The sequence below is a fragment of the Salvelinus sp. IW2-2015 genome, linkage group LG4q.1:29, assembly GCF_002910315.2.
Source record: "Salvelinus sp. IW2-2015 linkage group LG4q.1:29, ASM291031v2, whole genome shotgun sequence".
NCBI classification, from domain to species: Eukaryota; Metazoa; Chordata; class Actinopteri; order Salmoniformes; family Salmonidae; genus Salvelinus; species Salvelinus sp. IW2-2015.
Genome location: NC_036842.1, coordinates 8,105,302 through 8,176,627, shown reverse-complemented (window position 1 = coordinate 8,176,627; position 71,326 = coordinate 8,105,302). Strand labels below are relative to the sequence as shown.

Sequence of the window (71,326 nt, the reverse complement as noted above, 5' to 3'; positions counted from 1 at the left end):
ACTTTCAGGTAGTCCACAATACTTAAAGGTAGTTTATACTCAACAAAATGGCATTATCAAAACACAATGGGCCGACTTTATTCATTTTAACAACATCAACAGAATTCAACTCTATCAACACTGTCATTATTAGTTCAGCTCTTCATGATGTTTTCCTTCCTTTGTGGCATGCCAGCATTGGGAAGAGCCAATAATCTAGGTTTATAAATATCATGATCAGGTATTTCACAGAGCACCTTACACTCAAAATTACACTCAAAATTACATTATTGCCGTTATCAATTACCTTGCCATATTTAAATTCTATTGATTTTGCTAAGTTTTCCCGTTAGCAACAGTAGTGTCATAACGTTACACTACGTTTTTAACTATCATGATTTTACAGTGACTCAGATACTTACGTCTCCCTCAAGTTTGTAGTGCCAAGTGTAAGGGGTTTGGTTCCTTATAGTCACCGCGGGCCCCATTATTCAGAATCTGTTGGGGAAAAACAGTCTTACATCGTATAATTTAAAATGTAATGTGTTAATTTATCTACTGGACCTTTTCTCAAGTTATCATACTAGCAGAGAAGGTAACACTTTAAAATACACAATGCAGACCTATTACTATTCCTACTTATTAATTGTTTATTCATTCATATTAATAACAGTTGTATTTATTTATTCATAATTTACAGTGGTTATCGACGGGATCATTTTGAAAAGTACAACAATTATTTTATAGGAAACATGAACTATCTAAATTTGTGTAGCTCCCCGCAGTCTCTGCAAGCATCATTTTTGGGGCATAAACATGTCAAACATAAAGTAGCAAAAAACCTTTTCTTGAAAATTCTGTTTTTAGATAACTAAGATGTATAATGATGATATAGAGTATATCTAATAGCATGACATTTAATATTGCTAATAGTTGTTAACATTTGAACAAAAATGACAAGTATGTGTATGTATTGGCCTACTGGATAACTTGTGGTGAAGTCAGCATTAGTGGGACATCAGGTGTAGTGGGACTTGTGCGTTTGAGGGTGCTGTACTATAGTAATTCTGCAAAACCTCACAGTACATATTAATGGGTTGTTTCTGCATGTGTTCTGGGCATAAAACATTTTTTTGTGTTAGTGTAACAGTATTGCTTCCATCCCTCTCCTCGACCCTACCTGGGCTCTTCTGCACACATCGACAACAGCCACCCTTGAAGAGTCGTTACCCATCGCTCCACAAAAGCCGCGGCCCTTGCAGAGCAAGGGGAACAACTACTTCAAGGCAGTGGCGTGCCGTGGGCCTGGGGCCTGGGCCTTCAGTGAGGTACTACACAGTCCCACCCGAATTAATCCACCTCTTATTACCATCATTATGATGCCATGGCTCTAGACACTATATATTTAGACAGAAACGCAGTACAACCAGGCGTTGCATCACCGTGAAATTGACAAATTGACATTTTTGGGTAAACAGTGTTTACCCAAAAACATGACACAATCAATGAGTCTTTTCAATATTTCCCTTCACCTTTTCATTGTGCGGCTCCGTTGCCCTGCGCGCTTGTTCGTTGAGCTGTAGATCCACTCCGGTGTCCCCAAAAGTTTTCAAAAGCACCATTGCTTGTAAGTGCCCAGCCGTACTTTGGTGTCTCGTTGCTGCCTTGGTTAGACAACTCAAGTTTGCAAAGCCAGTGTGGCTCCAAACACCAAATCGATCACTTGCAAATAATAGGCATTCCCAGCAGTACAGTTTGCAGTGCTTCTCGGAGCCTGTGAGCCTTTGATAGCGCTCGTATTGGAACCCCCTTCCCGCCTGTGACAGGCTTTGGACGTCGCGTCGGGCGACCTCTCCTTACAATGTCTAACTTTTCTTGAAAGGTTCGTCTTGAGAATGGCGTTATAATTATATCCTCGACCAAATCGATATCTTCTCCTCCTTCCGCCATTGTGGGTTGAAAAAACAGCTTAGTAGAACGCGAATAATTTGTTTATCAAATTCAGTCCTAGATCTGCATAGACCTGCCCATAGGACCTGCCTCTCAATATTGGTAATCCAATCAAAAGACGTGCACGCACTACGCCTGCTAGCTGGCTCCTGTGTAACACTGGAGCCAGCCAGCAGGCGTACAATACCAACTCTAAAGCTGATTGGTTGAACTAAATTTTAATTTCCATTCACTATAAGCTACAAGCGCCCGCACTGTTGATTCTGAAACCTGAGGGCAGATTTTAGACCCCTGGCAACACATGATGGCTGAATATGATTGGATAAAAGATCTAACATAAAGACCAGCCCTCCAAATCTCAACCTGGGCTGGAGCAGTGCAACCAAGAGGAAAGCTATGAAATGAAGAGTATAACTCTTACTCTGGAATAATTTAAACATATTTGTGGGAAAATATATTTAAAAAATAAATATATTCTGATGATGTTTAGGCCAGCAGAGAAGGCTCTGCTGGCCCTGATGGCCCACCACTGCTTCAAGGTCTCAGAGCGGATGACGTCACCGATTGAAACGCTTTAGCACGCACCACCGCTAACTAGCTAGCCATTTCACATCGGTTACATTAAAGTTACATCACTTTAGCGTGTGTGGTCAGGTTCTTAATCAGGTGACCAGTTGAAAACAAAAAAACCTGCCATACTATTCTGTCAATTATTATTGAACATCTAGCTTTTTGGTGTTAAAATTAGTAGTATTTGAAACATAACCATTCATGTAAACAGCTTTTATATTTTATGAAAATTAGATTTATATACTGTTCCACTTCCCGTGAAGGAGTTTGAATATGTGACAAATACCTTTAACTATGCCACAAAATAAACCTTTAATCATTTCAAATGTAATTCCTCATTAATATTGTAAAGTACATTGGAATATGTTGTTGTAGTGTTCATAATATCTCAAAATCGAGTCTAAATACTAAATAGGCCGAGCACATAAACCGCATAGGATGACAATGAAGAATTAAAGGAAATAAAAAGGGAGGAAAGAAAAGGAGACAATGGGGAAATGTATTTGCACCTTAAAAATTCGTTATTGGCCAAACTGATTATTGCAGTAGGCAATTTGCCTACATGACTACTGCTAAACACCTTACTCTGTTATCTTAATCAAGTAAGCTTAAAACACCTGTTTTCTGAGTAATCTTTTGAATTTTAGGACATGTAAACTAGTGATGCGTGGTTGCCTCATAACCCGTAGATGAGTTAGGTCATTTAAATATTGTGTGGATGAAGCACGGTGCGTGGCGGCGGGCTGGATAAAGACAAAACAATAGGCTACCTTTAAAAACATAAAATATCATTCTTGTGCAAATTTATATCTAGGCGGGCGTTACACACAATACCCCATAATAACAAACAAAAACACGTTTAACATTGTTTCGCTTGTCATTATGGGATTGTGTGTACATTGATGAAGAAAAAAAATATTTCATCAATTTAGAATAAGCTGTAACTTAATAACAAAATGTGGAAAAGGTCAAGGGGTCTGAATACTTTCCAAATGCACTGCATATGTTACAAATTTGAAAAATATAGGCTACAATATATTACGAATTTAAAAACATACAATATTGTACGAATTTGCTAAACTTATCAGGTTAGTGAGTTAGTTAAAGGTTTAATGTATTTGCATTTTATCCCGTCCTAAACGTCTCTTATCCGCGAAATAGCAGCAATACAAAGAACACTTACCGATTAATAAATGTTTCAAATCTAGTCTATCTGATGTACAGTTTCTGGTGAACAAGTCGTTATTCGTCTCTAGGCAACATATTAATGACAGAAAGAGAATTGCATGAATCTAATTATAGACAAGTTAACTAACAAATAGTCTACCCCAAAAATGTCGAATTATAGAGAGAAACATCTAGATCGCATATAAAATCTTCCTGTCACTCTGACTATAGCCTACCACATTTTCTATATTAGTGGGTTTGGGTCGGCCTTCAGGATTTCACTTCATTCAATATAGGTCACGCGTGCGGAGTTTATTATAATTGCGACGTGTACAGTTGCTCATCTGGCGCACCCACCAATGTAAAGCACTTTATGCGGCCATTCAGGTGTTTTATCTGCGCATCGCTAGCACCAGCGCAGCATTCCCCCTAGTGCAATGAAGATTCGGAAACAACTGAAAGTATTTTCACATGCCCAAACTTTATATGTCCGAACTCAGAATCACAATATGCTTCCCAAAAATAATATATTTTCGTGGTAAACTTATTTTATTGTAAATTTTCGGCTAGTTATCTGGATGCCATCATGTTTACCTTATTTCAATGTTCCATGTAAATCGTTCTTCTTGCAATGGCACTGTAACGTTTTAACGAACTACCTATATTAACTGACTATCCACAATAATCGCATATTTGTGCATGTAACTATGTAGCCTACTAACTGACATGTACACTGAACAAAAATATAAATGCAACATGCCACAATTCAAAAATGTTACATTTCAGGAAATCAGTCAATGAAATAAAATTCACGAGGCCCTAATCTTATGGATTTCAACAAGATGGAATACAGAGTACGCAGGCCATGGAAGAACTGGGACATTTTCAGCTTCCAGGAATTGTGTACAGATTCTTGTGACATGGGGCCATGCATTATCATACTGAAACATGAGGCAACCGATGAATGACACGACAATGGGCCTCAGGATCTTGTCACGGTATCTCTCTGCATTCAAATTACCATTGAGTGTGCTTGTTGTCCGTAGCTTATGCCTGCCAATACCATAACCCCACCGCCACCATTGGGCACTCTGTTCACAACGTTGACATCAGCAAACCGCTTTCCCACACGACTCCATACATGTGGTCTGCGGTTGTGAGGCCGGTTGGATGTAATGCAATGTTGGAGGCGGCTTATGGTACAGAAATGAACATTAAATTCTCTGGCAACAGCTCTGGTGGACATTTCTGCAGTCAACATGCCAATTGCACGCTCCAACAAAACTTGAGACATCTGTGGCATTGTGTTGTGTGACAAAACTGCACATGTTAGATTGGCCTTTTATTGTCCCCAGCAAAAGGTGCACTTGTGTAATGATCATGCTGTTTAATCAGGTTCTTGATTTGCCACACTTATCTGGTGGATGGATTATCTTGGCAAAGTAGAAATGCTCACTAACAGGATTGTAAACACACTTGTGGACAACATTTGAGAGAAATAAGCTTTTTGTGCATATGGAACATTTCCAGAATTATTGTATTTCAGCTCATGAAACATGGGACCAACACTTTACATGTTGTGTTCATATTTTTGTTCAGTGTAAGAAACTGAGGAAAGAAAGGAGGCTGAATTTATGAAACGGTCGTTTGGGGAATAATAGAGGTGTTTCAGGGTCAAGTAAAAGCTGTGCAGACTCCTTTTGATAGATTTTCACCCAGACCTTGGAATGTCCCCAAATACATTTCCCAATAGCATGGAGATGGTTTAGTACAAGGTCATTGACACAAACTGGTAAAAACAGAGTGTGTTATCTACAAGCATCTACAACATTAGAAGTGCCAGGTGAAGTGGGACACTGATGTATTTCTAATGAGAAAACAGTGTCCCACTTCATCGACTTAAGAGTCCCACTACAACTTAAAGCCACGCTTTAGCAAAAGTGTGGGTCTGATGTTGTCTTAGGGGTTGTACATAATACATGATCAACTTGTTCATCATAAAAATGCCCAAATGCCCCTTTTTTGAAACTGCATTGTTGGTTAGGGTCTCGTAAGTAAGCATTTCCCTGTAAGGTCTACCTGTTGTATTCGGTGCATGTGACTAATAACATTTGATTTGAGATAAGACCGTAATGAAATAAACATCACTTAAGTAGGGGTAGACTGATTTTAATTGTGTACATAATCTACCAAAAAGTGTCCCACTCATGCATATATCACCCTACACACAAATACCCCATTGAAAACAATCCAGTTTCATCCATTAGTTTTCAACATAAATCAAAGCCTAAAAAATGAGTTGTACTATGTAGAATAGCCTACACAGTGAACAAGATTTGAACTAACCTTTTCCTCTGCCTTCCCTCTTCTGTGTTCAGTCAGCACTCTGAGAAGGTGAAAATAAGGACTAAAACACCTCTAACACAGTGAATTTTGAGACACTGCACAGCTTCTTATGTACTTTTCTCAGAAGCTGACCTTGACCTGACACAGCCAATAGCCACAGTGGTTTCACTTTCACATTTCAAAGACCAGCATCCTTGTTTTACTTTACCCATATCTTTGAAGAGGAGAGATTACTGTATTTTTTACAGCTGTTTATGCCCTTTTGCTCTCATCGTATATAAGTTAAGGATAACGTTTTAGAGGTTGTAAAATGTATTGTAAACCAGACATTTTGCTAATGTGGTGGAATGTAGTTGGATAACATAGATAATTAAGATGTGTTATCTGCATAATATGCTGATGTGAAAGACTTGTCATTAGAATGTATCCCTTTGGACTTTGTGTTGGCAGTTGCACTTTTCCCTCAGCTGGGGCTCAGTCACTTGGGGCCCAGAGAGGGGAGAGGTCAGGCTTGTCTTTCACATGTCTCTGGTGCTATGCAGAATATCAGAAAGGGAAGAGGACAGGATGGAACATTTTCTTCATATGTGAATGTGTCTTTACCTATTCTTAAACCATGTGAAGGGATGGCGTGATTAATGGGGAACCAATTACTTGTCTCCACATGGTCTGTGCGCAAGTCACTCGCTCCTTTGGCATTGGGGGGAGGTGTATGGCAGTGTCTGGAACAATTGTATGTCCTCTCTGATGTTGCATTTATCCTGGGATAGTATATGACCTAGAGACTCACTCCCCTCAGTGAGCTTGTCCAGGAGTGGGGTCAAGAAGGGGTTTTACTTGAGATGGTGGTATCTAGAGTTGACAATTGAGTTATGCCATTGGATGAGGTAATGGTTCTGTGCTATACCGTACCAGGGTGAGACGGTTTCAGTTTGGAGTAGGAGGACCAGACACTTGTCTTTACAATGAAAACTGTTGACACAGAAGTTGCTGTCTGCTATGTATTATAGATACCTTTCATACAAATCTTAACCCTGTGACCATCTGTGGTTCGTCATGTAGGTTGAGAGGGGTGTATCTTGGCTATAAAAAATCTTTGTACTTTTCTCTTGTCACTCGTCAACAGTACATTAGAAATGGCAAACCGTTGAATGTCAGTGCTATTGCAAAGCTCTTATTAAAGATGTAGTTTAAGTATACCTCTGACTGGTGTGTAAATTTGGTAATGCAGAAATTAGCCACCACACTCAACTGAGACATTCCAACATGGAGTGTGATGAGCGTCTGATGTAATCAATATGATTTTTAAACCGTTAGAGAACCTGTATATCTCACTTTTTTATTCCTAAAGATACTAAATATAAGTCTGTATTTCTCTTCTGTGAAAGGGTCGCTTAAACACACGACATGCTAAAAGTAAACAGAAGTAAATGGTCCAGAAAGACACTTTAGCACTGTGGTGTAAAACACAGGTGACATGAACATTTTATTTGATTTATTTAACCAGGAAGGGCTCATTGAGATTTAAAATCTCTTTTTCAAGAGCGTCCTGGCCAAGATAGGCAGCACCAAGTCATTACAAAAATGACAGACAAACAACATGAAACTACAAGTAATCTAGTAAAAACCATATAATTCACAAGAGTATAACACAATCAAAAACAGCAAATTAAAAACATTGACAGTTCAGGGAATCAGTCTCAAAATGACTCATCAGTGATTTAAAAATACCAATCGGGACAAGTTCTTCCAGTTTAAAAGTATTTTGTAAGGTGTTCCAAGACGATGGCGCAGAGTACATAAAAGCCCTTTTTCACGCAAATTTCAGTCAGACATTGGAACCAGTTAGCAGGAATAAAGTCAGTGAACGAGAATTACCCACCACATTTCTTGAACAATTAAAATGCCATTAAAAGTAGTGAAACCCAAAATGGCTTTGGTAAATAAAAGTATACAGTGACTGAGGCCTTACGAGTGGACTAGAGAAGGCCAGCCAACCCTTCGGTATACAAAGTGAGTGGTGCGTAGGGTTTTTGCAGTTTTAAAATAATCTCAGTGCCATGTAAAAGGTGTCCAATTGAATTCTCCAAAACAACTAAAGCGAAGAAGCAATTCAATATAAAAATATCACCCATTAGTCTAGTAAAGGCAAAAACATGTAGCTGATACTAGCCTCTTTGGCTTCAAGAAAAACAGCCTTATTTCGCAATAAAATCCCAATTTCAGCATTAAAGTTTTTTTTAAGTTGTTGAATATATGCAATTTAAGAGAGGCTGTCTCAATTAACAATTCAGATATTTATTATGAGGTTACAGTTTCAATCTCATTTGCCCTGATAGGTGAAAAAGTTCAGAGACTATTTCTTATGCTGTCTAAAGAATCGACGGGCAAACACATTAGTTTAGTTTTTGTCAGTATTGAGGATAAGCTTCAATTGACACAGGTCATGGTTGAACAGTATAAAAAGCAAGTTTGCATGTGTCTGGAAAGCTTTTGTAAGAGACGAGGCACAAACAATAAATAACAGTATCATCAGCAATAAAAGGAACTTGCGCATTTTGGACATTTGTCAAAATTATTTATATAAATAGTGAATAAGAGAGGACCAAGTACAGAGCCTTGGAGCACACCATTACAGACAGACAATTTAACAGACATGAGCCCATCAAATTGAGTGCACTGAGTTCTAGCAGACAGATAGTTAGCAAACCATGCAATGGCATGCTCCAAAAGACCTACACTCGACAATCTCTGCCTTAGTATAGCATGATCAACTGTATCAAAAGTATTAGAGAGATCAATAAAAAGTGAGACACAGTGCTGTTTTTGTCAAGGGCTTCAGTGATATCATTTAAAACCTTCATGGCTGCTGTAATTGTGCTATGCGTCTTCCTGAAGCCCGATAGGTACATTGATAAAATAGAGTTAGTAAATAAAAACTATTTTAGCTGTTCCTTCACAAGGGTTTCAAGTATTTTCACCATGGGTGACAGCTTTGAGATTGGCCTATAATTATTTAAAAGAGTTGGATCTTTCCCTTTAAAAAGTGGTAGGACAAATGCTGATTTCCAGATCTTTGGAATTTAATTACATTCCAGGGTTAGATTGAACAAATATGTAAGTGGTTCAGCTATGACATCAGCTGCCAGATTTAAAAAGCAGGGATCCAGAAGATCAGGACCTGCAGGCTTTCTCTGATTTAAGGATTTCAGGGCTTTATGTACCTCCTGCACTGAGAATGGCAAAAAGCTAAAACTTTGACCAGCTCTCACTGGTTCATCCACACAGGGTTGTACAGAGACAGAGGACACTGGTTCAACCACACAGGGTTGTACAAAGACAGAGGACACTGAATCAAACAGCCTAACAGATGATACAAAGTGCTCATTGAAACAATTCAGCATTTCAGTTTGGTCATATACAGCAACAAAGTCCTTCAATACACATGACGGTAATTCGTTAACATCGCTGTTTCCAGACATAGACTTAATAGCCTTCCAAAACTTTAGGGTCATTCGGGTTATCAGTGGTAACAGACAAAATATTCTGACTTGGCCTTCCTGAGAAGAAAAGAACACTTGTTTCGTAACTGCCTAAAAATAAGCCAATCGGCATCAGAACATGATTTCCTTGCTTTAGACCAGGCTAGATTACGTTCGTGAATAATACAAGACAGCTCAGAAGAAAACCATGTGATGTGATGAGGCCTCAAATAAAAAGCTGTTTTAAATAATCCACTCTGTTAAAATAAATGAGTTGTCAGCAGTTAAAACAATAAGAAAGCTCTCTCCCCACCACTGTTTCAGTAAAAAGTTAAGGGATAGGGCTTGATAAATGTAATCACTCAAACTCATAGACAAAACTATGGATGCAAGCAGGCCAGATCTAGCTTTTTGGGGCCCTAAGCAAGATTTGGTTGCCCACATCTTGTAGGCAAAACGTTTGTGGCCCACCTCCTGGCGGAGGAGTGTAAATTGTGCAGTAATAAAGTTTGTCCTCCAATTCTACACATTTTTCCTTGGGGCGTAGAGAAAAAGTTGCAGTTTTAAAGCAAATTTTCTGCAATTCTACATATTTTTTCATGGGGCAGAGAGAACATGTCGCAGTTTTTAAACGAATTTGTGTTTAGTTGGTCAGGACGTGAGCTGGGTGGGAATTCTATGTTGTGTGTCTAGTTTGTCTGTTTCTATGTCCAGCCTAATATGGTTCTCAATCAGAGGCAGATGGTAATCGTTGTCCCTGATTGAGAATCATATATAGGAGGCTTGTTTTGTGTTGGGATTTTGTGGGTGTTTGTTTCCTGTCTCTGTGTTTGTTCTGCACCAGATAGGACTGTCTCGGTTTTCACGGTTTGTTATTTTGTAAATTGTTTGTAGTGTCCACTTGTTCTTATAATTAAACATGTTGAGCACTGGCTACGCTGCATTTTGGTCCTCTCCTTCACCCCAGGAAGAAAGCTGTGACATAATGTTACATACTGTGTATGTAATATTTTATTTATTTATCTTTCACCTTTAATTTAACCAGGTAGGCTAGTTGAGAACAAGTTCTCATTTTCAACTGCGACCTAATAATACAGTAGAAAAATAAGTCTATATACACAATGTGAGCAAATGAGGTGAGATAAGGGAGGTAAAGGCAAAAAAAGTCCATGGTGGCAACTTGTAAGTCGCTCTGGATAAGAGCGTCTGCTAAATGACTTAAATGTAAATGTAAATGCGAGGTAAATACAATATAGCAAGTAAAACACTGGAATGGTAGATTTGCAGTGGAAGAATGTGCAAAGTAGAAAGTGCAAAGGAGCTAAATAAATAAAAGTAGGGGAAGAGGTAGTTGTTTGGGCTAAATTATAGAGAGGCACCTATCTATAGGTTTAAACACCTGGTAAAGTGTCTGTACATGATCAATCAACACAGTCTCACATTCAATTCGCGCATATATGTACAAAATGTATTTCAGCAGATTTAGTGCGTTTTTGTGCATTTTTGGGGTGGTTCAATTCGTTTGAAAATACACGAATTTCTGTGCTACTTAATTCGTGCGAAAATACACACATTTCTGTGCTACTTAATTAGTGCGAAAAGAAACTAATTTAACCAGTAGGCGACACAAGCCGTTGCAACAACCATGTAGACGCGATAATTTGTATTTCATTTTTGTTCTTCTTAATGGCTAATTCAACGTCATGAATATACAGAAATGTTGTCTTTGTTTAACCATGTTTTAAAATGTGTCGTTGTATGCCTATATGTACTGTTTTAGACTTGCTGAACAGAATTTGAGAAAATATGCACATTTACGTGCAACTTAATTCGTGGGAAATATTGTTTTATTAATGCCAATGCTGTTTTCTGTGCTTRATTTCGCTTAATACTTTGGATACTGGTGCACTTGTAATCAGAACGCCTTTTTGTCATGTAGGCAACCATACACGATTTTCTTCATAACCCATTTCATATTTCGTGGAGCCTAAATTACACAATTTTCTTCATAATGCATGTATTACATGTTAATGTAAAATAATGAATTATGTTGGCTTACACTTATGGCCTTTCCAAGGCCTTTCCATACCTTAAGAGAGATCTTTCAGGAAGTCATCAAACTAAATCTCTCGGACGTTCGGTTTCCGTTTTATAAAAATAACAAATTCTGGTCATTTTTCCGCAGTCTCGGAAATTCCCACCAGAGGGAAAATAAAGAATATTGCAAATGCACAAGCACATTGCAAATGCATGTTGCCTTTTCTCCTAAACGGAAAATATTTCGAAGACGTAATGGACAGTTGGCCCCGAACAAGATGGCGTCGAGGCCTCAACGCTTTTTGAATTAGTGCATTTTCTGAGATTAAAGGTCAAAACGTAAAGTAGGGTGCTAATTTGACCGCTTCACGTCAAAGTACATAAGCATACGGTGTCAGGAAAAAAAGAACCAGCCATTTATCTTTTGTAATTTAAGAGAAATCGTACATTGACAAATTGGTCATGTTCACAAAAAGGAGTTTAAAAAAAAAAAAATTACAGATCCAGTTGCAGTGTGTTCAGACGAACATTTTTTAAGTGGGTCTCGAAGCTCTGCCAGAATTCTGTGATTTTATGTGATTTTATGAAATAACACACACTCATTTAACCCTCTGTAAATAAGTCATTTCTTAACATAAAGACTTAAAACTCAATATTATTATAGAGCCTACCCCAAGGAGGATTGTGTTCACTTTCAGCTTCCTATGTCAACCGGAAGTACCTTCAAATGGTGCCATAGGGTCAGTTTCGAAGGGTTAAAAAGGTCAGATCTGCCTCCCGGGTGGCGCAGTGGTCTAGGGCACTGCATCGCAGTGCTAGCTGGCGCACCAGAGTCTCTGGGTTTGCGCCCAGGCTCTGTCGCAGCCGGCCCGCGACTGGGAGGTCCGTTGGCCTAGCGTCGTCCGGGTTAGGAGGGTTTGGCCGGTAGGGATATCCTTGTCTCATCGCGCTCCAACGACTCCTGTGGCGGGCCGGGGGCAGTGCGCGCTGCCAAGGGGGCCATGTGCACGGTGTTTCCTCCGACACATTGGTGCGGCTGGCTTCCGGGTTGGAGGCGCGCTGTGTTAAGAAGCAGTGCGGCTTGGTTGGGTTGTGCTTCGGAGGACGCGGTGCTTTCGACCTTCGTCTCTCCTGAGCCCATACGGGAGTTGTAGCGATGAGACAAGATAGTAATTACTAGCGATTGGATACCACGAAGAAAAGAGGGATAAAAGGATGGAGTGAAAAAGTACGGTGCTTAAAGACACACAAAGCCTGCAATGGCATTGCCATTATCTCCAGGCCGTGCCGAGTTCAACGAGATGCCCCGCTTGACCGTAGCTAGCTCGGTCTGAGTGCAGCGACAGGGACAAGAGAAGGACCCAAATGACCCTTTGACCTCAATTTCATATTTTTTTGCTTTTGGGAGACAGAGAGAGAACCGTTAAGGTTAGAAGCACAATTTGACCTCAGGAACGTTCCTAAGGTCCTCCCGATCTGTGCAAGCCTAACATTGACCGTGTGGCATTAACCCTTAATAGTTAAAAGAAGGTGTTTACATCAAACAGTTTACAAATGACATCTCCCCATAGGAATACATTGCCTGCTCCCTAAATTCAACCTGAAGCCTATGTGGGTTAATAATGCCTTATGAACCTGTCTTCGATGACAATCCATCAGGCCACTACTGAGGTCTACCTGTGTCGATTCTAAGCTTCCTGAAGCAACCGGAAGTGGTTAAATCACCTAAAAGTGTTTGCCATACCCAACCTGCAATTTGAGAGAAATAGTGCATTCAACCCTATGTAAATCAGTGAGTTCTTAACGTATAGACTTAAAACTCAGGATTCTGTAAAAGCCCACTCCAATGAGGATATGTGTTTACTTTCAGCTTCCTGTGCCAACCGGAAGTGCCATAATTGGTGTCAAAAGGGCTGTTTCGAAGGGTTAAAAAAGTCAAATCTTTCCAAAACTTAATATATGTGAATAGGCAACCCTCATGAACTGTAAATCAGTCATTCATCCCATCAGATTTCAAGGAAAAATTTACACACCCACACAGAAAGGATGGTGACACACACTGAGGGCTTATAGGCAGACAGTGCCTGCAATAGTTACTTTTGTTTGAACTTTTAAAGAACCGTCAGACTAGAGAGTTCTGAACTTTACAAACCTGTTCTAGAGCTCAGGTCGATTAAGCACGGTGAGTTATGTGGCTCTAGAAGGTTCTGGACCGATAAAAAGCCTCTGTGCATTTGCATTGACTTCAATTCATTTTGAGCATTACAAAATGGTGACATTTAGAAAAGTCCCAGAGTTGCAAGACTAGGTGCATTGAAACCGGCTCGGCCCATAGAGACGGACCCTGACATTCCTGTCCGATAGCTCATTCAAGGACCCGTAGCAAGGCATGGAAAAAAGTGGAATTTCAGCACCAATTAAGGTTTGCTCGGGCACCGAATGACCTATCGAGCCGAAACTTGGGATTCGAGGTCGCCTCACATAGGGCTAAACATAATGTGAAAACTGGACCCCAGCTAGAACATAACTACGTATTATTTGTTTTATTATGGTTTAAATGGAAGGCGCTGTGAATTTTGGGCCTGCTCTGAAATATGTGATAGTTGGCTTCTAAACGAGTTGGAAAAAGTGAGTTTGGAGTCAGATGGTATCAGTTTGGTGTCTGAAATATCTAATTGGCTGATGGACACTGACTTGCTAGTTGACTTTTGTGCATTTGCAATATGTTTCAACAGTGAAAAACCACCAAAATAGCATTCTGAAATCACGACTAAAAATGACATCACCATAGCCGTGCCGAGTTCAACGAGATGCCCGCTTGACCGTAGCTTGCGCGGTCTGAGCGCAGCGACAGTGACAAGAAGATGACCCTTGACCTACATTTCAAGTCTTTTGCTTTTGGGAGACAGAGAGAGAACTGTTAAGGTTTAGAAGCACAATTTGACCTCAGGAACGTTCCTAAGGTCGCTGTGCAAGCCTAACCTTGACCGTGTGGCATTAACCCTTAACAGTTAAAAGGTGTTTACATCAAACAGTTTACAATGACATCTCACCCCATAGGAACACATTGCCTGCACCCCTAATTCAACCTGAAGCCTATGTGGGTTAGATGAATATGTATGAACTTTCCAATTTGTAGTCGCTCTGGATAAGAGCGTCTGCTAAATGACTTAAATGTAATGTAAATGTTATGAATGTCTTATGAACCTGTCTTCAATGACAATCCATCAAGCCACTATGAGGTCTACCTGTGTTGATTCTAAGCTTCCTGGAGCAACCGGAAGTGATAAAATCACCCTAAAAGTGTTTTGCCATACCCACCAGCAGTTTGTGATATATAGTGCATTCAACCCTGTGTAAATCAGTCAGTTCTTAACGTATAGACTTAAAACTCAGGATTCTGTAAAAGCATACCCCGATCAGGATATGTATTTACTTATAGCTTCCTGTGCCAACCGGAAGTGCCTTAAAATGGGGTCATAGGTGCTGTTTGGAAGGTTTAAAAAAGTCAGATCTTTCCAAAACTTAAATGTGTGAATCGGTCAACCCTCATGAACTGTAAATCAGTAATTTCGCTAAACAGATGTCAAAGAAAAACAACACCACACACACACACACACACACACACACACACACACACACACACACACACACACCACACACACACACACAACACACACACACACACGGAGTGAAAAAGTATGGTGCTTAAAGACACACAGAGCCTTAAATGCTTTTAGGGGGGATCCAGACTTCCATACCCGCTCTGGAGCGCTATACTACCGCCCCAAATCAATGGGTGCTGGCCTGGTGATTTATGGAGGTTTTCAAAATATATTCTGTTTTTTCTTCTGGAAAATATTTTATGTTTTTTCTTCTCGAGTCAATGGCCTGAAGTGATTTATGGAGGTTTTCAAAAAATATTCTAAGTCCAAACTTTTCATGCACCTGGTATTTTTTTGGGGTTACCAGGCGTCATTTTCAAAACGGTTGAAATTGCTTTTAGGGGGCATCCAGAGTGTCACATGACCGGATGAGGTAACTATTCTTGTTCTTCTTGTAACTTTCGTAGGCTAGAAGCTTTCCGGTGTTTTGCTGCTCGACACAGGTCGATGCAGGTATGCACTTGATTTATCGTTATCGTAACCGTAGGTGCAGCCAAGTGGAAAACAAAAGCTTTCTAGTATTTCGCACTGACGGTAATTATAACACAAGAAGTTTCTAGTGAAAAGGTGCTTACACTCAGAGCCATGTATTTACACTCAGCACCCTAGCCTTATTACGGGTTAACGTTTTGGTAATTTTGGTTGGCCAACAAAATGTAAGACTACAATGACTGCATACGTTTCCCAAATGTTATACGAAAAAAAATTGTTTTGTTATTGATGGACAATGGCAAGGCTGCCATTGTATTTTCAGTTACATTCTGGTCAATAAAAATGGTTTACACGTTTGTTTTTTAAGAAATACATGGAACTAACACGAATAAAACACCATTAGCCATCATGCATTGCATGATTCATTCTATACTGAAGTCTGTTCAGAAAAATCGAAAACAGTACATATAGGCATAAAACCACAATGTTTTAATAGGGATTAAATAAAGACAATATATATAATATATATAACTCTTATGGTTATATGGTTAAAAAAAGACAAAATATCTATATATTCATAACGTAAAAATAAATAAATACAGGCGATCGCGTCTATGGTTGTTGCAACGGCTGGTTAAATTCGCCAAATGTCGCCAACTGGTTAAATTCGTGTCTTTTCGCACGAATTAAGTAGCACAGAAATTCGTGTATTTTCAAACGAATTAAGTAGCACAGAAATTCGTGTATTTTCAAACGAATTGAACCACCCCAAAAATGCACAAAAACGCACAATCTGCTGAATACATTTTGTACATATATGCGCGAATTGAATGTGAGGCTGGGCTGCGCCTACTGGTTAAATTCGTGTCTTTCGCACGAATTAAGTAGCACAGAAATTCGTGTATTTTCGCACGAATTAAGTAGCACAGAAATTAGTGTATTTTCAAACGAATTGAACCACCCCAAAAATGCCACAAAACGCACGAAATCTGCTGAAATACATTTTGTACATATATGCGCGAATTGAATGTGAGGCTGGGCTGGATCAATCATAAAAGGAAACCACTCATCAAGAATAGATTGGAGATTGGCACTGAAATATTTTTAAAATAAATTCTAACCTCTGAATGGATTCGTATGTTGTCAAAAAGGTGAGTTTCTGAAATCCAATGCATGCAAAATGCTCATAAGTGATGCAAACCACACATTGGCATTGATTTGTTTTTGTACCAACATGTTGAGCCTTTTTTATATATGTATACAGTAAGGACATTCAGAGACTTGTCCTGAAGCCACTCCTGTGTTGTTTTGGCTGTGTACCTAGAGTTGTTGTCCTGTTGGAAGGTGAACCTTTGCCCCAGTCTGAGGTCCTGAGTGCTCTAGAGCAGGTTTTTAATCAAGGATCTCTTTGTATTTGCTCTGTTCATCTTTCCCTCGATCATGACTAGTCTCCCTGTACCTCCCGCTGAAAAACATCCCCACAGCATGATGCTGTCACCACCATGCTTCACCGTAGGGATGTTGCCAGGTTTCCTCCAGAYGTGACACTTGGCATTCAGTCCAAAGAGTTCAATCTTGGTTTCATCAGACAAGATMATCTTGTTTCTCATGGTCTGAGAGTCCTTTAGGTGCCTTTTGGCAAACTCCAAGTGGGCTGTCATGTGCCTTTTACTGAGGGGCTTCCGCATGGCCACTCTACCTTAAAGGTCTGATTGGTAGAGTGCTGCAGAGATGGTTGTCCTTCTGGAAGGTTCTCCCATCTCCACAGAGGGACTCTCCATCAGGTTCTTGGTCACCTCCCTGAACAAGGCCCTCTCCCAATTGCTCAGTTTGACCTGGCAGACAGCTCTAGGAAGAGTATTGGTAGTTCCAAACTTTTACATTTAAGAATGATGGCAGCCATTGTGTTGTTGGGAATCTTCAATGCTGCAGAATTTTTTTGGTACACTTCCCCAGATCTGTGTCTCAACACAATCTTGTCTCGGCACTCTACGGACAATTCCTTTGACCAATTCCTTTGGTTTTTGCTCTGACATGCACTGTCAACTGTGGGACCTTATATAGACAGGTTGTATRMCTTTCCAAATCATGTCCAATCAATTTAATTTACCACAGGTGGACTCCAATCAAGTTGTAGAAACATCTCAAGGATGATCAATGGAAACAGGATGCACCTGAGCTCAATTTCTAGTCTTATAACAAAGGGACTGAATACTTATGCAAATAAGGTATTTGTGTTTTTGCTTTGTCATTATGGGGTATTGTGTGTAGATTAATGAGAAGAGAAAAATATTTAATACATTTTAGAACAAGGCTGTAACGTTAAAAAADGGGGGGAAAAGGGAAGGGGTCTGAATAGTTTCCGAATRCACTTTTTATGTGTTTTATTTTCCATTMATGTTTATTTTAAGTATTTTYTGTAGATCGTTGACAAAAAATTGCAATTAAATCMATTTTAATCCCACGTTGTAACACAAATATGGAATAAGTGTGAATACTTTCTGAAGGCACTGTATACGTTGTATTCTTCAAGATGCAATGGGTACATATCATTAATTTATWAGTCCAAACATTTTTRTAGCAACTGCAGATTGCCTCGTTAAACAGTGAGAACCTGCTGAAATTGACAGCTGTGGTTGTTTGTGTGCTAATGACAGGGGAAGTGAGAGGTAAAAAGGAACACTTCAGCTTTGGGGGGTGTGTGTTGTGCTGTCAGAAAGTGAATGTTGTCTCTGTTATCATGGAGGTATGAAAATGAAGAAGCGTAGGACCTTCATGTTTGCTTCTAAGACCACATTATGTGCTGTAGACATGTACTTGACAGGGTAATTTGTGAAATGATGACCTTATAAGGTGTGTTGTGTAGTGTAAATTATACTTTTAAATAAACATTGTTTTTCACTTCATGATCTTGATCTAATCTGACTTTATTCATTCATAAAATTATGGAAATCCGAGCCATAAAGAGACATATGACATGTGTGTCTGTTTATGTAAAATCACAAGGCTGAAATCACATTTTTTCTTTAAAGCCCAAGACATACAACTTTACTAAACCCCCAATCTTGATCATCAACTCAACCCCTAACCATTTTTTTGTAACCTTCAATTGCTTTCACATTGTTCTCCCTCTTTTTTACTATTAACTTTATTTACTACTGTGAGAAAACAGTCCATCGGGAGTGTTGCTTTGATTCTGTGAAAAATATAGGCAATTTGTTTCAAACCGGTCCAATCGACTGAGAATAAAATATTGTGCTGCTTATGTATCAAAAACGGTCTMATGGAAAGTCTGCATTTAAAAACCAAGACACTCATTTGTGATCTATGCAATTTTGTAAAGGATRCCTCAAATAATTGTGGTCCTTTTGAGTCTAGAAGACTATTGTGTGTGGTTCAAGTTTAACCTCGTTTATTATCTAGCCTATGCATAGAAACACGTACATTTCAGCATACACCTATATTGCTACAACATGAGAGATTTACTTTGTTGTTGTACCAAGAGTATTTTCTCCGGCAAATAGGTTTTAGGCATAGTTTTCCGCAGTTGAGTTTGTGTCGCTTTGTTCTCCTGTGTGGATCACAGCGGGGAAACAGGGCGACTCTCTGCAGCTGCGGCCTCTACTCGCTTCTCTMCTCTCCAMTCGGCGCAGGCGCGCTGGCTCTGTACTGAGCGTGYCTGTACTGATTGTGTCTGAACTGCCGGCGAGTTTTAAAAATATTCTAGCCTTCCAACCGCGGCAATGTCGGGCAGGTCGGTCCGAGCGGAGACCCGGAGCAGGGCGAAAGATGACATCAAGCGGGTTATGGCCGCGGTTGAGAAAGTACGGAAATGGTAAGAAAGAGGGAAAAAACACTCGTTACCTAACATGAGGAAAAGCCTTGCTTGTTGGGGGTGGGGGTGAGGGGAGAGAACGAGCGAGAATGCAATTGAAAGGCGGCATTTAGGACAGATTCTCAGATTCTCTACTCAGGTGCGCTAGGGCGCACTCGTGGTGTGCGCGACTACGTATATCTAATCGTCTACAAACCAGATCCCAATGATTTTAGATAATTTTCCACCAAGGTTTAATGTGGGTTGAACCCAGAAGCCATTTCGTTGCAGTCACATGAAGCCATTCCTTTTTTCCTGGCCGTTGTAGTAGCGGAGAGGGAAGAGAGMCGACTGTTTCAGAACGCMGACTCAACGCAAATCCTTCAAAAACATACTTCGGGACTATAGGCTAAGACYAGTGCGCTCTAGAGTCGGAGTACTTTTCAGACCGTCTGGAGTTTTAAATTAAGCGCTTCGAGTCGCCCTTTAGGTCAAATAGAGATTGCGCGTGGGGGCTGGGAGAGGGACTACTCATGTTTGACTGAACACGCAATTAGTCCGGTTTTACAAATATAACATTTTATATTTTATAAACTTTTTATATATGAAATKATGTTAATTAATTGCTTTCTATCAATGTACCATTTATTTTCAACAGTGGATTAGTTTGAATCGTTTACTTTCTGAATAAAATTGAGATTCTGCGCTAGTGTCTCCATTATTAAGTAAATCTGCTAACCAATTGAAAGCTCACTGTTRAAAAGCGATAGGGACACATTGAAGGCTATTTGCAAATTACAACCAGGAAACCTTCAAGATGGAAAKAATTAAAACATTCTAATAGCCTACTAAAGTTTGTTTTCATATTTGTTTCAATTGTGTCTCTACCTGTTGAATCAAAACTATTTCTAGTTTCAATTGTAATAGGCCCACATTCATATCGAATCACATATGCTAGTGCACAAATTCAATTACTGTTTTATTATTATTACGCAAAAAGGCCTCATATTGGTTTTAACTAGGAGGGATGGGAACCATCAGGGCAGAGCCCCACATTTATAGCAAAAAATAAAAAGTCTTGTTTTTTGGCATTAATACGCGTCACATATAATTTTGCAAGCAATGTAAAAAAATATATCTTTGAGTTAATAAAGCCGCATACAAACATGGTCTCTTTTTTGTTTTCTTGAGTAAGGCAGTTCCAAAATGCAGGTGTTTCAGCYTAGCTCAGTGCTTTCTGTGGTGGTGGGGCAAGCCAGCAGAARATATGGCGCATTACGCCGTGATTGGCTCAGTGTTCTGTCACTAATGGGGACACTACGTCACCGCCAAGTCTAAGGGTAGAGCTCTAAAATTCTAGCCCCTCGGGTGCTGCCATAGAGTTACATTAGAAGTTCCTATCCAAGAAGGCTCAAGGTCATTGGCCACAGATAAAATGATGTCAAATCACATTATATCTACAGTAACTTTGATTGGACTGATCATGTCAACATTATACTTTCAAAATCTTAGCTAGCAGTCATCATCATGAATCAAGTCGACAATCTACTGGCAAAGCCTATTTAATCATTGTCATGTGAAGAGAAATAATGAAGAGAAATTATAGATAAAACATATCGTTGCTCATTGGCCATTGGACATAAACATTACACAATGAGTTAGAAATTGAAAATTCAACAATGAGTGGTTTGGAAGGAATCAGTGGCTAACTGCAAATCAATCACTAGCCTGCTGTTCAGTGGAGTGGCTCTGTGGTCCCAAGTCTAAGATTAAGGGTCTCTTTTCCTAGTTTAAAATTATAAACATTCAACATTGACCATGCTGTCAATGAAGCATGATTTGTGCTTCTGTTAACAACTGTTAAAACAACTGTTAACTCAGAACTGCAAAATCTGACATTAGTGAGTTCAAGACAACTGGGAACTCGGAAAAAACTTGCTAAAACTGGTAAAATACGTTTTAAACTTTCATCCAACTCGGAATTGTAAATCGGGAACTCGGGCCTCTTTCTAGAGCTACGACCTGAAGATCACTGATGTCATCATGATTCAACCTTTTTTTTCTTCGAGTTCCCAGTTCTCTTGAAAGCACCATAAATCCAGAGAATGCCAGACTTTGATGACAAAGTTTGATGACAAATTTGCCCAGGAAGGACCGCCGTGCCACCTTCCTGTTCAAGTGAGCACAGCACAACAAGGTGAGTCCAAACATCTCTTGTATGCTGCTGCATAAATGATGTAATATGCCAGGGAGATATGTATACTGTAGCTAAGAAAGTAATACTTTGTCTCGGGCCTAACAACACCCGTGCCAATATATCCAGCAAACACCGGCTTCTCGGGCATTATCACTTAAGTTAGCCTTTAGTAGCCCATGTGCCTCACCCTAATAATTTGGTCTATTTTCACCTCTTAATTTCGCCTACTGTTCTGACTTGGTGGTCCACATGTAGCCTATAACCTGTTTTTGAGAAATGTAATCATCGAATATTGTAAGAGCTTTCATTGTCTGCTTATATACCCCCTTTATTTATCCTACGGTTCTGACTTGGTGTACAGGGAGAACACTGTAAGAACGGCCCATGCTCTGAATTCTGTCGCTGTACATTTCAAAAGTGCTGAACAAATAGTTATATTGACTACGTCCGTCCTAACTCGCTCATTAATGTCTTAATCGAAATTACGGATTGCCTCTTATCCGCTTGTCGCCCCCTTATGCCATAGTTAGTACATCTCAATTGTCAGTAGAAATCACATTTGTTTAAGCAAGTCAGCCATATCAGCTATGTTTTTTTTCAAGGCAGTAAATGAAGCTAAATCAACTGTTTCGCTGTCAGACAAGGCTCCGTTGATAGCCAGGTGTAGCAATGGTATAGTGCAATTAATGTATTGTTTACCCACCAAGATTTACATGCTAAAATCACCACTGGGAACCGTTATTCTATTAATCAATCAATCAAATTGTATTTACTTGTATTACTATAGTCTGTGACTATGTGTTCTTGTGTCTGTCTGACTTTTTTCTTTATGGTGTTTTGCGTGTACCACTGGTCCAGTTGATATCACTAAAGAAACATTGAATGGGAATTGAAGTGAACCATTCAATTCATTCTAAACCTGTTTGTGTTTATCAGGGAGAAGAAATGGGTGACCGTAGGAGACACATCCCTGAGGATCTTCAAGTGGGTTCCAGTGACTGAGCCCAAATCAGCAGATGATGTATGTAACCCCTCCTCCCAAACACACACACACACACACACACACACACACACACACACACACACACACACACACACATACGTCAGCCACATTAAAGTTCAGTAGATATTTCTTTTACAGGAATTCTCTAAGCACCTCTTCAAACTCGCATCACGTCACTGTGTTGTATGTAACCAGTATTTCTGCCCCCCGTCTGTTGTCTTGCAGAAGAGTAAGAAGAAGAAGAAGAAGGGGAAGGATGAGAAGTATGGGTCAGAATTGACCACACCTGAGAACAGCTCTTCTCCTGGGATGATGGACATGCATGGTGAGTAATGCTCAATTCAGAGTCCATAGCCGCCATACTCTGACGAACGGTCCATTATTACAGATTTATACAACGGGTAGGTCTAATCCTGGATGCCGATTGGTTACAACCGCATTCCAGCCGGTGTCTATTMCACAAGTTACCACCAGCGAAATCTATGACGTTAAAATGCCTATTTACTCTGTTCCATCTCACTGCGCAATCCATTGTCTCATCAGCCCAGCCCAGCAATTTATAAACTTGATCTCCACTATGAAAATTATCTCACATTTCTTTTAGACTAGCATTTGGTTTTTACCATGGAGATTTGTATGAATCTTGCTGTCTGTCCCTCCGACATTTAAAATTCGATCTCTAGCTGTCCCATAGTAATGAATGTCGGGACGAGACAGACAGTCAGTCTTCTGAAGTGATTGTGTTAGCTGTGTGGTTGGCTAGCTCCTCTGAACAACAGTGTCCTGATGAGAGAGCACATTTTCTATGCCAGGTGAAATCACGCGTCATTAGCTCATTCTTATGGATGTATCCAAATAAATGTCTCTAGAAAGCTTAAACAAAGGTATATGCAGTTACTTTGCTGTTCAAGCCGCACTGTTTGACGTGACCGTGAGTTAGCCGTAGTTGGCTGGCTAGCTTGCAAGATAGGGATAAGAATGTTGCCAGCCAGTATGGCAATGGAACATTTGGAACGTCCATAGATACAGAACAACAAAAAGACTTAACGACTGGGTCGCGTCCCTGGCAACCGAACCAATAGAACAAACGACCAGCCGGCTTGGGTAGGAACCTTAGATTTGTGTCGGGACTATATCTCATGGAAGGATGAAATAGTATGAATAAATTCATCAAATTCATATTTTTATGGAAAATATGTCAATCATTTTTTGAATATGTTGGTAACCCATTGTATAAAAGTGATATTGCCTTCGAAGCCGGTGTTTGGATGATATATTGGCACGGTTAGCCAGCCGTCTCGGGCCTAACTACACCCGTGCCAATATATCCTCCAAGCACCGGCTTCTTGGGCATTATCACTTAATTAGTAACCTCATTTCATTGGCTGATAAACTAGTCACGGCTGTGTCTCACAATAAACCATGTGGCTCTGCAGCTTTGAACTCTGTAGGACACTTAACACCCGGTGTGTGGGTCGATATGTATGCCTGTGGATCCAGAATGGAATTGAAAGTTAAACCAAATTAAAAGCCCATCTCTCTCTCCTTCTCTCTCTCAGACGACAACAGTAACCAGAGTTCCATCGCCGACTCTTCCCCTGTCAAACAGGAAACCAGCTGCAGCACTAGCCCCGCCCCCGAACCCTCTGCCGTATCCCACGGCGACAGCAGTGAGGCCAAGAGCGACCAGAGCCCTGACAGCAAGAGGAGTGAGACATGCGCACACACACCCACCACCACCACTACCAACGGACAATTGCCAACCCTGAAATCCCCTCGTATTGTGGCCCTTTCCTTAGACACTTCTAATAGAACTGGATAGGTGAAGCTAATGGCAGGGTTTAGAAGAACAGTGTATATTCAATTCCTGTTTGGTTAGCTGGTTAGGCCTGAGGTCACAGGGCAGTACTCAGGGACTCATCACGCTGAGAGGGGGAGAGAGAAGGATATAGAGAGAGAGTTCAGCTGTGACCAGACCCTCGGGGCTTCAACTGCCAACCCTCCATCTTCACCCCCTACTAACAAGAGACCTCTCTCAGCCTGGTGCAAAATAGAACTCTCTCTCTACCCCTCTCTTGCTCTCTACCCCTCTCTCTTTTTCTCTCTACCCCTCTCTCTTTCTCTCTGCCCCTCTCTCTTTTTCTCTCTACCCCTCTCTCTTTCTCTCTGCCCCTCTCTCTTTCTCTCTGCCCCTCTCTCTTTCTCTCTACCCCTCTCTCTAGTAGCCCTATATGTAATACTCCTCCCCAGTTATACCTTTGTTGCTGAACATTTGTAACTACTGCATATTACCACACAGTGGCATCAACGGGTTTAGAATTCCTTTCCAGTATCCCTTGACTTGAGTTGTTTGTAGAAAATAAAAGGGGAAAGTATGAATACTCAACATTAGAATGTCTTGTAGCAGAATGTCTTGTAATTGATGGTCAAACGCAGTCATTCAACAGTAACAGATCTGACAGGTTTACTTGGTGATTCATGTCGTGCGTTAATGTGTTTGTGGTGCAGCGAAGAGCAACCTGTCCACGGAGGGCTCAGAGAGAGGACAGAGGGACAAGAGAGACAGCAGACAGACGTCCTCAGGAGACAAGGACACCTCAGACAGCCGCGACGCCACTCAGGTACTCTGTTCTACTATACTGTATGTTCTACTCTTCCTCCGTGAAGAAGATGAGTGGCCTGAGGACCTCCTGGAAACCAGATTATTAATTTAAGGGTTTTTATCCCACCCACATTTCTAAATAAATAGATGAACCAATAACTTCATCAGCTGTAGTTGTTTGTATGTTTGTGGGCGGCAGGTAGCCTATCTGTTAAGAGTGTTGGGCCAGCAACCAAAAGCTCGCTGGTTCGAGTCCCTGAGCCGACTAGGTGAAAAATCTGTCGATGTGCCCTTAAGCAAGGCACTTAACCCTCATTGATCCTGTAAGTCGCTCTGGAAAATAGCGTCTGCTAAATGACTAAAATGTAAAAAATGTATGTTAGCAGAGACAAGCTGGTACAGCCTTGTTTTAGCTAAAACACCCTTATCTGACTGTGTGTTTGTGTTTCTGGGCTGGCAGGAACAGGAGGAAGAGGCTCCTCCCAGTAAGAAGAGCAAGGAGGAGTCTCCATCTCAGGACTATGAGGAGAAATAGACGCGCTGCATCCTTTCTTCTCTATCTTCTTCCTCACCTCCCTTTCTTCCTCCCCCCCGTAGCCCCTAACACTCCTCCGAGCAGAGGGAGAAAGGACTTTATCTCCCTCCACTAAGCCTTCTTCCCTCCTCTTCTTCCACACTCACTCCCTCACTAATGCCACGAGTAGTTCTATGAACCAGCCTGTTATCCCCTCCATGGCCAGGGGTTGCGCTGTGAGCCCAGCTCTTCCCAGAAGAGAAACACCGACCTGCACCTGTGACATAAACACACTGACAATATGGGACTTCACATTCTACGCTGGCACCACACGCTAACAGAGTAGGATGAAGTTTCCCCTAGACAGTGATCTAAGGTTTAGTTTCTATGTTTTCCCCCCTGATGGTTAAAATTAGGATGCAAGGGAAGGTAGACTGATCCTAGATATGCAGCTCTTATCTTCTAACCCAGGAGCCACGTCAAACCTCCCCCTAACTCGCCTTCGGTTGTTCCGGTGTTTGTTTAGGACAGTTTCCAAGTTGTTTAGTTTTGGGGTTGTTGTTTAGCCCAGGAGGGTCAATGCACTGTTAAGGTGTAATGTCACAAAAACGGCACGGCAGTATGGTTTTACTGCTGCTGTGCTGGGTGTGGATTTCTGTCAGTTTGTTATTTTAGTTTTATTTAACTTGCTTTGTTTTCTAGAGGGAGAACAACAGTGGTTCTGGTCACGTTTATATTTTCGCGAGGACAGGCTTGTAGCATACGTAGGTTTTATCGAAGGGTGGGATTTGATTATTATGGGATAACGTACTTGGTAGGTCAAACTGTTTTTAACAACTTTTTTTATTGTACCATGTTTTTGTTTACCTTGTGGTTTTAACATTGAGCTGACGCTAATGATTTTATTCAGCATTTACATTCAACTATAAACAGTTTCTGTTTCACATTGGTTACTGTTAGAAAGACAACATGTACTGTACAAAACTGCATTCTGCAAATATCTGAAAGAAGAATTGACTTTGAGGGAGTCAGCAGCTTCCCACGAGCCTGGGTGTCAGTCAGTTTCTCTTCCCTGCTTCTTTCCTGTCAAAASGCTTGACGACTACAAAAGTGTTGAGGAGTTAGACAGAAACATGTTGGTGTCCAGGCTAAATTCCCACTTGGTCAACAACAATGACCGTTTTTATATGAGTCTTCATTGCCATGGCGGTAGTTTAAATGTACTACTACTTGTATCACCTTTCATTACCTCCCCTCAGTGTCCAGTCAGTCTTGTAGTTCAAACTGTGGCTCAGATTCTCATTCAAGGTGCTCAGATCCTCATTCAAGGTGCTCTCTGTGGGTCGCAACCTAACTTCAGGATAGAGGAAGGAACGCATACTCGCACAAATCTGTCAACTAAAAAAAAACACACACAAAAAAAAAACTCAAACCTATTTATGTATTTTTTGGTTCGGTTGACTTCATCAATCAATAATAATTTATTTATAATCATTTATTTCAGATGGCAGATGATGCAGACATGGGTATCTCAGAGCATGAGCCTGTCTGACCCACTGTTTACCAGTGGATACACACATCCAAACATCAGTTCAATAGAGAGAAATGAAATGACATTTCAGTGGAGACCGAGGACGGCTTAGCATATACCTCATTTACAGTCCAGCAGAGCTGGTACTCGTGATGCTATGTAATTGACATGAACAGTTAGAAGAGCAGTATGTACAACATTCCGTTTTTTAGATATCTTTTGTTATGTTTTAGCTGTCACCTGATTCTGATTGAACCGGTTAATGCTTCTAGTTTAACTCATATGAACTGTGTATATAAAGAGCTGAGAACATGTCAGATGCTTGTTTTCTTGGGACCATATTGCTTATTTATTCCATCGCAAGTGCTCAGATTTGATCATGTCCAATGGTTTTGTTTTATTAATAAAAAGCCCCAAAATGTTTTTTTACCCAGTGTGTTTTCTGTTGCCCATTTGATTTCAGACGTATTACCTCAAGTACTAGATTAAAGAACTCTTCAACATAGGTAAGTTTCTGTATTTGTCTTCTGTTTGAATTATATGTCAAAATAACCAATTCTTCCTACTCATTTTGGATTGAGGCCTGCAGATTTATCTTCCTAATGCGTATGCTTTGTTGTACTCCAATGAGAAGCACAAAAGACTTAGAGGGAAGGCATTCTGAGGTAGCAGCTGGCTTTCAGTTTGCACTCAAACACTTCCCTTCCCTACAGACTTCCCCTTCTCTTTTAGGGGCATGTTTTTCAGCGAAACTATTTTCCTTGTGTTGTATTTGAGGGGAACTCATGAAAAATGGAGAGGGTTATTACAGTTCCCCTCGTCCTGTCAGGGGTAATGTATCTGGGGATGAATTAATTATGAGCAGTTCTTGTACTTCTTGGTCTGTGAGATGGAAACAGCCTGGTGTGGTTAGTAAGTTTGGGGGTGGGGGGCTGGTGGCATTTRTTTGTGGGGCTGCAGAGAGGAGTCTTGTCCAGAAACAAACTCTACTACCCACTGGACACTCCATGTAGATCTGAAAGGATGGATTGGATAGGTGTAAGCAATATGGTTGTTTGTTCCAGCCCATAACTCGACTGATTTTTGGACTATAACTTACATCATCAGATGATAAGAGGAAATCAACATTCTACAGGTAGAGTATTTGTTTTTATTGTATTTTTTTTGTACACAACATAGAAAACCAGTACCGCTTTACAGTAGGGTCCTCATCTGTAAAGGGTTTATAACAGTCTACCAATTAACAAACCCTTTATAAAGCCTTTATAGATGATGCCTTAACGTTATTTGAAACATAGAAAACAGCGCACTAAACAGTCACGTCACTTAGTAAAGAGTCCACAATGTGCTTATAGAGTTAATAACATCATTACAAGTGCGTTACGTTTGTTCCCTGGAGTCGGTACATCGTTATCGTACAACGTGCGGGTCAGTCTATCAGCAGAGCAGAAAAATAAAATACACCTAAAAGATCCTTTTTGTTTCCATGGCACCTTGTGCACATTTAGTTTTTCTGAAAACTTCTGATGGTTATTTACAAAGGCCGGTGTCATTGGTTAGTCACATAGATCTATCATACATAGCTTTGTTACACCGGGCGATTCAATATGATCCAAACTGTGTGCTTCAGTACATAGCTCTAGTACACGTATATCTATTACAGGACAGGTCGTTTTTAAAAGACAATGCATAAAATACACAGGCAGCACACAAAAGGTGACAGTTACTAGGTCGTTTTCTGTCTCGACATTTCTTATCAAATCAATACGTTTTTTCATTTAGCGTGGCAGTTTCTAAGTGTGTCCTGGATTCTAAGAGGGAGTTTTAAAGTGAGTAGTGCAACAACAAGTTAAGTGGCTGGCGTTCGGTTGCCTTAGTTTGGATGAGCGCCTGCCACCAGCACCAGGTTGATGTTCAGTAGGCATTAAAACAACATGTGCGTTTTTGTGGAGAATTTCCCAAAATACCTCCTCAGTTCCAAAATGTCCTCTATCATTTTGTGCCTGCTGAACACAACCTGGTAGTACAGGTAGACTGTGTGTCCTGTGGTAWTACCCTGTTCCCTTTGTGGAGGGGACATCCATAGAGTCATCCCCCCCTCCTCTCCCCTGTAACTATTCCCCAGGTCGTTGCTGTAAATGAGAATGTGTTCGCAGTCAACTCACCTGGTTAAATAAATAAATAAAAGGTTCAGGGTCTGGACACAGCACACTGACTCGGGAATGTGACATGTGAAAGACAGGAATGTGTTGGAGAAACTTTCATCATTAATTGTGCTATTAGCAGTGAACCACTCTGGTGCATCCAGGCCCTTCACCCTCACGGACGTCTGCATCGTCAAATGCCTTCCCTCTTGCCCGGTTACATATAGGAAGTTTATTTCCTGTGAGAACTGAAGTCAAAACCCAACCCATGCTGTATCCAAAAACAAACAAAAAAACATAAAAGAATGAACTAATAACAGAAGATGATTAGTTTATGAACTAATAACAGAAGATGATTAGTTTATGAACTAATAACAGAAGATGATTCCTTCATGAACTAATGAAAGAAGACTAATTCATTTAGTTCCTAACATGGATATTACATGTCGGAGAGGGAGTTAGAGAGAGGGGGGAGAGTTAGAGGGAGGGAGGGGGGGGAGGGTTAGGGGGAGGGGGGGGGGAGAGGGAGGGGGAAGAGAGTGGAGGAGAGGGAGGGGGAGGAGAGTTAGCGAGAGGGAGGAGAGGGAGAGTTAGCGAGAGGGAGAGTTAGCGAGAAGGAGGAGAGCGAGGAAAGGAGAGTTGGAGAGGGAGGACAGGGAGGGGAGGAGAGTTAGCGAGAAGGAGGAAAGCGAGGAAAGGAGAGCTGGAGAGGGAGGAGAGAAAAGTTAGTGAGAGGAAGTAGTAGAAGTAATAGGAAAGTCTTAGGGAGCGGGGGATTTTTTTTTTGAGTTACCTAAGTGGACTATGACAGTGAGTGACGTACATAAATACGATATAAAAACCCAGAGGGAGTCTGGTCGGTGTTTGGCGTTCTGTGCAGGGCAGGGGTGGGATACTTTGAATGAGAGTGAGTCTAGAAGGTCTGGTCATCTTGGCAGGACTCTGTGGAGTGACCAAAGGCCTCACAGATGTCGCAGTACGGCCGCTGGTCGGCTGGCTTGCCCTTGAAGGAAGAGTGGGGCACTGAGTCAGGGCTCTGGGCCTGGGTCGGACAATCTTCGGTGTCATGGAGGTCGAAACAGTCACAGATATCACAGAACAGACGAGGAGGAGCCTTCTTGTCCTTCTTAGATCCACACTCTTCCAAACTAGAGAGGGAGAGACCGAGAGAGAGGAAGAGAGAGAGTGATTAGGGAAATGCAAAATATTGCATGTTGACGGGTCTGTCAACAACTGTAACTGAGGGCTAAGTTTGGGGTTTGGGTTCAGAGGTTATAAGACTGACCCGTCAGGGCCGTCGTTGCCGTTGAACTCAGCCAGAACCATCTTCTTCAGCTTCACCTTCAACTCCTCGTTCTTCCTCTGCAGGTCCACGATCACACTGTTCAGGAAGTTAATCTGAAGGAGGAAAATAGATGGAGGGAGAGAAGAAAGAGAGACCACAGTCAAGTTTATATAAGAAAGAGTGGGGTGGACTGTGAGACAATGGTGGATGTGCGGATATCTATCTATGCAAATTATATACTGTATAAGTGACAAGCAGATGATGCAATTTTAATACTAATTGCGAATCATACCTGTCCCTCTGCAAACTCCTTCTCTTCTCTCAGCTGGTCCAGAACTGCGTCACCTGAGGAAGGCATTCCACTGTCCCCTCCCTCGGAGGCCTGCTGTCCCATGAGCCTCTGCTCCAGGCTGGTGACACATCCCTGTAGTTGGGCCTTGTCTCTCTCCAGCGCCTCAACGGCAGACTGCAGCGTCTTGGCTATGGCGTTCTCACCTTGCAGCACCACAATCTACAGGGAGAGGGAGACAGAGAGACAGGTTTCAACGAATATAGAGATACAGCTGTTGTATGGCAGCCCAGAGAAAAAGCATAGGACCCAATGCAAGTTTTCTTATTTTTTTCATCAAAAGGCCCAGAGTCTGCCAGAGTTGTGTGTGAATGTTTACCTCATTCCTCAGAGTCTCCAGCTCCTTGTCCTTATCTGTCTTCTGGAAGTTTCTCTCCTCCCCTGTCTCCTGGTTGGATAGAGTTTCCCTGGGGGGGAGGGGGCAGAGAACCGCTAAATACAGAACTCACACACTCACACTGGGACTGGCAGGAGYAGTGCAGTACATTTCTCTTTGGGTACAGTGAGAAACTTCTGCCTGATGAAGGTCTCTGACTGCAATTTTTTTAACTTTTGATTTACAATAAATAATCAAATACTTCACACAATAGTTGTGATACTCAAGGCGTTGGAACAAGGTTCACTAAAGACTAGTGAAGCTAGCTCTTTCTCAATAACAACATTGGGAAGTTTAGGGCCGAAGTTTGAAAGAACACAACAAATCCAGATGTTGAAATCCAACTTGACAACAAAGGCATTATCAGGATTCAGATCACAGTGAATAACCTGTCTTTGGAAGCCCAAGGTTGATGGCATTACCCTRCCTGGGTCTCGTGATCCAATACATCCACATGGAACAACAACCTTAATCACATGCTGACCACACCGCTCGCGTCGAGTGCGTTGCAAAATAAATGTACACATACATGTTATTCAATCATTGCACCCACACTGCTTGCGCACGTCAACGAGCATCTGCGTAGCCAGGCACTAAAATAGAAGTTGGTTCTATTTGTGAAGCTTCACTCGCTGCAAGTCCTGCCTCTCCCATCTCCTCATTGGTTTTTAGGAGTATATATCCACGTGGGTGATTGAACGATGAACTGAGGTCCACACTCCAGTCCAGTTGGTGGTGGTAATGCACCTTAAAGTTGGTTGCCAACCGCCATATGAAGTCCGAAGATGAAGAAGACTGAAGGTGGAGAGATTACTAGAACTAACTAGGTTTACCCTTTTATCTGTGGATTAATTGTCGGAGTAGAGGACCTTGTGCATTTCAGGTAAAATAACAACCCAATGTTTATATCCAAGGACAAATTATCTAGCAACAGCACGCTAGCTAGCAAAATGTACATAAATGTTTAATGCTTTTCGAGGAGAGATTACTAGAAACAATGCTTATGCTTTTCGACCTGTCCCCAAATTAATATTTCAGAGTTTGTTTTGATATATCAACCTGCGTGTCCTGATGGCGTCTGGTGTGGGTGGACAAAACCAACATGCGCGCGAGCTCTCTGGTCAGCATGTTAATCACAAAAGATGTAGCTTGGATGTCTTCCCCTCAACAAAGTCTTTACTACAGATGCTAGTCTAGATATATAGCCTACTTTTCTAGGGATTAATGCTGCTGAATAACGTCTCTTTTCTGACTGCCTGACTGTGAAACATTCACCTGAAAAGGTAATTATCCCCTGATCTCTCCTGACTGATTAGTCCTGCTCTACATAACCTCTCAGGCTTTCATCATCTCTCTCTGGTTTAAATAACCTTTCTGATGCCAACCTCCCACCTCTTCTGCTCCTCTCGTCTCCTCCCATTTCCTCTCCTCTCTTCTCCACCCCTTCTTCACCTCTATCTCCTCTCCCCTCCTTCCCTCMCTCCCTCTCCATCTCATCTCCTCTCCCCTTCAACATTCCTTTCCTTCCTGCCCTCCATCTCTCTCCTCTCATTACTAGTGTTAGTAAAGGGATATACAGTGSCGTGAAAAAKTATTTGCCCCCTTTCTGATTTTCCCTATTCTTGCATATTTTTGATACTGAATGTTAGCAGATCTTCAACCTAAACCTAATATTAGATAAAGGGAACTTGAGTTTACAAATAATAAAAACAAATATATACTTATATACTTATTTTACTTATTTAATTAACAAAGTTATGTAACACACAATTCCCCTGTGTGAAAAAGTAATTGCCCACTTACACTCAGTAACTGGTTGTGCCACCTTTAGCTGCAATGACTGCAACCAAACACTTCCTGTAGTTGTTGATCAGTCTCTCACATCACTGTGGAGGAATTTCTGCTTTAACTCAGCAACATTTGTTGGTTTCCAAGCATGAATGGCTCGTTTCAAGTCCTGCCACAACATCTCAATTGGGATTAGGTCTGGATTTTGACTAGGCCTGTCACGCCTGCTACGCTCTTCCCCCCTGGCGCTCGAGGGCGCCAGGCGCCCCAGCATTGCGCACTCCTGCCACCATCATTACGCACACCTGCCTTCCCCCCGTCACACACATCAGCGATTATTGGACTCAATCATCTGTTTATTACCTCCCCTATATTTGTCAGTTCCCCAGCTCTGTTCCCTGCTGCTGTGATTGTCGTTTGTCATTGTGTATCCGTGTGCTGACACTGTTTCTGTCCTGYTCTCCCTGTACCTGCTTCTCGTCTCCGGTGTCGGTCCTTACTAGGCCATTACAAAACTTCTAATTTGTTGCTTTTTAGCCATTTTCATGTAGACTTGTGTGTTTTGGATCATTGTCTTGCTGCATGACCCAGCTGCGCTTCAGCTTCAGCAGGACAATGATTCTATTCTAAATTATTTTAAATCGTTTTTTTCTTCATCAATCTACACACAATACCCCATAATGACAAAGCGAAAACAGATTTTTTTTAAATGTTTTTAAATAACAGAAATACCTTATTTACATAAGTATTCAGACCCTTTTCTATGAGACTCGAAATTGAGCTCAGGTGCATCCTGTTTCCATAGATCATCCTTGAGATGTTTCTACAACTTGATTGGAGTCTACCTGTGGTAAATTCAATTGATTGAACATGATTTGGAAAGGCACACACACATATAAGGTCCCACAGTTGACGGTACATGTCAGAGCAAAGACCAAGCTATAAGGTCGAAGGAATTGTCCGTAGAGCTCCGAGACAGGATTGTGTCGAGGTACAGATCTGGGGAATGGTACCAAAAAATGTCTGCAGCATTGAAGGTCCCCAAGAACACAGTGGCTGCCATCATTCTTAATTCGAAGAAGTTTGGAAACACCAAGACTCTTCCTAGAGCTGGCTGCCTTACCAAACTGAGCAATCGGGGGAGAAGGACCTTGGTCAGGGAGGTGACCAAGAACCCGATGGTCACTCTGACAGAGCTCAAGAGTTCCTCTGTGGAGATGGGAGAACATTCCAGAAGGACAACCATCTCTGCAGCACTCCACCAATCCAATCAGGCCTTTATGGGAGAGTGACCAGACGGAAGCCACTCCTCAGTAAAAGGCACATGATAGCCCGCTTGGAGTTTGCCAAAAGGTACCTAAAGGACTCTTAGACCATGAGAAACAATATTATCTGGTCTGATGAAACCAAGATTGAACTCTTTGGCCTGAATGCCAAGCGTCAGGTCTGGAGGAAACCTGGCACCATCACTACAGTGAAGCATGGTGGTGGCAGCATCATGTTGTGGTGACCAGTCAGGATCGAGGGAAAGATGAATGGAGCAAAGTACACAGAGATCCTTGATGAAAACCTGCTCTAGAGCGCTCAGGACCTCAGACTGAGGCGAAGGTTCACCTACCAACAGGACAACGACCCTAAGCACACAGCCAAGACAACGCAGGAGTGGCTTCGGGACAAGTCTCTGAATGTCCTTGAGTGGCCCAGCCAGAGCCCGGACTTGAACCCAATCGACCATCTCTGGAGAGASCTGAAAATAGCTTTGTAGCGATACTCCCCATCCAACCTGACAGAGCTTRAGAGGATCTGCAGAGAAGAACTCCCCAAATACAGGTGTGACAAGCTTGTAGCGTCATACCCAATAAGACTCGAGGCTGTAATCACTGCCAAAAGGTGCTTCAACAAAGTACTGAGTAAAGGGTCTGAAAACTTATGTAAATGTAATATTTCAATTTACATTTTTTWAAATAAATTTGCAAACAGTTCTAAAAACCTGTTTTTGCTTTATCATTATGGAGTATTTTTGAATAAGGCTGTAACGTAACAAAATTTGGRAAAAGTCAAGGGGTCTGAATACTTTCCAAATGCACTATCCATACACTTCTTCCACTATCAGAAACACTGAAGTCGATCGTTAATGGATATAGAAAAGAAACTGTACCAAGGCAGCAGATGCATGGTGCAATATGTTTACACTCAGCTAGCTTCCCAAGGCAGCAGCGAATAAATTGTGTTGTAAATACTATAAGGAATGTGTAATAAATGTTTTACCTGTCTTTCATGTCTTGCTGGTACTGAGACTTATGACTGTTCAGCTTCAGTTCCTCACTGGGAGAGATGGAAGGAGAGCGAGAGAGAGGGGGAGAGAGAGAGAGAGAAAGAGAAGGGAGAGAGAGAAATGGAGGGAGAGAGATGGAGGGAGAGCGAGCGAGAGAGAGGGAGAGAGAGAGAAGGGAGAGAGAGAGAAGGGAGAGAGAGAGAGAGAAGGAGGGCGAGAGAGGGAGAAAGAGAGAAGGACGAGGGTTGCTTTTCAGTGTCAGTCAACATTTGTGAGACTCAATAACAATCAACATGATTCATGTCTAGAGGCACTTTCTAATAAAGGACAATCAGAATGTGTGTTCAACATCAATGATAACAAATGTATACATAAATAAAAATACATTTACAGCACAGTATCTCTGCTTGGCTGTGATGTTGGTAAAGGTTGTCATGGCGAAGTAGTGATGAGTGTAAAGGTCGTGTCCAATTCTCAGTATGTGTGGCAAATGGGCCAGTCTAAATCACCTTCTGTGTGTCCAACTGAGGCATAATCACATTGGCCACACTCTAAAGCATCAGTCACAGACACACACACATTTAAAAATACTTGATTTGAATCCACAAATAACATCACATCATAAAGGATTCAAATATTTCAAAGGTTGTTGATGCAAGGACACTTAAGGAAACTAAAAGCACCTTCACCTCCACACAGCTAGGCTGCCCATATCGGCTGAAACAGAGCAGTACCTTCTCCTCCACACAGCTAGGCTGCCCATATCGGCTGAAACAGAGCAGTACCTTCTCCACCACACATCTAGGCTGCCCATAATGGCTGAAACAGAGCAGTACCTTCTCCTCCACACAGCTAGGGCTGCCCATAAAGGCTGAAACAGAGCAGTACCTTCTCCTCCACACAGCTAGGCTGCCCATAATGGCTGAAACAGAGGCAGTACCTTCTCCTCCACACAGCTAGGCTGCCCATCGATTCAGATGGCTGAAACAGAGCAGTACCTTCTCCTCCACACAGCTAGGCTGCCATATCGGCTGAAACAGAGCAGTACCTTCTCCTTCACACAGCTAGGCTGCCATATCAGATGAAACAGAGCAGTACCTTCTCCTTCCACACAGCTGCTAGCTGCCCATAACAGCTGAAACAAGCATACTCTCTCCACACACAGCTAGGCTGCCCAAATGGCTGAAACAGCGCAGTATTTTCCTCCACACAGCTAGGCTGCCCATATGGCTGAACAGCGCAGTATTTTCTCCTCCACAGCTAGGCTGCCCATTAAGGGTGAAACAGACGCAGTACCTTCTCCTCCACACAGCTAGCTGCCCATAACGGCTAAAACAGAGCAGTACTTCTCCTCCACACAGCTGCTAGGCTGCCCATACAGCTGAAACAGAGCAGTATTTCCTCCACACAGCTAGGCTGCCATAACGGCCTAAAACAGAGCAGTACCTTCTCCTCCACACAGCTAGGCTCCATACGGCTAAAAACAGAGCAGACCTTCCCTCCACACAGCTAGGCTGCCCATAATGGCTGAACAGAGCAGTACCTTCTCCTCCACACAGCTAGGCTGCCCATAACAGCTAAACAGAGCAGTTCCTTCTCCTCCACACCAGCTAGGCTGCCCATAATGGCTGAAACAGAGCAGTACCTTCTCCTCCACACACTAGGCTGCCCATAATGGCTGAAACATGAGCAGACATTTCTTCCACACAGCTAGGCTGCCCATAATGGCTGAAACAGAGCAGTACCTTCTCCTCCACACACACAGCTAGGCTGCCCATAATGGCTGAAACAGAGCAGTACTTCTCCTCCACAAGCTAGGCTGCCCAGAATGGCTGAAACAGAGCAGTACTTCTCCTCCACACGCTGCTAGGCTGCCATAAACACTGAACAGAGCAGCTACCTTCTCCTCCACACAGCTAGGCTGCCCATGAATGGCTGAAACAGAGCAGTACTTCTCCTCCACACAAGCTAGGCTGCCATAATGGCTGAAAACAGAGCAGTACCTTCTCCTCCACACCACACAGCTAGGCTGCCCATAATGGCTGAAACAAGCATACCTTCTCCTCCACACAGCTAAGCTGCCCATAATGGCTGAAACAGAGCAGTACCTTCTCCTCCACACAGCTAGGCTGCCCATAACAGCTGAAACAGAGCAGTATCTTCTCCTCCACACAGCTAGGCTGCCCATAATGGCTGAAAACAGAGCAGTACCTTCTCCTCCACACAGCTAGGCTGCCCATAATGGCTGAAACAGAGCAGTACCTTCTCCTCCACACAGCTAGCTGCCCATAATAGCTGAAACAGAGCAGTACCTTCTCTACACAGCTAGGCTGCCCATAAAGCTGAAACAGAGCAGTACTTTCTCCTCCACACAGCTAGGCTGCCCATAATGGCTGAAACGAGCAGTACTTTCTCCTCCACACAGCTAGGCTGCCCATAATGGCTGAAACAGAGCAGTACCTTCTCTACACAGCTAGGCTGCCCATAATGGCTGAAACAGAGCAGTACCTAGCCAGTTGTTTTACTCTACTCTTAGTCAGGCCTGCAATCTGAAGGCCACGTACCGTAAGCCTATGTATGGGCCCAGATTGCCAATATCAATATTGCCAACTTGCATTTTGTATCTGAAGCTGTCCAAGCGTGACACACACACACACACACACACACACACACACACACACACACACACACACACACACACACACACACACACACACACACACACACACACACACACACAACACACACACACACACACACACACACACACAAAGGTTGTAACCCGAGAGAAGTGAAAAGGCACTCTACTCCTTAGAGAATATACAATAAAATAACCAGTGAAAAACCCCAATTCCCCCCTCTAATCACTGCTAGCTGTGTATAGACTTTACAACACGACCAATCTAGCCAAAACACACACAAAGGATCAGACTGGGTCGGATGCAGCTGTTCTCCTAGACGAGATGTCTCCGGCAGCACAAAGCTGCTCTCGCACACACACACACACACACACACACACACACACACACACACACACACACACACACACACACACACACACACACACACACACACACACACACACACACACACACACACACACACACACACACACACACACACACACAGACATGCCGCGTTCTCGCTCTTGCAGACACATGCGAATGCACACCTCATGGAGGTTATGAGACCCATGGAGTGGCCATGTTGGAGGCAAGCGGTTCGAGGAGAAGAGGCTGTGATATGTAACACTCCCTGGTCTCTGATGGACGGAAGGAAAGAGGAGCGCTTTGTCTAAAAGGATGGAGGAAGAGAGGGATGAGTGAAGAGAGGAGAGAAGAATAGTTAATCAGGACAAAGTGAATAATGAAGTACTTGCTGTCATTCAGCCTGTCACGTCAATCTGACGTCAGAGACCGTTGCTTTGATGACTCACACGGGGGGGGGGGGTGTCACAACACACACACAAGTTAAACATGAAGGCATGCACACGCACGTGTACACACACACGTCCGCAGACCTATAAATAGAACCCTAGGTCATGCATGACGCTCACATAACAAAAGAGAAGCCCAGTCTTTTCTCCGACATACTGCAGCTGTACATAGCATACTGCTGTCTAATAAGAGGGAAGTATTTCATCCTCACTGGCTACTGGGTTTAGGGATACATCAACAACCGTCCTAATACCAAGAAGACTACACTTTGCAGAGCATGATCCCACACAGGTGTCACAAACTGGCTTTAAGAGTGAAAACTCTCTCTCTCTCTCTCTCTCTCTCTCTCTCTCTCTCTCTCTCTCTCTCTCTCTCTCTCTCTCTCTCTCTCTCTCTCTCTCTCTCTCTCTCTCTCTCTCTCTCTCTCTCCTCTCTCTCTCTCTCTCTCTCTCTCTCTCTCTCTCTCTCTCTCTCTCTCTCTTCATATATCATCAGTATGACTAAGCGGCATGAGCGAGATAAATATATGAGTGTATGACTTATTTGAGTAAGACTTTGATATGAGCCTCTCTCACGTTTCCCTGCACGGGCTTCTGATGTGCTGGTCTTTACCCGCACGCTGAAACACCATAGAACCACAGAGCATACAATCCTCCTGTGTCTCCTGGAGCCAAAGAAGCTGACATGTTGGTCGAGGGTCAGCTTGTACTCACGTCCATGTATGGAATTCCCATTTCTCCTTGAACATTCCAATATGCTGGTTTCAGCCATTCACACAGATTAGATCACCCAAAGAGCATAATAACCTTCGGTCGCACTCACATTTCCTTGCACAGATTTCCGATGCGCTGGTTTTCCGAGCTGCTCCGCTCCTGCGAGAGACTGAGTTCTTCCTGGTATTTGGAATTCTGCCGTTTCAGCGCCTCGAGCTGGAAAATGATACACGGATGGAAACGAAGGATGAAAGGAAGGAGAGAGACAGAAAAAAGAGAGAGATTTAGACACACGGTAAACAGTAAACAGATAAAGCCGTCTCTTCTTCACGCCTCTCTAACAGTCTTAGTCGCGAACATTAACACGAAGACACACTGCCGTGTTACCCTGCTCCACTGAGACAGCCGTTTCCTCGGTACACAAAGACCAACACCATTACTCCTCATATAAGCTGTCTGCCAAACATACGCACAGAGACATAAGTGTGTGAGGGATTAAATCACTTCGCCTGGGCGGCAGGAAGCCTAGCGGTTAAGAGTGTTGGGTCAGGAACCGAATGGTCACTGGTTTGAATCCCCAAGCTGGAAAAATTGTCCGTTCTGCCCTTGAGCAAGGCAGTTAACCCCCAAAAACAACTGCTCGCAGATGTCGATTAAGGCAGTCCGCCGTACCGCTCTGATTCAGAGGAGTTGGGTTAAATGTGGAAGACACATTTCGGTTGAATGCATGCAGCTAACTAGATATCTCCGTTTCCCTACTTCTAGCGTCAATGTCCATGACTAAGTATTATTTTGTTTCTTTATTCCCAGCTCATCAGAAAAAGATCATGTGTAGATATACGGTATGTGAGACTTGGCAACGCCAATTAAATCACCATTTGGGAGGAGATGGATCCTCTGCGGCATTAGAGACCATGCAGAGATGATGATAATGACTGAAAAGGTCATGTTGATTTCTAAAGGGACCGCAGCACAGGGGGGGATCAAACCATGAGCGTCCAAATCATCAGTCAAACTTTCAATCCTTTTAAGCATTCTGTTTGTTCTTACTCCCACTCCTGTTTCTAAACAATATGGCATAAAAATAGCTAATGGTGTGCGAAATCTTGGTTTCTAGGATTTTTATTCAAATGAACTCTTATACTTGTCAAAGCAAACATATCACAGGCAAATCTTGGCATCCTGACATCTGAAGGGGATGTTAGGTAAACAAGTGGAAACTTCCACCAGAGAAGTGAGGACATGTTGACTAGCAATGACCCCTCTTCTGTTGTTATGCTTCCCCTAGACTAGAGTCCCATTGTGGCAGTGTACAGTATGTGTGTGCGTGTGACCATGTGTAACGGCTTTCTTCCTCCTCTTCATCCGAAGAGGAGGAGCATGGATTGAACCAAGACGCAGCGTTGGAATAAGACATGATATTTATTTAAACCAAAAACAGACGAAGACGAAAAAACGAACTATACTTGAAATAACTAACAAAATAACAAAACGAATGTAGACAGACCTGGACGTAAGAACTTACATGAAACACGAAGAACGCACGAACAGGGAAATGACTACATAAATTAACGAACATACAAACAAACCGAAACAGTCCCGTATGGTGCAACATAGACAGACACTGACACAGGAGACAACCACCCACGACAAACAATGTGACAACACCTACCTTAATATGATTCTCAATCAGAGGAGATGAAAACCACCTCCCTCTAATTGAGAACCATATTAGGTACCCATTAACCAACATAGAAACAGAAAACATAGACTGCCCACCCAAACTCACGTCCTGACCAACTAACACATACAAAAACTAACAGAAAACAGGTCAGGAACGTGACACCATGTCAATAAATAATTTACTGGACATAAACACGGCTTCGGAATCAATGTTTTTCTTTGCTACAGTACTGCTGCTGGCACAGAATAAAAAAAAGTTTCCTGATGGATTGCCATGGTAAGTCATGTGGTCACGTGCTGTCTGTTTGGTTGCGTTTTAACATAAAGTAGATATATTTCTAGTGTCTTTTTTTAATCTCCAATCATCTGGCTTTACATGTGAGTAACCGATCCATGGCAGATGCAGCGCAATCCTGATTGCAATCTCTTATTGAATGCAATCCTGAATGCAATCTCTTACTGAATGCAATCCTGAATGCAATCTCTTACTGAATGCAATCCTGGATGCAATCTCTTACCGAATGCAATCCTGGATGCAATCTCTTACTGAATGCAATCCTGAATGCAATCTCTTACTGTAAGTCATGTGCTGAGCCGTGGTCGGGAGCTGTACTCCATGTCAATCAAACAGAACCCGACCCGGACCAGAGAGAAAAGCTATTTGGAACTGTGAACACCTCTACCTTAAAGTGAGTCGGTTTACATGACAGAACCCTGAACTAGTCCACGGAGGTGTCACATACTAACAAACACACACAACACGCAGAGAAGAAGACCTCCGTACTCTGTAGCCTGATTTGAAGCAGTCAGATTGAGGATGCTGCTCTGACACTGGGCCATTTCACAGTTTGTTTGTGTTTGTGACAGATGTTCGACTAGTATCCTCAGAGGATAAGAGCACAGCAATGTTAGACCAGATAATCTAATAACATCTGTCTGAAGACAGACTCCATATCCATAGCACGCACGCACGCACGCACACACACACACACACACACACACACACACACGCAGACACACACACAGCCGACAGCAAACAACCAGACAGCAAACTTAAGCGCTCATCCTCAGTCCCAAAGGCCGCAAACGACCATCTCTCTTCCTGAAAATACAACCATCTAAATCAGTAACCTCCTGCACTTTCAGATTCAAATCGTCCTCACTCATCCTCCCTCAATTACCACTCAAGAACAAGTCTTCCCCGAACAGCTGGAATACAGCTTGAAATACAGGCTCAAATAGAATCAGCTAAAACATCACCAGTCCATTTGAAAAATGACACAAACATGTAAGAAACCTGCTGTGCGAGGAACAGAACAGCTGTGTTTACCTGGTAGTGAGAGTAGCTTGTGCCTGGATAGACCCGGTGCAGAGCAGCCACATCCACTGCTCTACCCTACAGCGTTGTCCCTCTGTCAGAGCTCTCGCTCTCACCCAGTACTGGTCTCTAGTCTGTCTGTCCCAGTGGCAGAACAGTCCCTATCTCTCCTAATGTCAATACTGTACCCTATCTTTCCCCAGTGTTCTCTCCCAGTGGCACACACACTAACGCAGACTCCCCATCAATAAACCATCAGCTCCCACCCCCTACAGTGCACGCCAGAGAGAGAGAGAGAGAGAGGGGGAGAGGGAGGAGAGAGCGAGGGCGTGTGTGTGTGTGTGTTCCCTGCGCACACGCTCGCTAGCTAGCTCACACACACGTGGTCGCGTGTACTAAAGCGAGGAGCAGTGCCTTCATTATGTAAATCCCAACAGGTTCCTCCTCCCTCACCCACCCCCACCTTCTGCTGCTCTCTCTCTCTCTCTCTGACACACACACACACACTAAGGTTGGGCGGTATCCAGATTTTCATACCGTCATACTGTTTCTGTAACATATACGGTATTACCGGGAGTGCACACAAGGGCAATATTTATTTAAACTATACAGTACCAGTCAAAAGTTTGGACACACCTACTCATTCCAGAGTTTTTCTTTATTTTTACTATTTTCTACATTGTAGAATAATAATGAAGACATCAAAACTATGAAATAACACATATGGAATCATGTAGTAACCAAAAAACTGTTCAACAAATCAAAAAGTATTTCATGTTTGAGATTCTTCAAAGTAGCCACCCTTTGCCTTGATGACAGCTTTGCACACTCTTGGCATTCTCTCAACCAGCTTCATGAGGTAGTCACCTGGAATGCATTTCAATCAACAGGTGTGCCTTGTTAAAAGTTAATTTGTGGAATTTCTTTAATTGTTAATGCGTTTGAGCCAATAAGTTGTGTTGTGAAAAGGTAGGGTTGGTATACAGAAGATAGCCCTATTTGATAAAAGACCAAGTCCATATTATGGCAAGAACAGCTTAAATAAGCAAAGAGAAATGACAGTCCATCATTACTTTAAGACATGAAGGTCAGTCAATCCGGGAACATTTCAAGAACTTTGAAAGTTTCTACAAGTGAAGTCGCAAAAACCATCAAGCGCTATGATGAAACAGTCTCTCATGAGGACCGCCACAGGAAAGGAAGTCCCAGAGTTACATCTGCTGCAGAGGATAAGTTCATTAGAGTTACCAGCCTCTAATGAACTTAGAGGCTGGTAACTGGTAACTGGTAACTGGTAATTGCAGCCCAAATAAATGCTTCACAGAGTTCAAGTAACAGACACATCTCAACATCAACTGTTCAGAGGAGACTGCGTGAATGAGGCCTTCATGGTTGAATTATTGCAAAGAAACCCCTACTAAAGGACACCAATAATAAGAAGAGACTTGCTTGGGCCAAGAAACACAAGCAATGGACATTAGACCGGTGGAAATCTGTCCTTTGGTATGTGTGACGGAGAAGTCCGTCACTGGCCGTGGGCAGTGTTTGGTACACTAACACACACACACACTCATCGCGCCTCCCTGCTCCGTTATCAGCTACGTTAACTTGTGTGTCGACCCACATTGTTAACGTAGCTGTCACGGCGGACTACCTATCCCAAACCTGGTCGCTTCAGGAGAGGAGGAAGGTACCTTCCTCCTCTCCTGAAGCGACCAGGTTCGGGATAGGTAGTCCGCCGTGACGTTTTCTTTTCCTGCCTCGCGACGGACACAGAACCTGAAGGGCTGGAGCTCCAGATACCACCTGGTCACACGAGAATTCCGGTCCTTCATGGTCTGGATCCAGGTCAGGGCTCTGTGGTCTGTGTGCAGGTCAAATTCCCTCCCAAGAGAAGCTTAATTAATTAGTGCATGGTGTGTTCTGATGGGAGGGGCTTCCCCTACAAAAAGGAGCCTCTCTTTCAGTTCAGAGGGGGACCCCATTTTGGAGTGTGCTGTTGATGGGGTAGCATTGTTTTCAAGCTGTCCCCATAATGTATACTTTGGATGGCAGTACTGTTGTTTTTCTTCCAGATTCACTCTGTGAATAAACACCTTTGCACAGAAGTACTTTTGCGGCTCTGCCATCTTTTTAGTTGATAGAGGTTAGGTTTCAGCTTAGCCTTCTGGCCTACTCTACGTGACAGTATAAGTCCAAATATGAGATTTTTGATTCCAAACGCTGTGTCTTTGTGAGACGCAGAGTAGGTGAACGGATGATCTCCGCATGTGKGGTTCCCACCGTGAAGCTTGGAAGAGGAGGTGTAATGGTGTGGGGGGCTTTGCTGGTGACACCGTCTGTGATTTATTTAGAATTCAAGGCACACTTAACCAGCATGGCTACCACAGCATTCTGCAGAGATACACCATCCCATCTGGTTTGCACTTAGTGGGACTATCATTTGTTTTTCAAGGACAATGACCCAACACACCTCCAGGCAGTGTAAGGGCTTTATGACAAAGAAAGAGAGTGATGGAGTGCTGCATCAGATGACCTGGCCTCCACAATCACCCGACCTCAACCCAATTGTGATGGTTTGGGATGAGTTGGACCGCAGAGTGAAGGAAAAGCAGCCAACAAGTGCTCAGCATATGTGGGAACTCCTTAAAGACTGTTGGAAAAGCATTCCAGACAGATGAAGCTGGTTGAGAGAATGCCAAGAGTGTGAACACTTTTTTGGTTACTACATGATTGCATATGTGTTATTTCATAGGTTTGATGTCTTCACTATTATTTTACAATGTAGAAAATAGTAAAAATAAAGAAAAACCCTTGAATGAGTAGGTGTCCAAACATTTGACTGGTACTGTAGTGGGGCAGCGGTCTAAGGCAGTGCATCTCAGTGCTAGAGGCATCACTACAGACCCTGGTTCAATCCTGGGCTGTATCACAACCGGCCGTGATTGGGAGTCCCATAGGGCGGCACACAATTGGCCCAACGTCATCCAGATTAGGGTTTGCCTGGGGTCGGCCATCATTATAAATAAGAATTTGTTCTTAACTGACTTGCCTAGTTAAATAAATGTTAAATAAATATATATTTTTTTTTTAAGCACAAAACAATTTAGACAACAGGGATCTTGATCCAGGAGGGGATTGATTGTCTCTGCTGTAACCAAGAAGCTTGATCTTGACATCTAGCCACTTACTTACTAGCAAGTTAGCAAACCAAATGCATAGCTGGCTAGAGCCCTGAGCTGGATATAACTGATCTGACACATCTTAGATAGTCAATGTATAGTTATAACACACACCCCTGCAGCCCCCACAAGATGATATTGAAAATCATACCATCGGTTGTCTAAATACCCCGGTATAGGGTATAACGCTCAAGCCTACACACACTTTCTCTCTCTCTCTCTCTTGCACACACAATATCACTCACTCACACTCACAGAGGTTCATAATCTCCCACTCATTCACTTAGTCACGGATGCACGCAGGCACACACAGAGACACTTCCAATCTCTGCTGGACTCTATTGGTCCCATCTTCATGCTTGGTTCGCTGTCTGTCAGAAAACGCTTCACTCGATCAGCCTTCAACGTCCCAAGTTGACTGACTGAAAGGTCAACCGTTGTGATCCATAAAGGTAGCTCTATAGATCTCTACATGTCTGGCTCTGTTATACCTCTATATTATGTCTATATATTGCCCTGCATAAAGGTAACGAGAGGGTTGCCTCCCTCCACTTCCATTAGCAACATCTCTGTTTCTGGAGCACACACAGATTTAGATCAGCCAATCATAAAGTTTCCCTCTCAAAGATCAGCCAATCTAGTGGTTAGAGTGTTGGGCCAGTAACCGAAAGGTTGCTGGATCGAATCCCCAACTGACAAGGTAAAAATCTGTCGTTCTGCCCCTAAGCAAGGCAGTTAACCCACTGTTCCCCGGGTGCCAAAGACGTGGATGTCGATTATGGCAGCCCCCCACACCTCTCGGATTCAGAGGGGTTGGGTTAAATGCGGAAGACACATTTCAATTGAAGGCATTCGGTTGTACAACTGACTAGGGATTCCCCTTTCCCAATCATAAAGTTTCCCTCTCAGAGATCAGCCAATCACATAGGTTTCTTTTCAAAGAGATAAAATAGCCATCACTGGGTCTGTATGTGTAATGGATGTGAAATGGCTAGCTAGTTAGCGGGTACGCGCTAATAGCGTTTCAATCAGTTACGTCACTTGCTCTGAAACCTAGAAGTAGTGGTTCCCCTTGCTCTGCAAGGGCCGTGGCTTTTGTGGAGCGATGGGTAACGACGCTTCGTGGGTGACTGTTGTTGATGTGTGCATAGGGTCCCTGGTTCGCGCCCGGGTCGGGGCGAGGGGACGGACGTAAAGTTAAAACTGTTACATATGTTCAGACCAATACTGTTGTTTCATATAACTGACAAGCATATGCAGTATCCTACTAGGGCTGTGACAGTAATTGAATAACCGTGTAACTGACAGTTATGGACGAAGACTATCATGAAAATAAAATAACCATCAAAACYGTTTAAATAGGCCTACATTAGTTTAGGATTTTTTAAGTGTTTTTTTTCTTTATTTTAATGTAGATAAACTTGACTAATGTTTATTGGCAATTGTTTTGCTAACTTAGTCTGTGTATTAAATGTTATACATCTCCTCTTCTTTCCAAATGTCCTTTAATGCTCGGGCAGCTAATCAGCTAGATGTGCGGGGTGTGGAGCGCTATAGGCTATGGCACTTAGAGAGTTAATTTAGAGCTATAGAACGCACCCTGCAATGATGAGATAGATGTTCTTCTTTGTTTTTTGTTTCATTATCTCGCTGTCATACTGTGTTCAACCATGTACGATCTTACCTATCCGTCTTGTTTCAAGAGGACCACAATGGAAACAAGACCCAGACTTTATGGTGTGTTATCCTCCATGATTTGACTAATTTACACATATGGCTTTTTGACGTTTTATGTGTGCTTGTGATCGAATTTATAAACGAAACACTTCAGTAAAAAAATATTTGATTTATACAATGCACATTTTCAGGCCTTTAATTAGCTTATGTTGTGTAAAAATCTTCCTCTTCAACCTGGCATGGTATAATTTGATAAGGAATCTTTTCTCAATTTATAGACTAATCAACCCTAATCAGGCCCGGCCCTAGCCGAAATGCCGCCATAAGCAAGACCCCAAAAATGGCCTGCTCCTATCCCTGCAAAGTAGAACAGTAGCCTAGGCTATACAGTTTCAGCCCCCAATGAACTTTTGTGAATGCCCGTGTGGTAGCCTAGCATTTGTAAAACAGGCTATTTACAGTGTATCTCTGTCATTTGGTCACATTAATTTCTGTTGAGGCATGTATTAATTACAGTCATTTACCGTTCTCATTCTCAGAGTGGAAATGTTGTCTGCAGAGTTCACAACCTGCTACACTTGTGAGAAACACGTTCTGGTTTATTGCATACCGTCATTTACGTGCTCCACGTGAGCAATGAGCATGTGTCTGGTTTCTCTGTCCTGTTGTTGACGTAGCGCGCGCCTGAGCAAGCGTTGAAGTACCTCACAAATGTCAAATGTAAGAAAGTACCCAACTGTGCTTTTCAGTCATTTTTTCTTCACCTCACACAGTAAATCAGCGAAGTTTTTTTTTCTTCATCCATTCAAATTATAATAGTTCCTCACAGTATTTAATAAAATCTTTACAACACTCTTCCCTTCCATAATCAGTGTCGCTGATAACTAGGTTATGGACATGATGCGTGTATTGGTTTCTATTTTAATGATTGTACATTTCGTCTTCATACTATAACATAGCTGTCCCTGTCATACTTTCCTTGTCAATTCATTATATTATAGCCTACTTTCAGTAATGCCTAAAGTAGGCCTAGTGTTTTAATACGTTTTAAGGAAATTAGAATATTTGCTCATGTCTGACATACGCTGGTGGCTTTGATTGACGGGTGCTTTTACTTGGGTGTGCATGTGTGAGTTTCCTAAAGTTTCCAGAAAGTTTCCTAAAGTAGCATGTCTGGACTCCTTTAATAACAATCAAATGTTGTCATGATTTAATATTGTAAAAGACCTGTTTTCAGTAGGCTACATTATTTCTCTCATTACGGCGTCCTCTCTTTGAAGAATATATTCCAATGCCACTGCTGTCGAATGACCGCAGCAACAGGGTTTGTGACGTTATGCAAATATTTCGGGAAAAGTGGGATAAAACCCATAGGAATGGTTTTGTGCTTCAAAATAGGATCTGTATTAAATGTTTTTATATGCAGAAAAGCCAACAGACAAGAACAAGGTAGGCTTATATGTTTATTTTGACTCCGTTAATGTTGTGTCTATACGAAAATGTGACAGATTTGCCAACCTGGCATTTCTTAATTGAATGATTAATATTTCATAATAATAATAATAATCATAATGTAATACCATGATAATACGGAAGTGTTATGACTTGTTTCAAATAGGTTTATTAATAAGCATATCCATGTAAACAAGTGTACAAACAAAACTGATGACCTCCCCTTTAATGAATGGTTATATCAGTGACGTGCACATTGGCCTGGCCAATTACATTATTATAACCTTAAATTCCAAGACGTCACAGCCCCAAATCCTACATATGAGTGTGTACAAGTAATGTAATGTTCTGGTCAGCCATGCATGGTCAACACACAGCCAAACTGACGCTGTGACTCACACTAACATGTGCATGATTACATCACAGCCTGCGGGTGCAGAGGAGAGGGAGGGGACGAGAGGCAGTAAGAGCATCGCAGCACTTAGAACAGCGTGTGTTAGAATAACATTGACTGTCAGTTTGAGTTTGAGAGAGAGAGAGTGTGTGTGTGTGTGTGTGTGTGCGTGCGTGGCTAAGCACCCTCCACAAAACTAAAACCACTCCACCAGCGTCTCTATTTTTTAGTGATTTTTAGAACATTTTTATAACCTCATTACATTGTAGCAGATGCTCTTATCCAGAGCGACTTACAGTACTCAGCGCATACATTTTCATACTGGTCCCCCGTGGGAATCGAACCCACAACCCTGGCGTTGCAAGCGCCAAGCTCTACCAACAGCTACGGAAGCACCTCATCTGAGCCCTCTTCAAGAAGGACCTGTTTAACTTCTCCTTTTAGCCTCTGCCCGCCTTACTAGGCATCCCACCCTGCCTGGGTAGTGTTATTGGTAGGGCAAACACTAAGTGTGAGCGATAGGAATTAGGGAGGGTTACTAAGGGTTCATTACTAGATTAGGACAGTAGAACAGTAGGAATGGCTCAGTTCAGATCTAACTGGAAACTACACCCACAGTCATTCACACTCACAAAGCAATTCACTCCACAGATTAAGTGTGTGTGTGTGTGTGTGCCCCTCTAATCTGTTTCCCTGCAGTCATCAGACTGACCATCTGGAGCATACAGACACAGCTTGCCTGGCTGGGTCACTATGTCCAGAGAGAAGAGGGGGGTGAGGAGATAGAGCCAAAGGATGACAAAAAAAAGCTATATCGACAGAGATAAAGAGGGGACGGATGAAGAGAGCGATGAGGAAGAGAGCGGTAATACCAGAGATGTCCTGAAAGAGGGCAGTAGAGAGCAATGGATCGATTGGAAGAAAGAGAGTGAAATAGAGAGAGAAGAATGAAGAGTGAACAGAGAAAGAGAGAGAGCAACAGAGGGACAGAGGCAGATGGATGGAGAGAGGGAAGAGTCCAACAAAGTGACCAAGGGACTGAGAAAAAGATGTAAGAGAGAGAGAGAGAGAGAGAGAGAGAGAGAGAGAGAGAGAGAGAGAGAGAGATAGAACAAGAGATGATCAGGAGTATTTTATGCATGACTGGGTCTATGTGGTGACCAGTACTCATACATCCATGCTGTAATACTCAAGTGAATATGAAGTACAAGACCCTTGGGCTATGCACACAGACACACATGCGCGTGGCCGTACACACACACACACACATACACACACAGCTTACATAAGCACACGTATGACCACATTAAAGCCTGCTTTGCATCGGCGATATGACAAGCTGACTTTTCACCAGAGCCCTGCCCCCTTTTCCTCACCTGAGCCTCCAGCGCTGTCTTCTCATTGGTTAGCTGCTCCACGGAGTGGGTGGTCCTCTCTGACGACTCAGCAGCCTGGGAGAGGGGACATGTTTAGTAAACATATCAAAATTCTAGAATTTAGTTTGATCGATAGCTAACTTTTGATTAAAACTATCATTTTACATCTAAACGATTGCTAAATCCACAAGAACGACTTTTCCAAAATGTTACGAAAATTGAATTAAATAATGTGTTRATGTTAATTAATTAAGCATTTTGGTACGTTAACTTATTTAATTACGTAAACATTACATGAAAGAGACGCCTCGCTGCATTTTAAAGCCACACGGGTAAAAGTTAGCGACGTTCGTGTGCGCGCGTGTGTGCGTTAGTCATATATTCATGTTGACATCGTTAAGCTACAGCTTCAGCCTCAGAGATGTAGCTCGGGTTCAGCGGGACTGGATGAAAGAACATACTGTGACCTTTGCGTGTCGCAGCTGCTGTTTTCATGCCTACGTCACGCTATAAACATTGCATACACACGTTTCTTTACCTGTTCACATACAGGCACACACACATTGGATAGAAACACCATCTTCTTCATTTCAAACTCCAAAACCAACCACACACACACAACACACACCACACAACACTACACAACACACACACACACACACACACACACACACACACACACACCTGCGTCAGTCTATCCTGAAGCTCTTTCTCTTTGCCTTGGTTCTCTTCTCTCTGTGCCTCCCTCTCTTTTCCCGCCTGCGCCACTCTTTTCTCCAGCTCTGCAACAAAAGCCGTAGAGATAGTGTCACTTTTCATAATGCATCTTTACCAGCACCTCTCATAGGGCCGGTTTCCCGAAGCCAGATTATGCCTACTCCTTCATTCAAAATAACTTTCAGTGGAAAGTTTCTGTTGTATGTCTGTTTACCATGCATGGTTTGTGCCATCGTCGTGTTGTCTTTCTCTGCAGCGTCCAGTTTCTGTCTCTGAAATGGTCAAACAAACAAACAACTTCACAACAAACTTCACTAGAGAGCAATAACATTCTTTCTCCATGAGCTACACATGGAAGGATAATGTGTGCATTATGTGTGTGTGTGTGCACGTGTCTCACCAGGCTGATTAGCTGCTGTTCCAGGGAGATTTTGTCCTCCTCCACAGAGCGAAGCTGTTCCTGCCTGTTGTCCAGCTCCACACTAATTTCGCTGATCTGGAAAGGGGAAGACAGATGGGAGACATTCTAATGTCAAAAGGGATGCAAAACCAGAAAAACCAGAGGACTGTAAATGCAAAGACTATGGGTATGACCGGGCTGGAACAAATGCCTGCACAGACAGGCTGGAACCAAAGCCGGGTTGCAATCTAAAGCCTGGACAAACAGCAGGCTAAGACTGAAGTCGCCCATCCCTGGGAGAGTGGTTAAGGGGATGTCTTTTTAACCAGTACTATAATTCCCCCTACCTTCTTCTCCTGGGACTGGGCMCGGGCYTTGAGGTCGCTGAGCTCCTCTGGTGACAGCGACACAGCACCCTCTGTCTGCTGGGAGGACCGTAGTCTCAACTGCAGCTCCACGACCTCTCTCTCCAGCTCCATGATCCTAGACCGCTCAGACACTGTGGCCACCTGGGGAGGGAGGGAAGAGAGGAGGGAGAATGAAATTGGGGAATGAAGTGGGGAGAGAGTGGAGAGAGGGCCAGCCCTAGCCCCTCCATCTTCTTTGATGTAGGACTGAGCAATACAGACAAAAATACATATCAAAATGAATCCAATCTAATTTATTTACAATATGAAAAACAGTATCAAGGCAATGTAAGAGTGTGCAGTTGAGACTCAGGCATTAGTGCAGCAGCATGAGAACAGCTTTTTGTTCCAGAGGGTTTGGGGCTTGCAGGGGAAACATTGTGGAATGCTGTGGCCAGACGATTGTGGACATCGATATTGCAAAATAACTAGACAATATATCGCGCACAGCCATATCGCGATTAATGATTAATCCACACTACATATCGCCCAACCCTACAGTGTCCAGAACGTAAAATACCGTTAGATCCAGAAGTATTACCCGATGATGTCGGATATATGATGCCTATGATGGTATTACCCTAGTGTCCTCTAAGTCCCTCTGCAGTTTGTCAGCTTTGGTCTTTTCAAACAGAAGGCTCTGCTCAAGCTCCTTAATGTGGGCATGCTCCAGTTTGGTCTGCGTCTGTTAGTCAGAGAGAGGAAGAGGAGGAAGAGTAGAACACACCAACACCAGCATCACATGCCAGCTCCATGCCACACACAAGGATAGCAAACGATGATGTCATAGCAGAGACCAGAAAGCAGGAAGTGCATATGAGAGCCAAATGTTTAATTCCAGTGGGTTCTATTCTATTCCAATGATTCTATTAAGCCAAATCCTCAATGACCAGACCCATATAAAGAGACATATAGGGCATACGGTGGCATTTGAGACCGCCTGAATCTTATAAAAGCCTGAATCTTATAAAAGCCTGAATCTTATAAAAGCCTGAATCTTATAAAAGCCTGAATCTTATAAAAGCCTGAATCTTATAAAAGCCTGAATCTTATAAAAGGACTCTAACCCTCTAAAGTTCACCTCTATGAGACTGAGCCCCACCCTAACTACCTCTGTTTGGGTCTTTGGTTGGTTGAGTCACAGAAGTACAGAGTTTTGCTAACTAGCCTCCATGTTGGCTCCAAGAGTTACATGAAGATAATGTTCTAATCATTCTAAGCATTTGTCTGGCAACTTGGATTCATTGAGTTTGCCAAACTCTGTCTAGTGTATTTATGGATCTGCCTGGATCTATTTTAAGGACCGCTCCATCTGGTGGATTCGGTTCTCTCTTCCCTTTGGTTCCCAGTGCACAAACACTTTCTTGACAAGATCTTGCCATCGGTGACATCATCGCTTTAACCTTCTTTCTCTTCTGTAAGCGCCAGAGGGAGGTAGAGAGAGAGAGAGAGAGAGAGAGAGAGACAGATGAAGGCTTTGTGACATCACCCTCTTCATGAGCAAGGGGAAGAGAGGGTGCGGAGGCGAGAGACAAGATGAAAGGATGTGAAAAGGCCAAGAAGAGATGAGAGAGCTCTAAATAAGAAGGCGTTGGATGGAGAAAAAAATTAAGTAAAAACAAGAAAGTAAAAATCGAATCAAATTTGATTGGTTGCGTAGACATATTTTTTGCGGGTGTAGCGAAATGCTTATTTTCCTAGCTCCAACAGCGCAGTAATAGCAAACAATAAACGAAAATCAAAAAAATTTAAAGAAAGGAATTAAATATTACAATGAGCAATGTCAGCATAGCCGCGGGAAGTAAGGCAGCACCCCCTGATAAATATATATATATATATACACTACATGACCAAAAGTATGTGGACACCTGCTCGTCGAACATTCCAATTCGGCGTTCCAATTCATCCCAAAGGTGTTCGATGGGGTTGAGGTCAAGGCTCTGTGCAGGCCTGTGAAGTTCTCCCACACCAATCTCGACAAACTATTTCTGTATGAACCTCGCTTTGTGCACGGGGGCATTTTCATGCTGAAACAGGAAAGGGCCTTCCACAAACTGTTGCCACAAAGTTGGAAGCACAGAATTGTCTAGAATGTCATTGTATGCTGTAGCATTAAGATTTCCCTTCACTGGAACTAAGGAGCCTGAACCATGAAAAACAGCCCCAGACCAGTATTCCTCTTCCACCAAACTTTACAGTTAGCACTATGCATTGGGGCAGGTAGCTTTCTCCTGGCATCCGCCAAACCCAGATTCATCCGTTGGATTGCCAGATGGTGAAGCGTGATTCATCACTCCAGAGAATGCGTTTCCACTGCTCCAGAGTCCAGAGTTCAAATGCTGACATTGCTTCCAGAGGCAGTTTGAAACTCGGTAGTAAATGTTGCAACCGAGGACAGGCAATTTTTTATGCGCTACGGTCCCATTCTGTGAGCTTGTGTGGCCTACCACTTCACGGCTGAGACGTTGTTGCTCCTAGACATTTCCACTTCACAATAACAGCACTTACAGTTGACCATGGGCAGCTCTAGCAGGGCAGAAATTTGACGAACTGACTTGTTGGAAAGGTGGCATCCAGGTTGAAAGTCACTGAGCTCTTCAGTAAGGCCATTCTACTGCCAATGTTTGTCTATGGAGATTATGGCTGTGTGCTCGATTTTCTACACTTATCAGCAACAGGTGTGGCTGAAATAGCCAAATCCACTCATTTGAAGGGGTGTCCACATACTTTTCTATAAATAGTGTATATATACTATATATATATACACTGTATATATTTCAATTTTTTATTTTACAAAATGAGTGAACTGGGCCTTTATTACTCCTGTATGAGCGGACAGAAATAGTCATCAGCAGCATGGAGAGAAAAGATTCTCTCAGCGGCAATGAATGTCAGAGTCCAGAATATAAATACAAATGTATATGATGGTGTGTAGAGACATTATGGACAGTATATGAATAGAAAAGGTGTGTACAGCAGTAGTTATATAGGATGAGCCTTGACTAGAATACAGAATATACAGTGCTTTCAGAAAGTATTCACACCCCTTGACTTTTTCCACATTTTGTTGTGTTACAGCCGGAATTTAAAATTGATTCAATTGAGATTTTGTTTCACTGGCCGACACACAATACCCCATAATGTCAAAGTGGAATGATGTTATTATTATTATTTTTTACAAATTAATACAAATTAAAAGCTGAAATATCTTTAGTCAATAAGTATTCAACCCCTTTGTTACGGCAAGCCTAAATCATTTCAGGAGTAAACATTTGCTTAACAAGTCACATAATAAGTTGCATAGACTCACTGTGTGCAATAATAATGTTGAACATGTTTTTTGAATGACTACCTCATCTCTGTACCCCACACATACAATTATCTGTAAGGTCTCTCAGTCGAGCAGTGAATTTCAAACACAGATTCAACCACAAAGACCTGGGAGGTTTTCCAATGCTTCGCATAGAAGGGCACCTATTGGTAGATGAGTAATAAAAAAAAAAATCAGGCATGAATATCCCTTTGAGCATGGTGAAGTTATTAATTACGCTTTAGATGGTGTATCAATACACCCAGTCACTACAAAGATACAGGCGTCCTTCCTAACTCAGTAGCCGGAGATGGATCAACAACATTGTGGTTACTCCACAAATACTAACCTAATTGACAGAGTGAAAAGAAGCAAGCCTGTACAGAATAGAAATATTCAAAAATATGCATCCTTTTTGCAACAATAAGTAATAAATATTGCACCAAATGTGGCAAAGCAATTCACTTTTTGTCCTGTATACAACGTGTTATGTTTGGGGCAAATCTAATACAACACAATACAACACATTACTGAGTACCACTCTCCATATTTTCAAGCATAGTGGTGGCTGCATCATGTTACCCGTATGCTTGGGGAGTTTTTCAGGATAAAAAGGAAGTAGAATGGAGCAAGCACAGGCAAAATCCTAGAGGAAAACCTGGTTCAGTCTGCTTTCCACCAGACACTGGGAGACGAATTCACCTTTCAGCAGGACAATACCCTAAAACACAAGGCCAAATCTACACTGGTGTTGCTTACTGAGAAGACAGTGAATGTTCCTGAGTGGCAAAGTTACAACTTTGAATTAAATCTGCTTGATAATCTATGGCAAGACCTGAAAATGGTTGTCTGGCAATGATCAACAACCAATTAGACAGAGCTTGAAGAATTTTGAAAAGAATAATGGGCAAATGTTGCACAATCCAGGTGTGGAAATCTCTTAAGAGACTTACCCAGAAAGACTCACAGCTGTAATCGCTGCCAAAGGTCATTCTAACATGTATTGACTCAGGGGGTTGAATACTTATTAAGATATATTATTGGTTTTTTTTCATGATTTTTATTCCAAATTTTAGAATGTGTCTTCCACTTCGACATTACAGAGTATTTTGTGTAGATCGTTGACAAATAATTACAATTAAATCCCTTTTAATCCCACTTTCCAACAACAACATTGGCATACGAAGTGGGTAGGCATACGAAGTGGCATACAAAGTGGGTAAAACAGTATGTAAACATTATTCAAGTGACCAGTGTTGAATAACTATGTACATAGGGAAGCAGTCTCTAAGGTGCAGGGTTGAGTACCAGTTGGCTAGTAACAGTGGCTAAAGTTCAGGGTAGGGTCCTGGGCTAGTAACAGTGGCTAAAGTTCAGGGTAGGGTACTGGGCAGAGGAAAGTGGCTGAAGAAATGATAATCGAGCAAATGAAATAGCAAAAGAAAACAAATGAATGAACTCATGAATGAGTGAATTGATGAGAGCTGAGAAATGAAAGACATTAAAGAAATAGATGATCAGATGAATAATTGAATTGAATGAATGAATGAACAAAAGAATGTGTGGATAACTAAAAGAATATCATCAGGCCCACTGTGAATACTTTTATTAATACAGCAGCAAAAGCCACAATCAAAAGCGGAGTTTTGTGAGGACAAAGAACTCACCACCATGCCAACATATACACTGTAGTGGGTAAGGAATAAGGGTAAAAAAGAAGCACATCCTCAAACTGCTGGAGCTACTGAACCAGAACTTCGACAGAGTAGAGGAAATTTACCAAGTAGCTATATTGAGGAGAGACTGTGAAAAAGATTTTCAACTAACCAATCGGATGAGAGTGCGAGAGCTTCAGGTAACCAATCAGATGAGTGAGAGAACTTGAGCTAACCAATGAGAGATGACGAGAGAGCCCTGGTCAACTGGTGAAACTATATTTTATACTGATGGATTCTTGGTTCTGACTCCTAAACTTGAAATAGTGTGAATTATCAGGTATCCTATTGAAATATTGAGTGCTATGGTCTTGAGAGGGTCTACACCAGAAGTTAATGATTATCTGTAGGAGGAATGTATATGGTGGAGGCAATTAAGCTTGGAATGTACTGAGTGCAGGGAAGACGATCACATGTTGGCAGGCACTGATAAGGGTGGAGAGCTGTGGATTAGTGAGGAAGGGGGTTGAGGTCAGGTCACGTTAAGGGAGAAGGAACAGTTTATTGCCCGTATCACATAATTTCCTGCCATAGCAATAAAGATGTAATGTTTAGAGAGAAGGAGGAGACTCCACCCAAATTGGGCTATATATACTACCACTGGTGGAAATATGTCTTTGTCTTATGCAGCTGTATTGACCCAATGGGTGAATAAACTTGGTTTAAGCTTTACTAATCGTCCTTGATGTTAATAGGTTCATTTATAACCTAACAATACACACCCAGCATTGTACTCTGAGCGTATAAAGGGTGTGGCGTAGAACAAAACGTTGAGTCATGACAGTACAGATGAGGGAATGATGTACATGACAGACCAAATGAAGTAGCTGATCTGAAGGAAATCTGCATCAGTGTTTCATTCGGGGTTGAAATATGAAAGGTGTAACAACTGTGTAACACCATCACATCAGCTCTACGTGGTATTTCACTATCTCAAATAACACTGTCTGGGTTCTGTTAACAGGTGTGTGTGTGTGTGTGTGAGAGAGAATCAGAGTACTGGGTCACTTGTTTACCTCTAGGTCACCTTTAGTGATGCAAGCTTCCTCCACAGTGAACTGCAGGTCTTCCACTTTCCTGTCAGACAGGTAGAAAGAGTCATCCTCTCCTCCAACATCCCAGGCTCTATCCCATACCAGGCATCTAGAGTCATCCTCTCCTCCAACATCCCAGGCTCTATCCCATACCAGCATCTACGAGTCATCCTCTCCTCCAACATCCCAGGCTCTATCCCATACCAGGCATCTAGAGTCATCCTCTCCTCCAACATCCAGGCTCTATCCCATACCAGGCATCTAGGTCATCCTCTCCTCCAACATCCAGGCTCTATCCCATACAGGCATCTAGAGTCATCCCTCTCCTCCAACATCCAGGCTCTATCCCATACCAGGCATCTAGAGTCATTCCCGTCCTCCAACATCCCAGGCTCTATCCCATACCAGGCATCTAGAGTCATCCTCTCCTCCAACATCCCAGGCTCTATCCCATACCAGGCATCTAGAGTCATCCCCTCCTCCAACATCCCAGGCTCTATCCTATACCAGGCATCTAGAGTCATCCTCTCCTCCAACATCCCAGGCTCTATCCCATACCAGGCATCTAGAGTCATCCCCTCCTCCAACATCCCAGGCTCTATCCCATACCAGGCATCTAGAGTCATCCCCTCCTCCAACATCCCAGGCTCTATCCCATACCAGGCATCTAGAGTCATCCTCTCCTCCAACATCCCAGGCTCTATCCCATACCAGGCATCTAGATCATCCCCTCCTCCAACATTCCAGGCTCTATCCCATACCAGGCACTCTAGAGTCATCCCCTCCTCCAACATCCCAGGCTCTATCCCATACCAGGCATCTAGAGTCATCCTCTCCTCCAACATCCCAGGCTCTATCCCATACCAGGCACTAGAGTCATCCTCTCCTCCAACATCCCAGGCTCTATCCCTAACATACCAGGCATCTAAAAACACCCAATGCTTTCCAAACGATGCACTTAAAAATACTAACATGAGGACAATATTGACCTAACCAACCCATAAAACCCCTCCATCTACTACAATTCTCATTACCCTCCCTCACACACACACGCATACGCACCACACACACACACCCACCACCACCTCTTCTCTTCCTCCAGTTGGTTCAGAAGCTCCACCTTGTCTCTGTCTGCTGTCTCCACCAGTTCACGCAGTTGATCTAGCTTAGCCTCCATCTCCATAGCATACTACACACACACACACACACACACACACACACACACACACACACACACACACACACACACACACACACACACACACACACACACACACACACACACCACACAACACACACACACACACACACACACACACACACACACGCCATATTAATGCATTGACATGGTTTGCTATAGGTCAACAACATAAAGCATGTGTGGGAGACAGATATTCCACGTGTATTGTATTTKTCTGTGTGTGTTTGTGTGTGTGTGTGTGTTCTCTGTGCTTTCTCCCCTCACCTGCCCCTGAACCTTCGTGAGCAGTGACAGTTCCTGCTGCACCTCCCCAGCATGGCTGGTTGCCTTGGCGACCTCCCCGCGTTCCATGTCCCTCTCGGCCAATAGCTGCTCGATGTGCTGCTGCTTCTCCTTCAGGGCTTCCTGTAGCGCTGTAGTGCCAGAGATCTTACGAGCATACCGCGAAGAGGTCTCGGTCAGCTAGGGGGGGAAGAGATAGAGAGGACACACTCAGATAAGACGGACACAAGTGGAGAGAGGAGAGAGCAGGGAGAAGATAAAGAACGCTGTGTGTGTGTGTGTGTGTGTGTGTGTGTGTGTGTGTGTGTGTGTGTGTGTGTGTGTGTATTTTCAGTAGCGTGTTTGTGTGTGTCTTACCAGGCCAGAGCGGCTGGGTTTCCCACTAACAGAGGAGGTGACAGAGCTCAGGGAGCTCAAGGAGGAGGCGCTAGGACTCCTCTTCATGGTGGAGTGTCTCCGTGAGGAGGCCTTGGATTTAGCCAGGGTGCTGGGGAAGCCGATACGACTCACCTTGTGGACCGGCGCAAACAGGCCGTACCGCGGCAGACACTGGAAATACCTGGAAACATTTGAAAGGGATATCAGAGGATGTCAAAAATCCAGAACACACCTGAATCATATGAGAAGGACAGATTCTTAATACGTATAATTTTTAAGACTTTCTCTATACAGGTCAAACTTTAAAACCACTGAATTTCATGACACTTGAATATTTAGAGAAGGACATGTTTTTAATCGTTATCGTTGTTTTTAAAATACTTTTTCTACAGGTACAGCTTTAACCACTGATAATAAACCTGTGTGTCACATATCTAACCTGGATCCAGCCACGGCTCCATCATTCTTCCCAAGTGGTTCGTCCAGCTCCACTCCACACCACTCCCCCTTGGCAAACTCTGTCTCCCCCATGAACCTCACCACCCCCGACTTATTACCTCCAACCTAGAGAGAGAGAGAGAGAGAGAATGACGGAGAGACAGATAGAGAGGGAGGTGGTAGAGAAGGAACAAGAGCTGTGAGCTGACACACACAAACACACAAACACACACTCACCAGCACGCGGTCTCCCAGTCTCAATTCTCTTCTGGTCTTCTTGGCTGAGTCTGTCTCAGAGAGGTTGGACACTGACCCACTGCCCGTCATGGTTCTGCTCAGCGGTGTCTTGGTGCTGTTACCAGTGGTATTAGCAGCCCCAGCAGCAGCAGCGGTAGGGGAGTTTGCCCCTGTCTCGCCAGGGTTAGGCTGCCCACAGTTGGCCTCCATCTCTGGCATAGCCGTCTTGGTCAGCTTGGAGGGGCGTGTGAATATTCCTCTGCCGTCCTCGCACTGGAAGTACTGGACCCCCGCCACCGACCCGTCATTCTTTCCGATGGCCTCATCCAGGACGATGCCGGCCCACTGGCCTGGGGCAAACTGCGTGCCCCCCAGGAAGTGGACATATCCTGGCTTGTTGCCGTTGACCCACACCTTCTCCCCCACCTGGTAGTCCATTTCTCCATCCTGGGTGGGAGACTTCTCAGGAGGAACAGGCTTTGGAGCAGCTGGAAAAACAATCATCATCAGCAGTAGCAGCGACAACACACACACACACACACACAATGAGCCCTGCGGCTGATTCTTACTAGAGGAAGGGGAGGTGCGTGTTGGTAATCCAGTTGGCCTGCTTATCTTGCTGGGAGGCTTGATTCCGCTGGGCTTGCCTGTGCTCATGGTCCCTGCTTGGTCCTGAAGAGGCTATGGGCTACTGGAGCAGAAGCTGGGTCTGGCCTCTTGTCAGGATGGGGGGGGCTAGGCCTTCCTGCCCCACCACCTACTTTGTTCTGCTCCACCTTGAGGCCGAGGCCTGAGAGACACAATACACATAATAGTTCTTAATAGATTTCATTTGTATTTCATTAAGTTCACAAAAATGACATGTAATTCATTATGAAGTAGTATAGGGTTAGGGAGAGAAGAGAAAGAGAAAGAGAGAAAGACAGACAGACAGGGAGAGAGGGTGAGAAAGGTGAGAGAAAGAGAGAGAGAGAACAAGAGACAGACAGAAATAGGGTGAGAGAGTGAGAGGGGAGAGAGGGAGAGAGAGAGAGAGAGAGAGAGAGGGGAAGAAAATGAGAGACCCCTGGCCCCTAGCCAGGAAGCAGCATGTCAGTTTAAGGCCTAATACACGGTTGACAGGAAGTCAAGACATTCCAAACCCACCCAGCAACACTTCACACTTACAGTGTACACACGCACAGGAAACAGCATCATTATAACTCCATTATAATTCAAGACTGGTGCTTGTTTCTGTACAGGCCTGACTAGTGACTAAGAGCTCCAGAATGACATGACTAAATGGTCATAAACAGAGCAGAGAAGAACAGCCAGCCTCTATGTAGAGATGTCTCCCGCCCCATCCCTCATCCAGTCAGGGTGTAGCTGGGAAACATTGGCTACTTGTTCCTTGTCTTCCCTATGGGCGGGGACACACTATAGGAACTGTGTGAATTTCTGGATGCAGCTCAACACGAGTTTGACCATCGTCACATCCAGTGATGTAGAGGTTTTAGAAAAATGGTGGGTAAACTGATCGCCGTTCGCGATGAACAAAGTAACAGTCCTTATACTTTCTAGGCCTTTTCCCGCAAAAGGTGGGTAAACCGTCGCGAAAGTAAAAAAGGTGCATCAACTTTTATTATCGAGTTATCCATCCATCTTCTAATGAACAGCACTTATTTGCTGACTTGCTGCACCCTCGACAACTACTGTGATTATTATTCTTTGACCATGCTGGTCATTTATGAACATTTGAACATCTTGGCCATGTTCTGTTATAATCTCCACCCGGCACAGTCAGAAGAGGACTGGCCACCCCTCATAGCCTGGTTCCTCTCTAGGTTTCTTCCTAGGTTTTGGCCTTTCTAGGGAGTTTTTCCTAGCCACCGTGCTTCTACACCTCCATTGCTTGCTGTTTGGGGTTTTAGGCTGGGTAAGAAGGGCTATATAAATAAATTTGATTTGATTTGATTTGGTGCCAGAACAATCATCACACATCAGCTATGACTGTGGCGGGTGTGTGACTGTGTGTGAAGAGGGTGTGTGACTGTGTGTGAAGCGGGTGTGAAAGGAGTGACGGTGCACTTAATGGGGCCACATTATTAATGAATTATTACCCAGCCAGTATTACATGGCCATGGATGGTAGAATAAGGGAACAGCAGGAGACTCTAGGGAGAGAATTGCCATGGGTACTTTCTGAATATTATCACAAAGTCTAGGTCTACCGGGTCTTTCGAACTGGCCCAATCAATTCAATTCATTTCTAAATTCAAGTCCTAATATCAAAATGCAGGTTGAACAACAAGGCCAGTCTGGTCTGGAGCCAGCCAGGTGAAAAAAGAAGGCCTTGCCAGATACGTGGTGACGTACCCAGGGACGCTCCTCCCCCTCGGGGTGTCAGACCAAAACAATGCGAGCATGATGCTGTCTCTGGCTGCTATTAACTCTCAGTAAAACGACTCTTTCCAGATCGTAATAAAACGTATTATAACACATTAATATAGAAACGAAGCCAAGTTAACTGTTACTTTTCAGCGAATCTTGCTGATGACCATAAATAGTATAGTCAAATAGATAGACCGGTTCAAGTAATGACTGAGGATTAAGGAATGGTTGCTATTGTTGCTAGTCAAATATCTAGCTAGCTGACTAGAGCATCAGTTGCAGGACAGCTTTACTGAGGATAAATGCAGCTTGCCTTTGCTGAGCTCACCTGTACACGAGCCAGTCTCTCCAAGTAGGTGGATTTCTCTCCACATCCCTGGCTTCCATAATACGATTAGTAAACCAGTCTTCGTGGCTGGAAGCTATCAAGCTATATGGCTCTTGACTGATATAGCAGAAATGCTACTTCTAATAGTTTTCTATTAGCTGGTTAGTTGCTGCTAGCTAACCAGCTGGTTAGAACAGGGGAGTAATGACAGATCCTGGTCTGAATGTGACGCTCGCTTGTCTAGCTGACACACCTAGGGCAAGCTCTGGCAAAATCAAGTAAACTGACTCGCAGCAACTTGATTGAACAGTTTAKCTTTATTGAAAGCACGTAATATGTTCTCATCCACTTATGTATTGTATTCGAGAATAAGAACGTAATTAGAGATAATAACCAGCTAGATACCTAACCCGCTACGCATTTCTGCTTTGGACCAGTGGGTGTAATTCCCGATGCCTTCCTTCCCTGCTGTCCCTCCCTGTCGGAATTTCAGATAGTGACTAGCTATCTAGGCAGCTTTCCCTTGCATCAAAAGGAAAACAAATGGGGATATGAGTGGTATATATAAAACAAATATTGATTACCTGAAGTGTAGTCGACAAATCACTGTTTTGATCGAAGCGATTAAAATAACTGCAACAGTACGCCCGTTAATTCCCAAACCCTGCCCAGCACACTGATGTATAATAAGAACGGCCTAGCATTGTGAACATAGCGGCATTAAGGCCAGGTGATCATACGGCTAATTTCCAAAATAAAAGTCCCCCTGAAAATGTTTTACTTATTAACTGCAGTTACTGATTTAAAATCACAAACAATATTGTCAGGACGCCCACTCCAGTAGAAATGCACTTTTTCGAGTAGAAAGACGATGGCCAGGCTTACTCATGTTGCCCAATGATTTAAGTAAATAAGTCATTGTTTTAGTCAAAGTAAACCTATGATATATTTGGGCTTTTAGTGATATATCCAAACTGCCCACTTCCTGCAAATTCGTGTGAATGCAGTGTCTTTTCCTATGATATGCAATATACACATTCTTTTTAGTTTACCTTTCGTTTCAGGGCTGGGTTTTATTTTAATGTTACCACCCACCAGCATGGAATTATTTATTCACCAGAAATAGCTGCAAAGTTATTCATATTTCTGAGCCAAACAGCCTTGTGTCCACTTGTCTGCCTGAGCCATGGAGCAAATACAAATTGGGGGGGGGGGGGGGGTGCAAAGTCTTGCACCTCTACTTTTCTTTACCAGAAAATTCTCATAATACATAGGATAATTTGTCAATTTTCACTTATTTTTGAGCTAGTCTGTATTAATATGTATATATACAGTGTTTTCTCTTTTTCCACATTTTGTTACGTTACAGCCTTATTCTACAATTTATTAAATTGTTTATTTCATCAATCTACATGCAATATCAAATAATGACAAATCAAAAACAGCTTCGAGTTTACTTGGGTATGACACTACAAGCTTGGCACACCTGTATTTGGGGAGATTCTCCCATTCTTCTCTGCAGATCCTCTCAAGCTCTGTCAGGTTGGATGGGGAGCGTCGCTGCACAGCTATTTTCAGGTCTCTCCGGAGATGTTTGATCGGGTTCAAGGCTGGAACACTCAAGGACTTTCAGAAACTTGTCCCTAATCCACTCCTGCTTTGTCTTGGCTGTGTGCTTAGGTCGTTGTCCTGTTGGAAAGTGAACCTTCACCCCAGTCTGAGGTCCTGAGCACTCTGGAGCAGGTTTTCATCGAGGATCTCTCTGTACTTTTCTCCGTTCATCTTTTCCTCGATCCTGACTAGTCTCCCAGTCCCTGCTGCTGAAAAACATCACCACAGCATGATGTTGCCACCACCATGCTTCACCTTAGGGATGGTGCCAGGTTTCCTCCAGACATGACGCTTAAATAAAAGGCCAGTCTAAAATGTGCAGTTTTTGTCACACAACACAATACCACAGATGTCTCAAGTTTTGAGGGAGCGTGCAATTGGCATGCTGATTGCAGGAACATCCACCAGAGCTGTTGCCAGAGAATTTCAAATTAATTTCTCTACCATAAGCCAAGTACATCCAACCAGCCTCACAACCGCAGACCGTGGGTAACACGCCAGCCCAGAACCTCCACCTCCGGCTTCTTCACCTGCGGGATTATCTGAGGAGGTGCCGTGCAGAGGTGTATTTCTGTCTGTAATAAAGGCCTTTTGTGGGGAAAAATGTCATTCTGATTTACCCCAGTGGGTAATTTACCATTACCCACTGGGGAACCAGGCCCATCCATGGCTGCGCCATTGCCCAGTCATGTCCATAGATTAGGGCCTAATGAATTTATATACACTGATTGATTTCCTTATATGAACTTTCACTCAGTAAAATCCTTGAAATTGTTGCATATTGCATTTATATTCTTGTTCAGTATATACATTACCAGTCAAAAGTTTGGACACACCTACTCATTCAAGGGATTTTCAAATGATAGTCCCACTAAGCGCAACCAGATGGGATGGCGTATTGCTGTGAAATGCTGTGGTAGCCATGCTGGTTAAGTGTGCCTTGAATTCTAAATAAATCATAGATAGTGTCACCAGCAAAGCACCCCCACACCATCACACCTTCTCCTCCATGCTTTACTGTGGGAACCACACATGCGGAGATCATCCAAGTCTCAAATTTGGATTCATCAAACCAAAGGACAGATTTCCACCGGTCTAATGTCCATTGCTCATATTTCTTGGCCAAGCAAGTCTCTTCTTCTTATTGGCATCCTTTAGAGGTGGTTTCTAAGTAGCAATTCGACCATGAAGGCCTGATTCACGCAGTCTCCTCTCAACAGTTGATGTTGAGATGTGTCTGTTACTTGAACTCTGTGAAGCATTTATTTGGGCTGCAATCTGAGATGCAGTTAATTGTCGATTTCTGAGGCTGGTAACACTAATAAACTTATTGTCTGCATAAGAGGTAACTCTGGGTCTTCCTTTCCTGTGGCGGTCCTCATGAGAGACAGTTTCATCATAGCGCTTGATGGTTTTTGCGACTTCACTTGAAGAAACCTTCAAAGTTCTTTAAATTTTCCGTATTGACTGACCTTCATGTCTTAAAGTATTGGTGGACTGTCGTTTCTCTTAGCTTATTTGAGCTGTTCTTGCCGTAATATGGACTTGGTCTTTTACCAAATAGGGCTATCTTCTGTGTACCCCTCCTACCTTGTCACAACTGATTGGCTCAAATGCATTAAGAAGGAAAGAAATTCCACAAATACATTTTTAACAAGGAACACCTGTTATTTGAAATGCATTGTAGGTGACTACCTCCTGAAGCTGGTTGAGATAATGCCAAGAGTCTGCAAAGCTGTCATCAAGGCAAAGGGTGCCTACTTTGAAGAATGTAAAATATGAAAAAAAATTATGATTTGTTTAACACTTTTTTGGTTACTACATGATCCCATGTGTTATTTCAAAGTGTTGATGTCTTCACTATTATACCTACAATGTAGAAAATAGCAAAAATAAAGAAAATAGCTTGGATGAGTAGATGTGTCCAAACTTTTGACTGGTACTGTATATATATGACCACTTTAGAAATTGTATAATTGCATGATATGATAGCATTTTGCAAACTTTATCCCCCTGTCGCCCCAATATGAATGTTTTTTTACCACAAGGTTTTTCTTCACTACAAACTCCACTGCTTTGATTGTTAGCTAGAAACCACAAGTGTCTATCCAGATAAAGAAAAGGCACCTGCGACAGAAAATTCAAGGAACTTATAAAGTTGAAGTCGGAAGCATACATACACTTAGGTTGGAGTCATTAAAACTCGTTTCTCAACCACTCGACAAATTAATTGTTAACGAACTATAGTTTTGGCAAGTCGGTTAGGACATCTACTTTGTGCATGACAGAAGTAATATTTCCAACAATTGTTTACAGACAGATTATTTCACTTATAATTCACTATCACAATTCCAGTGGGTCAGAAGTTCACATACACTAAGTTGACTGTGCCTTTAAACAGCTTGGAAAATTCCAGAAAATTATGTAATGGCTTTAGAAGCTTCTGATAGGCTAATTGACATCATTTGAGTCGATTGGAGGTGTACCTGTGGATGTATTTCAAGGCCTACCTTCAAACTCAGTGCCTCTTTGATTGACATCATTGGAAAATCAAAAGAAATCAGCCAATACCTCAGAACAAAAATTTTAGACCTCCACAAGTCTGGTTCATCCTTGGGAGCAATTTCCAAATGCCTGAAGGTACCACGTTCATCTGTACAAACAATAGTACGCAAGTATAAACACCATGGGACCACGCAGCCGTCATACTGCTAGGAAGGAGATGCTAGAGATGAACATACTTTGGTGCGAAAAGTGAAAATCAATCCCAGAACAGCAAAGGACCTTGTGAAGATTCTGGAGGAAACAGGTACAAAAGTATCTATATCCACAGTAAAACGAGTCCTATATAGACTTAACCTGAAAGGCTGCTCAGCAAGGAAGAAGCCACTGCTCCAAAACCGCCATAAAAAGCCAGACTACGGTTTGCAACTGYACATGGGGACAAAGGTCGTACTTTTTGGAGATATGTCATGTGGTCTGATGAAACAAAAATAGAACTGTTTGGCCATTATGACCATCGTTATGTTTGGAGGAAAAAGGGGGAGGCTTGCAAGCTGAAGAACACCATCCCAACCGTGAAGCACGGGGGTGGCAGCATCATGTTGTGGGGGTGCTTTGCTGCAGGAGGGACTGGTGCACTTCACAAAATAGATGGCATCATGAGGGAGGAAATTTATGTGGATATATTGAAGCAACATCTCAAGACATCAGTCAGGAAGTTAATGCTTGGTCGCAAATGGGTCTTCCAAATGGACAATCACCCCAAGCATACTTCCAAAGTTGTGGCAAAATGGCCTAAGGACAACAAAGTCAAGGTATTGGAGTGGCCATCACAAAGCCCTGACCTCAATCCTGTAGAAAATGTGTGGGCAGAACTGAAAAAGCGTGTGCGAGCAAGGAGGCCTACTAACCTGACTCAGTTACACCAGCTCTGTCAGGAGGAATGGGCCAAAATTCACCCAACTTATTGTGGGAAGCTTGTGGAAGGCTACCCAAAACGTTTGACCCAAGTTAAACAATTTAAAGGCAATGTTACCAAATACTAATTGAGCGTATGTAAACTTCTGACCCACTGGGAATGTGATGAAAGAAATAAAAGCTGAAATAAATCATTCTCTCTACTATTATTCTGACATTTTACATTCTTAAAATAAAGTGGTGATCCTAACTGACTTAAGACAAGGAATTTTTACTAGGATTAAATGTCAGTAATTGTGAAAAACTGAGTTTAAATGTATTTGGCTAAGGTGTAAACTTCTGACCTTAACTGTAGATAAAACAGTAGAGTAGGAAACCGCTGTATAGGGCTGTAATGTAGGCCTATATGGAATATATCAATTTTCGTCAGCGGTGATAGTAGATTTCTGCCGAAAAAAGTATCTAATGCGGCCACTCTCTATGGTATGACACTGGAACTTATTAGTAAAGGGTCAGAGGATTCTGAAATGCCCCCTTTTATGGTGACAACTTCTTTGGTTTAAATAATACAGTAGAAATGATATGTGTAGAGTTATAATAATAAATCGATTCCGAGGGTGCAACAGTTCAAAACCTCAGGAGTCAATAGCCATGCATTTCATAGCCATGCATTCAGAGGTTGAAACAGGAGGTCCGGGAAAAAGAGACACGCAGAGAGAGAGAGAGAGAGACACAGAGAGAGAGAGCGGGGGTCAAAACATCAAGTCCGGGACAAGTTGGCACATCTGTGAATCAGGTCAGGGGTTCACAGCTGCAGGTAGAACACGATCATTCCTACTTTGCAGTGCCTTTTGGACCTCATAACTTCAGAAAAAGGACATTTGACTTTCAGAAAAACATATTGGTCAAAGTCAGGCACTTAAATCCATTTTAGGTGCATAATCCCATACAGTTATTAGATAATACTAACAGGTTGGAACCTAACAGGGTGAAAATGTGGAGCCTAAATTGGCCATAGCTCTGTGGGTGATTGAGATTCAACTAGAATAATTGTACACACTTAAGAGGATTTTAACTTAAATATGAAATGTATTTGATATATATATTTGTTTCATTATTCTAATTTTACAGGGGGTGCTGCAGCACCCTTACTTAAAGAGACCATGACCTCAATACTAGGCGGTGTCAGAGAAAGGCCCCAAGCCATAAATAGTTAGTTAACTAGTTAACCAAATAACTGACCCTTTTTGCACAAACTTGTTTTACTCATCACACATGCTGCTGCTACTGTTTACTATCTGTCACTTTATTCCTAGCTATATGTACATATCTACCTCAATTACCTCGTACCCCTGCACATCCACTCGGTACTGGTACCCCTTTTGTGTGGTATTGTGTTCAAGTAAACGGAATACTTTTATTTTGAAACGTTTTTAGACCTGTTAATGCCGCTTAATGCCGCTACAAGACGCTGATTTCACAGAGCTACCCTGCCCAGCTAGTTTTCTCGAGCAGCCAGCCCTTCCCAGCGCCAGACTGTGACGTCACCTGCGAAGCATCCTCTCTTTCTCTCGTCTGTCTGAACGTTCTCCATCCACCCACCAACTGCGGTATTGGCATAACTAAACATTGGCCAAATATAATCAAACATTTATATATATATATACAGTGATAATTAAAATCATATTGTACATGTTATAGAACAACATGTATTCACATTCGCTTTTATGCAAACACATTGCCAGTGTACCTATTAAACCATAGACAACCTCACAAAACACATTTGTATCAATTAGAAAGTCAGTGTATTTGACAACTTTCAATGAAAATAATCTCTCTGGAAATAATATATTTGAATCATTGGTTTGTGGAAATCACAATGAATTAGTGTGCTTGCTGAAGGAAAGACCACTCTAGATTTCTTATGCACAGTTCAGACACAGAACTTATGGCAAGTCAAACTGAATAAAAATTAAGAGCGGGCTGGCAAGGTTGAGAGTTTTTCTTGACATGGGATTGGTTTCATCCAACCGCTCCTCAACACTGCAGGCTTCCTAGTTGGATTTGCGTCGAATTCAGGCATAACAGCGAAATAACAAAAAAAGCAAAYAAAGACGATTCACACACCTGTGCAGTGCTGAAGTTAATTTTTTAAACAGTGAATATGATTGGTTTAATGTGTCTCGGCTAATGTAACGTGTCTTCAGATTTCATAACTCCCTTTTACTAAGGAATCGCAGTCTCCTCATCCCTAAAATAAACCATGAGATATGTGAGAGAGCAATATTAMTGTGCAACGTAGACATTCTATTTTCTCCAGCAAAACTATTTGTATGTTGATGTAGTGCCAATTGGTTATGAATTTTTCCACTTCTGTTGAGAAGTCTGTTTTTACCGTCAGTTGCTGGTTTCAAAGAGCACAAAAAATGTAAAAAACCATGAGCCTTTTAGCAATTCAACCTCCACAGAAATCTTAATATGCATTACCATTTCTCCCGACAGTGGAAGAACTGCCCTCTAAAACTTTTATCAAATATAAATAATTTTCATTTGCATACATTTGCATAAACCGTAATGTTTTCAAAGTTTTCAAAGTCAAACAACAACACTGTGGTAGACAATTTAAATGCTACTGCTCTTTCACCATTTCAGCTACAAACATTAAAACAACTAACATTTTTAACTTTATACATTATAACTATTTAAATCATTTTTAATTATCATAAAATAACCCACCAACA

The 71,326-nt window shown here is 42.6% G+C and overlaps 2 protein-coding genes across 7 annotated transcripts; one reads left to right on the top strand and one right to left on the bottom strand.

Annotated features, from left to right (window-relative positions):
- The first annotated feature begins 19,284 nt into the window (after window positions 1-19,284).
- Window positions 19,285-27,712, top strand: LOC111961360 (B-cell CLL/lymphoma 7 protein family member A). Of its 4 annotated transcripts, none has more exons than XM_070440992.1 (7): window positions 19,311-19,463; window positions 21,591-21,639; window positions 22,576-22,660; window positions 22,871-22,967; window positions 24,202-24,351; window positions 25,151-25,263; window positions 25,705-27,712. In XM_070440992.1, exons 1-7 carry the CDS (start codon window positions 19,418-19,420, stop codon window positions 25,777-25,779), a joined length of 615 nt encoding a protein of 204 aa, XP_070297093.1. In that variant the 5' UTR covers window positions 19,311-19,417; the 3' UTR covers window positions 25,780-27,712. The 4 variants fall into 4 exon arrangements, with proteins under 4 accessions (XP_070297097.1, XP_023839327.1, XP_070297093.1 ...); XM_070440987.1 differs by having other exon boundaries at window positions 22,868-22,967; XM_070440996.1 differs by lacking the exon at window positions 21,591-21,639 and having other exon boundaries at window positions 19,285-19,463.
- Window positions 27,713-28,425: 713 nt separating this feature from the next.
- Window positions 28,426-64,242, bottom strand: LOC111961359 (CAP-Gly domain-containing linker protein 1). Of its 3 annotated transcripts, XM_023983557.2 has the most exons (20): window positions 64,139-64,242; window positions 61,427-61,647; window positions 60,858-61,345; window positions 60,622-60,746; window positions 60,162-60,363; window positions 59,787-59,984; window positions 59,407-59,510; window positions 58,304-58,364; window positions 52,843-52,947; window positions 52,203-52,364; window positions 51,856-51,951; window positions 51,670-51,727; window positions 51,423-51,520; window positions 50,739-50,813; window positions 39,766-39,872; window positions 35,500-35,556; window positions 31,387-31,474; window positions 31,011-31,229; window positions 30,719-30,831; window positions 28,426-30,581 (listed from the first exon to the last, which is right to left on the bottom strand). In XM_023983557.2, the coding sequence occupies exons 2-20, from the start codon at window positions 61,512-61,514 to the stop codon at window positions 30,347-30,349; spliced, it is 2,679 nt and encodes an 892-aa protein (XP_023839325.1). In that variant the 5' UTR covers window positions 61,515-61,647; window positions 64,139-64,242; the 3' UTR covers window positions 28,426-30,346. The 3 variants fall into 3 exon arrangements, with proteins under 3 accessions (XP_023839325.1, XP_070297082.1, XP_023839326.1); XM_070440981.1 differs by having other exon boundaries at window positions 60,858-61,647; XM_023983558.2 differs by lacking the exon at window positions 52,843-52,947.
- Between the last annotated feature and the right edge of the window lie 7,084 nt (window positions 64,243-71,326).

Excerpts from the sequence above, each read along its gene's own strand:
- LOC111961360 (XM_070440987.1), top strand. The coding sequence starts at position 19,418 with ATGACATCAAGCGGGTTATGGCCGCGGTTGAGAAAGTACGGAAATG. Across the intron at positions 22,661-22,867 it reads AGCCCAAATCAGCAGATGAT|AAGAGTAAGAAGAAGAAGAA; the intron begins GTATGTAACCCC and ends GTTGTCTTGCAG. Across the intron at positions 22,968-24,201 it reads TGGGATGATGGACATGCATG|ACGACAACAGTAACCAGAGT; the intron begins GTGAGTAATGCT and ends TCTCTCTCTCAG.